Source organism: Diadema antillarum, unplaced genomic scaffold, assembly GCF_040938485.1.
Source record: "Diadema antillarum isolate AM-2024a unplaced genomic scaffold, OU_Dant_1.0 seq00001121_RagTag, whole genome shotgun sequence".
Lineage (NCBI taxonomy): Eukaryota > Metazoa > Echinodermata > Echinoidea > Diadematoida > Diadematidae > Diadema > Diadema antillarum.
Window position 1 is genome coordinate 338081 of NW_027271935.1, and position 72089 is coordinate 410169.

At 37.6% G+C, this 72089-nt stretch overlaps 3 protein-coding genes across 3 annotated transcripts in view; 2 read left to right on the top strand and 1 right to left on the bottom strand.

Moving 5' to 3' along the window:
* Positions 1–7044: 7044 nt before the first annotated feature.
* On the bottom strand, positions 7045–8421 carry LOC139743896 (galanin receptor 2b-like). The gene has a single exon (XM_071654362.1). It carries the CDS (start codon positions 8419–8421, stop codon positions 7045–7047), a length of 1377 nt encoding a protein of 458 aa, XP_071510463.1.
* A 24382-nt stretch (positions 8422–32803) lies between these two features.
* On the top strand, positions 32804–34189 carry LOC139743897 (UDP-glucuronosyltransferase 2B37-like). Its single transcript, XM_071654363.1, has one exon. The coding sequence runs from the start codon at positions 32804–32806 to the stop codon at positions 34187–34189; it is 1386 nt and encodes a 461-aa protein (XP_071510464.1).
* Positions 34190–50615: 16426 nt separating this feature from the next.
* Positions 50616–72089, top strand: part of LOC139743918 (uncharacterized) — a 32420-nt gene continuing 10946 nt past the window's right edge. The window contains exons 1-12 of the mRNA XM_071654384.1: positions 50616–50682; positions 55692–55804; positions 56659–56737; positions 57777–57831; positions 60759–60900; positions 61267–61367; positions 61808–61906; positions 64180–64247; positions 66623–66709; positions 67465–67576; positions 68021–68136; positions 71494–71633. Of these exons, the coding sequence (XP_071510485.1) occupies positions 50616–50682; positions 55692–55804; positions 56659–56737; positions 57777–57831; positions 60759–60900; positions 61267–61367; positions 61808–61906; positions 64180–64247; positions 66623–66709; positions 67465–67576; positions 68021–68136; positions 71494–71633 (1179 nt within the window). The remainder of the gene's footprint in view (positions 50683–55691; positions 55805–56658; positions 56738–57776; positions 57832–60758; positions 60901–61266; positions 61368–61807; positions 61907–64179; positions 64248–66622; positions 66710–67464; positions 67577–68020; positions 68137–71493; positions 71634–72089) is intronic.

Below are 72089 nucleotides of genomic sequence, written 5' to 3' on the forward strand. Positions count from 1 at the left end.
GGCTACAGACTTTTAGAATTCGATTGTTAAAATCAGCAATCTCTCTATCTAGGCTAATATTGCTAATATAAATAAGTGTAATCAGTCTGATAAATTAAGTAGGCGATTTTGTATCTAAAGCCAGCCCGTCGGCACAGGAGGGGGTAGGGAAACTATACTATACACTTGTAAATAATTCTTATATATACACACACGCACACACACACACACACACACACACACACACACGCACACTTAGGACCAGCAATCCTTAATTGTCCATTCCTCTAATGAAGGTCTACAATTTTTACGTCTTTTGAAAGACTTCGACCGAGAGGTTCAATTTTGAAAAGTATTATCATATTCCGCGAGGCCACCATTTAACTTTGTTCAACGTGTCACTACGAGTATGGTTTGTACCTGAAATAGTATGAGTGGTGACTAACTACTCATGAATACTCTGTATGCATGTATATATGAAGAGTTTGTTTGCAAAAATGGATGTCCATATTTGAAGATTTTGAAGTACGGTCTCTGTTATATTGAAAGTACAAAATAATATATACCTTTTAAATGATATATTGGTCACTACACAATATACATTTTTGAAGTTATGGTAAAAGAAGCAAAAATTTTCGTAATATTCTCTTTATTTTTCTTGACCTTAAATCGCAAATATCTCCAGTTGGCAAATATGGACTTATCGGTTTTTGCGAACAAACCCTTCATATGCAATAAAATATACGATAACAACAATAGAAATTGTAATGATGATAATGATAATAACATTATTATCATTATTATTATTATTATTATTATTATTATTATTATCATCATCATTAATATCATCATTGTTAACAATAACTTTATCATTATGATGATCGAAATCATTATTGTTATTATCGTTATCTAGTCGAGTTGCCTGACGGCAAGGAGAACTTACAATCTGAATAGCAGAACTTTTGTATGAGGCATTTTTGAAGGACATTTCGTGGTTTATGGCGAATCATGATAAATTGTACTTTGGAAGGTGAGGGTTTGGTCTCACGAGACTGTGATAGAATTAACCGTGGCACGTCACTTCAATCAAATACTTTTGATTGAAACAGCATCCGGATGTTTTTATCTGATTACTTTCAATCTTTCTCCACCTTGAACCCCCACGAGGTTCCTTCGTTAATATAATTGCACTGACTTCCGCGACTGCTGTTAATGCATCGAGACGTACAAGTGTATTCTAGAAAGTTGATATTGTTTGGCTCCAATCTGACATATTACTCAACCTGCTGATGAGGAAAATTACGACCTTCTAATTGTCCTTAGCCGCACTGGAGTGTAGTGATTATATACATTTTTCTTCTAGGTGTGCGTCTCCCGAGAAGAGTACTACCGCTGTACGCATGTTCTATAACAAAACGGATTAGATCTGACTATTTCATCATGGTTATGCGTTTGGCAGGATTTGTAAGGCGTTTCATTTGTAGACTTTATAGACGCACTCGCCCAGTCGCAAACACCTGATCTTTTTTTTTTTTTTTAAATCTGACACGCTATCATCTTATTTGCTAGAATAAATCGCATGGAATTACAATTTTGAAAACGCCGTTGGTATTGGCGTAATCTTTTCTTTGATTGCATGTTAACCGATAAGCAGGTTCTCCTCTCATCTCTCTTCTCTCTACTCTTCCTATTCGGGTCCCTTATTATCGGGTGTGTGTTTTTTTTTTTTCGTATTTATACATGCCACCTTGTGTTGTCGTATTTGGTCAAATGATATTTAAAATTCTTTAAAGATTTACGTTATTAGTTCTATGTGTGTGTGTTCCATTCCTTTAGTTAACTAAAATGTTACAAGGCATATATGTTCGGAGGCCGTTGTCAAAGTCAAGCGATTTGCTTATTGATAACGGTCTCCCCCACCTGTACACTCAAAGATCTGTAATGAAATTAATGTATCTATTTCACGTGCTTATATACTTGTAATGTGAAATCTTGTTTATATGTTGATGACTTGTGAATGATAGGTTTGATATTGATATACTTATTTTCTGTTATGCAGAGGTGGAGAAATAAAACTTACTGAAACTAAAACTGAAGTGTGGAAGATGTATTCATGAAAGCGAGGGAAGTAAAATAATGGAGAATGGGGGGGGGGGCACAAAGCCAGATGACCCTTTCTTTTTGGGAGAAGGTGCTAACATGAAATTGTTAAGGTTAATGTGTCCATATACTTCTTTTCCCTCCTCAACATTCAGTTGTTGTTGTTTTTTTTCAGGGATGTCCTCCAATGAGTACTGTTTACAGTATCATATTACGGTATGAGCTTATATTTCGTTGTTATGATGTGCACACAGTCATATCAGTGTGAGTGCGTGTGTGCGGGTTTTTTTTTCAGTTAGCTTGGTGTCTTGTCCTTCTCGGTGTCCCCACGCAGTAAAGATTAATTATTAATTTTGTTGTCACATAATGACGTAAACCAAATATAGTTAGCCTTTGGACTATTATTTGGTGCTTTTTTTTTAATAAACGCGAAACAGAATCAAATCGATTTGAATGAAACAATAGATTGTCTGTTTTATAAAAATAGCCATATGATTTCAAGCATGATATTGGTCAAAATGCGTCACGTGACATTCATTTTTTTTTAAGCGCGCTTTACGGGAGTGCAGACGTTACGCAATATAAGTGATATACCATTCTCGTGACATCGCGTTGAAGTTTGTCTATCATTTATCGTGTATTTGAGGTAAGGTTAGACTGTCTTTTCTTTTCATTTGTTATTCATCAAAACTCGCTATGATATAAAACAAATAGCGCACTTGTGCCGTTGTGCAACAATGTAAGTGTAAAGTAATTCCATCGGTCGGGGTATATCTTTAGATGGTGCGCACTGTGTACTCGCCTAGCGGCTCGTATACGCAGACATTTGAGGGCTCACACGGGTTAATAATTCCCCATAGAGACGTGTGTTAAAATTCACATTTCAAAAAATTCTGTAAAATAGCTGGGAGAAACGAGGTGTTTCATCGTCACTAACCTGATAAGTGAGATATACCCTTTCATCCATCAGATTTCCAGGGTGGGTTCTTCTGCTCTAATTCTGTCCAAGGGTTCGCAAAGCCAGACTACGAGTTCTTGTCACTCAAAAAATCACCTATTTTCCGTACACGTACCCAATGAAATATAGTCCCCTCAAATTCCATCAGAGAAGCTTTCATCTTCTAACCAAAATGCAGTTTGTAGAGGAATTCATACTCAATGTCTACAGCTATTCAGTTTTTTTTTTTTGCCAAACTACATCAGTGATTTTTAATTAATTTTCTTCTTAATTTATTTTGGTATCTTTGGTACGAATTTGTGAAGGGGTCTGGGAGAGCCCATTTTATTTGCAGGTGTGAGCCCTTGATGGCAGAGGTGGCACCAATCTAAGGTCACTGCATTTTACACTACCGCATGCCGCTATTCCTATGATATACTTTATATCAGATAGGAAGAAAACTAGACAGACACAGAGATGGAAATAAAGAGGGTGAGAGAGAGAGAGAGAGAGAGAGAGAGAGAGAGAGAGATGAGAGAAGAAAGAGAGAAAGGGAGCAATTTGGTAGAGTAATATATAAGGGTTCTTTTCAGAAGCATACTATATTCACACTATGCTATGCCGAGGGGATCACAAAGGAGATTATCCCGTTTTCGTAACGTATCCTTCTTTATTATACATAAGGAGCTGGAATTTGTCTCGGAATGTAAATACTTTGGCGCCATTCTCAATAGTCATTTGTCCTGGGCTCCACAAATAAGCAATGTACGGTCCAAAGCATTAAGTAGTTTACACGTGTTAAGACGCACGCGGCCATTCATTGAACAAGATACTGCGATTACATTGTACGAAAGCATGATACAACCTCAAACATTGATCATATCATTTTCTAAACTCCGTTTTAATCAGGTAATTTCAGATTTGTATAATCCATTTTTAAAAATCTTGTTTAGGTTACTTTTTTTCGGCTCTGCCGAGTCAAATGATGTAATATAACCTAACTGATGATATCGTATTTTTTTTGTATCTATATGATTTCTTTTACCTTAATCAGGCTTTGTTAATGTATTTTTGTTTTGTCATTATGTTCCTTGTCGTGTTGTGAATGCTATTTTTTGTTTTGTATCATATTTGGTTGGTTAATACCATGCAAATTGATATATATGGATTCACTGAAAACAGCCCTGAGGTTGATAGTGTTTTTTTAAACCGTATTGAAATCAATCAAACAAACAAACAAACAAACAAACAAACAAACAAACAAACAAACAAACACCATTTTCAATACACAGTGAGCACGCAACTTACAACTGACAATGGAACTTTATTGCAAGAACCTCTAATCACACAAAATCAAAACAGTAACAAACGAAAACAGTCTTAAACACAAGTAGATGGTGAAGTTGATCTCTGCCACAATTGCCATAGTCTTTTAGAAGATCGGTAGTTTACACATTACGGGGGAAATTATCAGATTATTGCGAGTAAACTCCGCTCCGCGTTCGACCATCGCTAGTAAATCACGCAATACATTCTGTGAGCACTTGGACGCAGTTGATAATGTCCTCGAATTTAAAACAGATATCAATGCTGGGCGTTTTTGACCATCAGTGGTAAAATTGCAAATGACTATCTGAATAAATAGGAACATATTGTAATTATTACCATTATTTTCATATGGTCGTTATCTTTTGTTTGTGCGTGTGTGTGTGTGTGTGTGTTTGCAATAGTTTCTATTTCATATCATCGTTGTAATGATTAGGCAAGTTTTCAACCAAATTTGGTGATTTTTCCTAAAATCTTATAGCAAACATTTTGATATGTAAATTATTTATATTTGACATTGCTCGTCCCCATGGCAACCATAAATTGACAACCATGTCAGTCAGATTTTGCATCTTTTTTCTGTTCCGATTTCAAGTAACAATATTACAGTGTATGAAATTGGTTTTTTGTGTCTGAAATTTGCCGAAGAAGCAAAATGTGAAGTAATTATGGTCCTGAAATGTTTTCTTATTATTTCCGTTGTTTATTTTTATGAGACAAAGGCATAAAACAATAGATAATAGAGATAATTGAAAACAACTGTATTTTCCAAAGATTACCCTTCTATTTTGTGTCATTTTGATTCCTTCACCAAATAATGCCTGTAATATAAGTTTATGATATTATCAATATGCAAATTCAATATTTCAATATTATGCAAATATGAAAATTTGATAACTATACATGTACCTTTCCCAAAAATGTCATCATAGGGCTCATGTCTTTCTTTATGTTGTTATGAATAGAGCCGCGTTGTGATGACCTTGAGAAATTTCAATCATAACAAATACTAGTAATAAGATTCTATACTTGCTTATCATTCATGGCAAATATGAAAATGATTGGTCCATAATAAAACGTATATACATGGGGATAAAGAAATTATACAGAAAAATCATGAGTTTAGCGTATTTCCTATGTATTTCTTTATATTTTGGTAAATAGACCCCTCCATGGGTGACCATGAGAAAATTCAAACGTTCGACTATGCGGAGTATGAGTTGTTCTACCCATGTGCCAAATATGACGATGATATATCAAATAATAAAAAAGTTACAGAGGGGGCAGCAACGTGCCCCCCCCCCCTTTTTTTTTGGAGGGGGGAAGGGTCACAATAGCTTGGGCTTAATAGGGTTAATAAGTCATTTGTTTCGTATTGCTATAATTTTATTGCGTTATTGATAGGCAGCATCCCACATCCTTTCCAAAGGCAGCCTCTTCAGTGTTTGATTTGATTTGATTTGATTTGATTTGATTTGAATTTATTTCCACTTTGTGTTCACAAACACAAAACAAAAACGTAGCCGAGTTATAATGGTTTTTGCTATACAATAAGATTTTGTTGGGGATTTTTTTTTTTTTTTTGACGTATACAAACACAATTGAAACGCATATTCTGATAACACCTACATTTGCAAGAAATGGTCTATAAGTAGTAGTTATAAGAACCAAAGTGGGGAGCCTATCAATCAAAAGCACAGCTTGTCTTATTTGATTTACAATACGGTGCGCGCAAAACTACGGAATTACACACCTTCTTTCGTTTTCGGATTACGAATCTTCGAAAAAAAAAACACACCACCGAACCTTATTTTGTTTTGGATGAACAAACCTTCGGAAGAACGAACATCACCCGGTCAGGCTGTAGGTCCCCTTGCGGTCACTGCACCTTTGAGAAAGAAGTGCTTAGGATAGGTCTACACAGTCTTTAATTATGTACCCAACTGTAACCGCCTGACCTGCCTTTTACCGAAAGTACGTTGAGTTTGTAATAACAAAATAATCCTGCGAGATGATCTGCTACCAAAAAAACCAACAAAACAAAACAATGATGATAATCTTTCCGTACTTTTCATGTAGGCCTATATCGTATAATTCGTCTGTTCAACATATCAAAGGGACAAATTATATTGCTTGTGATCGCACGACAATTAGAATTTGAGCTTAATATATATGAGATAATAACATGCAAGTGCAAGTTTAGAACAACCGTACAAATGGGCAAATACGCAAATGAAAAAGTATTATTCAATCTGTTTAAATAGATATGATAACAGCATTTTTATAACAAATATGTCAAAAGGTGATATTCTCATCAAAATATCAAGATTGAAAGAACATAAGTGCACACTTACAGCTTTCTATCTAACCCGCATCAGGAATTGAAGGCTGTGATTCTAATTATAAAAGAGTGACTTAGACTTAGCCAGTCCTAAAGGTCTGTAAGACGAATTACAAGTGTGGAAGGAAATATCCAAAATCACTGAGAGGATTTGGATAAAAATCTAAATAATCTCAACATTACTAATCAGATAACCAGTCAAGAACACTTGATGAAGATTTTTTCACTTGTACGTTATATTAATGAAAAAAAAAATCAACTCAGAGCTTTATTTCCTACAAGGCCCAAATTCAAAAAATATTGCTATATGCAAATGAGAGATAAGCTTGTCTGCCAAGAGAAGCTAATTCGAATATTAGCTCTAGGCTTTATTGATCATTGATTTATCAGTCCGATCGATCATGCTCTTGGAATTTCCACTCTGGCTATCCATTTTCTGCTCAAATAAGGGGGCGTTTCCATCCGTCTTTCCTGTGAAGATTCCCTTTAGGGCTTCTCTGAACTGAGGGTGGCGGGCTGTGTAGATGAACGGATTGGCGCAGGAGTTGTAGAACCCAAGGACGGTCAGAGAGTGGTGCAGAGCACTCCCTGAATAGGAGCGAGGAACAAAGCCGAAGACGTATCCCAGATAGGCGGTGAGGTTTGGCGCCCAGCAAACGATGAAGATGAGGATCACTTCGAACATCATCTTGAGCACTCGGTTCCTGGCGATCAGGTGTGGGGTCTTCGTAGTTCCGCTCTCCTTGTCGTTCTTGAAGCGGAGCGACTGGCGGTGGAGCTCGCGCGCTATCAGGGTTTGGGTGAGTACCATGACAAACATAGGGAGCACGAGGCGAATGATAAACCAGTATGAGCCCAGAATGTAGGAGCTGTACTCGGTAGCTAGGACAAACTTGCACTTTCTGGAGACAGGATCGACGATCTCGACGATGAACGACCAGCTCGTGGAAAGAAACGCCCAGGCCCAGATGATGGCGATGGCAATCGAGACCCGACGCTTGGTGAGGAGACGTGAAAAGTGGAGTGGATAAGCCACAGCGATGTAGCGTTCGACTGAGATCGCCATAAGGAGATAGGTGGACGCCATAACGCTGACCCACAAACAGAAGGAAGTGTTGATGACCTTGCAATAGATTTCGCTCAACCACGACATCGGTACTCTCGTCTCATGTGGTATGGGGATCACGAAGACAGACGTCAAGAAGTCAGCTATGGCGAGGCCGTTGACGAGGGTGTCGGTGGAACGGCAGGCCGCTCTTCGCTGGAAGAGCACGAGGATCACCAGGAGGTTCCCTATGATACCAATGATACCAGAGAGAAGTTGCAGAATGAGATACCAGTGCCATATCAACGGCCTCCAGGCCCATTCGGGTAAATTCAGACTGGATTCCTCGTCTACGCTGTACAGGTCTGAGTAATCTACGCTACCCGAAGTCTCCGGAGATGTCGGGAAGCCGTCGGGTTCGTCCGTTGCTTCAACTACTCCAAAGAACACAGTGGAATGATTTTCTGCACGGGTTGGCTGCTGCACGTGCATAATATCGGAAGTCTGCATTTCGGTGGCTGGCGGACGTTTTCCGGAATGTGTGCTTTCAAATAACCCGATCGTCGCCGTTATGTCTGATGCGACCGGTAGCTCAGTTGGAATTGTTGTCGAATTTCCAGAACCTTCGAGAGCATATGCCATCGATGATCCTAGTTGGATAAAGATGGCTCCGAGCAGAATCACAACCTTCATCTTTCCTGAGATCAATGGTGGACTCGAGCGAACCTTCCGTCAATCCCCGTTGCTGGGATACTGAAATTATCAAGAAACATAAAAGGCAGATAAGGTCATCAGTTCATTGAATACAGGAGTAGGGGTTTTATTGTTTGTTTTATAGTAAGTTATTCGGTTAGTTAGCTAGATATTTAATTTGGTTGTGTGTAATGTGTTAAAACAGTGAAAATTTGAATTTTATTTTGAAGATGATCTGGAAAATTTGAGGTCAAGATAAATTTGGTCGGAATAATATCCAGAGAATTTGTTTGCTTGCCTTATTTCTGCATGTTCAGATAGAAATAAAATCTAACATGACGTTTAAGTATCACATTGGGTACACAACCGAATACAAATATACGATATAATTTATGAATATGCCAATACAATTATGTGCTTTATACATGTTATGTCAATAACATTTCCGTGTAATTATGTGAATAATCTCTGGGAAATGATGGCTGAAATATATCTGCCACCGCAATTATAATCTTATTTAACACGCAACTCACTCTCTCTCTCTCTTTCTCTGTCACACACACACACACACACACACACACACACACACAAACACATACACATACCCGCACACCAAATAGACAGTGTTTGACGCCATAAAGCACACCTCCAGTTGTTAGACTTAATTCAAAGTCATGAAGATACTATACACAAGTAACACAATAACACAATCATCTCACATCTTCATCTAACATCTGACATTTTATGTATAACGTCAATGCTTCAAAATCCATCAACACCTACCGTTCTCCATTTTTTTTTACTCAAACTTGAACATAAAAGTGGTACGTTGCTACAAAAAATAATAAAATAATAATAATCAAAAGATCTCTGTAATTTGAGGATGCTGTGCCTTGTAGTGGAGATTGAGATATGCTGATAAAGAATTGAAAAATGATGTTCTTTCAATTTTCTATTTCACAAAAATTACACATGCTATAATGCGTTGGCGACAATGATAAAGGGGGCCCCCGCAAAGGCCTCAGGAACTAATATCTCCTGCCAAAAGAAATACAACGAAATAATCTCGATGCACATGCAGAAGTCACGACAGTGATTATGCATCCATGCAAAAATACAAACATTCAATCCATGCATACGTACATGTAATTTCATGATACACATACATCTCCCTTGGCACTATTGACTAGCGCATCCCTCATGTTCGCCAACCGCAGTACTATCAGCGTACTTTCATTTCTTTTTCAAGGTTTGCAAGGTCTCAGTTTTGAAAGGTTCGTTTAATAATGGATGATAGGAAATGGGACAACACTCGTCACAATCAGACGCCTGACGCCAGTCAATGAACTTTTGTTTTGACGCACGTACAGAACACAAGGTTACAAGAAAAAAAAAGATGAATTGTAGGGATAGCTGTGTAGTTCTGATACTTTACGAATAGATAAATGAAAAGAAGTGGAATATAAATATCCGTACATACGTATACTAATATATATATATATATATATATATATATATATATATATATACAATGTATATACATACATGGATATCTTATGCGCTTTCAACTAGACTATAAGTCATTGTTGATACAAAATAGCTACCACTGGCTACGTTAATGAGGAAGCAGTGGTTTCACAGAGGATCAAAAAGATTTGATATGCCAATGAAAATAAATCTCTCTCAAATCCACATGGCTTGCACTGGCGTTATTGCCGGATAGATTGCAATATGACTATGTATTGATGGCTTCTGCTTATACTATATATATATATATATATATATATATATATATATATATATATACAACTGTGTATATCATCTGCGTGCTTAACGGGTATGAAGGTAACCATGCGTGGATTGAATATAATTTTGTTCAATTCAATTCTACCCAATTCAGTTCAAGCAATCTAATCAATTTCATTTTCTTTCTTTTTTCTACAACAGAACATCTCATAACAAAGAAAATTACAAGTTATCTTGAGTACACAATATTTTTAGTGCAATGTATGATGAAAGTTAGAGGCAATCAAGCATGTATGAGAGCATGTATGCATAGATTCAAACCAAACATTTACAAGCTCTGGGGGGGGGGGGAGAAAAAATAAAGGGTCCACTTAACAGCAGTAAATATATACAGTAGGTAGCTCATGCGAATACTTACATTTTGTAAATTGCAAAAGGATAATTTCATTTCAATATAAATATCTGTATACATTGGGAGAGCAAGAAGTAACTAATCAAACCGGTTTAAGTGGTTGCTAGTAGAGTGACAAAGAAGTCATTCCTGAGCGAGCCACCAAAAAAAGTTAAGATATTTTTCTTGACTGAAGATGGAATACTTTTCATTCTTTCTTTTTGGTTTACTGTATTTTTTTCTTTTTCTCCTGTTTATTTCGGAGCCAAGTTTTCTGTCATTGAGGGTCAGGCATATACTCCCATAGGAATGGTGACACATTCAAAATTCGCAGCCTTTCATCTGTTTGTCAAATATTACGTGACTTACGACTTTTTATTTACAAGGGATAAGAAAATATAACTGTTTTTTTTTTTCATATACATCAAGAGTTCCTTCCAGTTGTGTAAATCATATTACCCGGTCGATGTATACGTCCCTGGAGATAAAAAAAAAAAACAATAAAAAGAATTGTAACGTTCAGTGTTCCCGACGTTGGACTTCGAATAAAGTTGATGACGCAACCCTTATATACGCTTTACAGATCTTACTCAGCTACGCACATATTACACGGGAGAAATCCCTAGATACGTAAATTATACGAGGTAACATATTCTAAAAAGAGTGTAGTACCGAAATAATTGAATTTTCACCTTTGACGTGAAAAGCATTGAAGTTGAAGTGTATAGACTTAAGGCTCCTTTTGATTTGTCATGTGTCAATTTCGTTCTATTCTTCAAGATATAAATTGAAACCATATCTGCTTCTTATTTTTTCCGAAAAAGAATGAAGTCCCCAGCAACTGGAAACTGCAGAACAGAAAAAAAAAAAACTACTCGTGGCAAAGCTCTGTTTGGAATTATCTTAGTAAAAAAATACGGATGGGATTCCACAGTTGATACATGGATATCGATAAAGCTGTCCTTTTGGTTGTATAATATTACGTCTTACACGGTTTGTTTACACAGTAGGACGAACGGTCTTCGGGCAATGGTTGCCAACACCCCTTTATATATCTAATTCTATCTGATACCCAGAGTACTATGAGCATTACGAATCGCGCGCCCTGTTTTGTGTTAGTGTTTGTGGTGAGTAAGATAACGAGAGCCGTCACCATAGCAACGCACAATTATATCGTCTTGACATGTCATATATCATAAGATACTGATTGATGATGGTGTCCAATGCTATAAGATGTTTCATGAAACCAATTGATCCCATGAAACAGTTTTGTATGTGTGTAACATTAGTCGATAATCGCGTTACCATGGTAACTGCCCCCCGTGCTTTTACCTCACCAGCAGTAAGGAAAAACAATAGGAGGATCACTTATCCTAACGGTACAACTTATTAGATAATTAGATTATTCTTGCTATAGCTTGATACACTATACTATACGCATATACACTACAATTTGTCCATGGTCGTTATCCACAAAGATCCATATTTTGGACCTTGATAAGGACGTATGACAATAACTCGGCGCGAAATCTGTGAATTAATTAATTTGCTCCCAAACAGTTTGATATATACCCATATAAGTAAATATCATTAGTCTCATTGTCTGTAAAGATTAGATACGAAATGTTTGCTTTGTCGGACAGACTCATTAGCGAAGAATGACGGAACGCTTCGCGACATCTGGCAAATATTTGGACAAAACCAGGTACGGACATATTGATGCTGACGTCATTTTGGAAAGATTCTTTGAGTTCGAGGAATTAAAGCGCCTATCTGTCCATGATTTAATTCATGTTTTATGGCGTCTTTGTAAAATCTTCATTGAAAGGTAGATAATTACACAACGATTTTCATTTACACTGAATGACATTAAAGGAGGAGTTCTTGAGCTGTAAATTGAGGATTGAAAAAGCTCCGTAAGAATCGGTATAGGCCCTATGTGATAACTATGAACCTATGCGACCCCCAGAAAAGCATATATATATATATAACCTGTCTATAGCGGCCACCCGAGGGATACGGAAAAAGTGGCCGTTATAGACAGGTGGCCGCTATAGACAGGTAATCCAACTTTGTGTGCATTGCCTACATGTACATGTATCATCGTTGTATATACATGTACATTTATGTGTGTACGTATGCACACGTGTGTATCATGCATATCTAGAACAATGCCGGTGTTTATGAAATTGTTGCACAGTACACTAGATGTAGCATGTGCACAGTCATGAATTAGTGCATTATTGTGACTGAATAAGTGATGAATGCAACGGTGGCGATCACTGAATGTTGCCCAGAAATGACTGGCACGGCTAAAAAGCAGAATTATCAGCTCGGCTACGGCTCCATCGGGTTTTTGGCCGCTATAGACAGGTTAAAATCTACCGCGGGAAACAAAATTTGTGGCCGCTGGCCGCGTTAGACAGGTGGCCGCTATACACAGGGTCTTTAACATGGCTTTTCTCTCGGGGGGATTTTTCAGTGGCCGCTTATATATATATATATATATATATATATATATATTCATTCATTCATTCATTCATTCATTCCATCATTTTATTTCAGTACGTCACAAGCATCTGCCATGGCTGTTCTTTAGCATGTCTGTGCACAGATAAAATAAAAAAAAACAAAAAAATACTATGATATAATTCTATGAAACAATTCATATGAATATACAAAATCACAGAAAAGAAAAAAGAAAAGGAAAAGGAAAAATAATCAACTAGAGGAAAATCACAAGATCATATCACATGAATATGAGTGAGGTAAAATAACTCTCAAATCATATCGCTATCATATTTTTTTCTGTTATCAAAGGAAGTGAAATGTATATGTTTTGGCGAAAAATGAAATTAACCTTGAAATTGAAATTGAATAATGTCCGATTAGCAATCAGAAAAAAACTTATTCTACAAGATTACTTGAAATGTTCTCTTTCAAAATATGTAATATATTCGGACAAGATTGTGGCACTATAACTACATATCATCGTAGATATATTCGTATTATGCTCTGCTTTACGTTGCTGCTATGGGGGAGCAATAAATGTTTATATAAAGCCAGCAATCACGTGAGCGACGGCTCACGCAGTCCCCACTGAAGGATTAATTAGTAATGGGGGTAAAGCGTCCTGCCTAAGGGAACTATATCCTCATTCGGGGTAATGGAACTGCGGACTTGGTGTGATGGTACGTTGTCTCATCCACCAAGCCCACAGCAGCTTCCCTTTTGATCTTTAGCATCGTCACTATAATGACGACTGTTACCTTTGCTTGGCAAGGAGATGCCCTTTTGCACTGAAGATTTGAACTGAAGACCCGAAGGTATACCCATATTTGTCCTGAGTCATTGTGAGTGGCTCAGGGTATCAAAGCCCTCATCGTCATCAGCACTTTCAGTCACGTGACAGTTATAGTTGTTTGTCAAGACAGATTAAAAGCCAACGTTTCCACTATCACGATCATCCTCAAAATATGACTATCTAAGCCTTAAAATAGGACTTTCCCCTTGTCAGCTTGAAACCTTTCGAGACGTTATTCAATTCATTTCAATTCTATGAAATATCACTGAACCGCTGGAAATACCTACCTGTTAACCAAATAACAGAAGTTTTATAGCTCGGTGTGTAAACACGAAATCATGGCATGGCGAAGACATGCATTTGCATTGTATATATGATACCGTATGTTTATTGTTGCATAATAACCATGCATGCTCCTCATTGTACTCGGTTAAATCCTTTCTCAACACTAGACCAGTTCACTGTCTCTCAGTCACGCAATTAATGAAAATGGGGGATTTTACAGATTTTCAAAGCATAGTTATACTCTCTAATTGACAGTTCTTCAGGATACATCAAATTAGACTAAATTTAGCTACGTATCATTGTATACCTGGGTTTTTATGGGCATTTCCCCCATTTAATAGGTCGGTCATGGTTGAGTTCTAACTGCGAAAATTGTTTTTATGGACTCGTAATTTTAGGGCTGCAATTATTAAATCTCCTCACGCCATCACAATTAACGTTTACACCTATATAATGCCAATATAGATTTCCACATTTGTTGGCAACCTGGCTATAGAACCACGCAGGTGAAAATCTACTTGTGGGTAGATTTAGACACTACAGTGGAAAATTTTCCGTTACACCTGAGTTTGAATCGTAATTGATCAACGTTATCTACATCATTCGAATGGCTTGCGCTGAGAGACAACACTTGTTTTCATGCGCTGAAAGACCCTTTCTGTCGGCTGTATTACTGCCTTGAATAAATCAGATTTCATTTATTATTACTTTTTTTTTACATTTCTCGTAATAAAGAGTTCATCACAAGCAACCATGAAAAGTTAACATTGCTAACCATCTGGCTTTATACGTTTTCCTTAATTCAACAATAATTTCATAAAAGTCGGTCCTAATCATTGAAGTCATTACTATCGGCAACATCGGATTTCTCCACTACGGCAAAGCTTACATGTATGTTAACATTGTGCTGAATGATAATCAAGGCTTGCATTCATTGCTTTGTGTATGATCGTATCATTAACGTCCATTGTCATATTACTTGTGTTACTTTGATCTCATGCCACTGGTATTTTCTAGTCACAATGATCGCTACTAGTTTCCTGTACTACTGTATTCGTCTATAGTCATCCCTGCTGTCAAAGATCTTTGAGAAGACATTTCATATTGGCTGGTAGAAGGCTTAACGGTGCATCACGTATTCTTTCTTTCATATATACCCAGGAAATAAACGTGGTGCACCGTTAAGTCTTCTACCACCAAATGCATTTCACTAACTCTGTCCCACCTAACCCAGGTGTGTGAATTGTCATGTACAGGCACCTGCATGACCTATATAAGTAATTATGAAAGTGGGGCTCTTTGAAGACATACATAATTCAATAACTGCTGCTTTGAAATGCAGCACAACTCTTTCTAGATTTAAGTGCTTACTGAAGCGCTCTTTTTTTTTAACAGTTAACCATGACTGAGTAGACAATGTTCTTTTAATCTATCCTGTCTTCTATCCTTATGTATACTGCATGTGTGTGTGTGTGTTGTGTGTTGCGTGTGTGTGTGTGTGTGTGTGTGTGTGTGAGTATATATGATGGTGTCTTGTTTATCTACTTGACTTCACACAGAATTATTTGTAATATTATGTTGCCATTGTAAAGTATATAGTATTTTCATGTGTATGCATCCTAATACAAGCACAAGATGCTTTCAAGGCTGTCTGGCTCTCATTGCAAACGCCACTATTGTATGTTCTTGTATTCTATTTTGCCGAATAATGGCCTCCTCTGGTCTCAATCAATCAATCAATACTACTTACACTGACTGTGGGGGTTATCTCAGGTTAACTCAATGCTGGGGGTATTCTTGCTATAAAATTCAATTTCAATTTCAATTTCACAATTTATTTTCATATTTCTAAGTGAAAAATACATCAAATATAACAAAAAGAAATGATTCATGATATCCAGCTAAGAAGCACATCGGAATATTATAAACATGATAGAGCATGGTGATCAACCTGTAAAAGTTTGAATTTGAGAATAAAGAAGTATGATTGAACCTACTTAAAAGCACTTACATATTCTTAATTGATCATCTTGTCCCCGTTAACTTGACATCTCTCTAAATTTTACCGCATACTAGTAACTAAGTGACGGATGAAGCGGAACAGATACAAGTTCAACTTCATTTTTATTTTTCTCCATCTCAACACAATCGATGGTAATATAAGCACCGTGAAGATGAAAATAAAGAATTTCAACATGAGTAATCAATAAAAGGGGGTACATCATACTTTAGAAGGGGATCATACAAATTAACATTATAGTGATAAATTGATAGGAGGATGGAGATGGGGGTCCACTTGTATAGATTCTACCCCCCTCCCAGTAAGGTTAAATTCACTATAAATGTACTCAAGATGAGAGAGAAAATCTAATAACAAAAATGTATATATAAGTTAATGTTACAGAGAAAAATTAACTTTTGTTTACTGAAACTTATATGGCCAAGATGAGAATTAGTCACAAATTTTTGCAATTAATAGACTTGAAAAATATTGCAACAGATTAAAAACAAAAACAAAACTACATCAAAGGCCCCAACTGAGAGACATTTTTTTTCGTTATAGCTCATGAAACACTAACAATGAACAGAGCACAAAAAAGGGGGAAGCGTGCTAAGTGCCTTTTCAAACTGGAAATGGCGCCTTCTCACCAGTACGTTTATTATTTCGTATTATTTGATAGTTGTGTTTGTTCTGTTCCCCCCCCCCCCCATGTATCCGTGAGTTCTGGGATTGTCAATATATGTCATCTGTTAGGGTTGTTGAAAAAATTGCGAGATCAATCATTTTGTCACCGCCGGTTCTTAAATTGAATCAATCTTCACAAAAGCAAACACATCCAAAGAGATGGTGGCGCATGGTATGTGAACATCACCCACACCAGTATCATCTTAGCGCGCGAAAGTACTTGACGGTCTCACCTCATCCATCAAGTCCAGGGGAGATTTTCCAGAAAAAAAAAAGTTTTTATCATCAAATTTTAAACCTCTGAATTCCGGTGCATGTATCGTTATTAGAGAAAGATAAAATGGAAACTGGTTGAAACCACTGTATCTTCTCAAAATCAAAAGAAACTTTAGAATAATTTAAAAGAAAAACAGCAACTTTTACAATGCAGTGCCAAGTCAAGATTCAATCAATGAAGTCAGCAATTGAAAGATTTTTGAAATTTATGCCACCAAAGCGACTAAACTATAGTTGAAAACAAAATATTTATCCTAGGAGAATTACAATCCTGCATTTAGGTAGATTCCTTCATATTTTCTTTACATTATTTTATCGTTTGCCGAAATGATCAATTTTGTCCTAACACCCTTTCTTCTGTGACGATAAATGCTTAAGATATTTGTATTCTTTCATGAATGATTGATACGCATTTTGTTATCATACCGTCATCCATTTCAAAATATGAAGATATACCCGGAAATTGAAATGAAAGAAAGTTTTTTTTCTCTCTCTCTATCCACCTTATGGAACACTTACAATGAATATCATAAGCCAAAAATTAACAGGTCCAGCACGAAAATCACGGAAATGTGGTGTCGGAAAATCGATGGGTTCATGTTTCATGCGTTAAATATTGAGAAACCATTGAAAATTGAACTCCGGAAGGGAGAGGGCTGGAAGAATGTGAAAGAATTGGATTTTTTTTTTTGATTGCTTGCTTTTTGTTTGTGTGTTTGTTTTTACAAATATAGGTTATGCTTCATTTGTTATTTCCGATTTTTACGAATAAGTAAGCAACGCTGTCGTTGTATTGACACTGTAACGTTGGATGGCATAAAAATTCGAATGATATATCAATTGCTGACTGACACATAAATTGCTGGAGCGAAACAAAGTATACAAATTGTAGGATGGAAATAAAGTATTATTGAATTGAATTAAAATGAATTGAATTAAATTGACTTGAAATGAATTGAACTTTAAGTTAAATTAGATTAAATTGAATTGAATTAAATTAAATTGAATTGAATTGAATTAAATTAAATTGAATTAGATTAAATTACATTTAATCAAAATGAATTGAATTGACTTGAATTGAATTGGAAAATGAGATATCAACATATTCAGGCAAGTATTCTCCGTTTTGGTTGCTGCACGTCCGAACCTTGACGAGAAGATACACATTTACTTTCAGTGTGTGTTTTTGGTGAGCAGATTAAACAAACACACACTGACAACTTTCTTTCTCACCATTTGTCGTTTGTGCAGTGCACGTGTGAAGAATTAATTACCCATTTAGCTTTATGTGTAATGTCCTGGCGACGTCTATAGCAGCGCGTGTATTAGGTTGATTGGTTTGACGCCAAACCATTGTATATGTCGGCATCCATCCACATTCGTGCCCACTCATTTTATTAGACATAACATTCTTTGCAAGCAAAATTTTTGGTAAATTCACTTTTATGTTTTCAGTGGATGTTCTATGAGAATGAATATCGATGTCATATTTCAGTATCCTTAAAAATTTGGTAACGTATTGAGGTTCAAGTATAGTTCTCACGCAACAAAAGAATCCCTGCTAATCATCAATATGTATTAACTAAGGAGCTATCATAACAAGAAAGAACCAATACCTTACTCTCAGCTATTCGAAGTATGGAGAAACATGAAGATGCGAATTGGAAAGAACGAAAGAAGCCCTCTGCTGCATTCATATCTACAACAGTATTCCTATATTTTGAGACTAAATTCTATTAATTTCAGGCGAAACTATGAGTCACGTGATGCCTTTACACGTGCCAATTGAAACACCAACCTCATTGCTGTGTAGGGAATAGGTCTGAAAAAATGCTTGTGAATTAATTCACGATCCATAGTTGATGAAACCCACCGTTGATGATTTATTAAATCCATTATTGGTAATACAAACGAGTAAGCTACATTGAAAGGGGTGCAGCTGCGGCTGGGGGGGGGGGGGGGCGGTGAATTGGTTTGGATCGGTTGGGAAGGATTTCCCGATTCGTTTCATTTTCCTCTCCCTCAATCTATAATATCTTTTATTTCATTTTCTATACCAAATACCCCTGCTTTCGTTTTTCGTTGCCTTTTTCTCTCTGTTTATTTTCATTAGTAGTACTGAAACATCATTATGATAGATAATACTATACCATAAACGTATACTTTTGTGTTTGATTTATATATATATATATATATATATATATACATATACATATACACATATATATATATATATATATATATACATATACATCTATATATATATATATATATATATATTACCCCCTGCTTTCGTTTTTCATTGCCTTTTTCTCTTTGTTTATTTCCATTAGTATAGTACTCAAACATCATTACGATAGATAATACTATACCATAAACGTACACTTTTATGTATGATTATATTATATATATATATATATATATATATGTGTGTGTGTGTGTGTGTGTGTTTGTGTGTGTGTGTTGCAAAGTAGTTTTAAATCCGAAATGCTTGAAATTACACTTCCGTGGTTTCATGTCGTACTTGTTATTGTATTTTGATAGTTAATTATCAATGTTTATAATACCGTAAAGTTAAAAAGAAAAGTCTTTCAGTTAACCGCATGGGCAAATTGTTACTGGGGCACGGAACGTTTAATGTTGGGGGGGGGGGGGGGCTGAGGACCGAAGGGGGATCAAAGGGCAATGCTACCCCCCCCCCCCCCCCCCCCCCCCATGGGAAGAATCTCTTGGCGAGACCCCAGGAGAGTTACGGGTTTTTGCTAAATTTTCATCATTTTCTATCACTTTTTAAAAGATAAAAGGATCCGACGTCCCTGTGTTGGTAATACTTCATAGTTAGATTTTTTTTCTGTTCAAGAAATTTTTGCTAGCTTCTTAATCGCTAAATTTGTAATTGTTTCTCAATTTGCCAACTCAGTTCAGAAGATTACAGTCCCACTGGCAAATGTACTGTGAATTTCGCTTCGATTTCACGAATCCAGTCACTTCTATCTTACTCTCTCCGGTATGAGATGTTAAATGAAAGTCAGAAGTGCCAAGATAACATTAAGAAGATGATAATTCAAAAAAACATCACCATGGACTTGATGTGTCAATTGCTATTGACCAGGAGAATGAGAGTATTTAGACAGCTGTATGTGGATTAATAAGGAATGACCATCGTCCGGTCGTCCCCAAGAAACGCGCATGCCCTTTCTCCATAACATACTGTTTTGCGAGAATGTTTGCCCGTATATTGTTTTATTCATGACCATGCGTCACTGTCATAGCTCAAAGCGATGACAGCACGCGCGTTGTCAACAAAAGAAGTGGACTATTTACTGTAGCTGCCGATATCTGTCAATTAACAGTCTAATGGTCATGCTGGCAATAAGGGGAAACAAAAATGAATTTACATAATCGAAGTTGCCTCGAGGTTGCAAGAAAGTGTTCGTCCCTTTTCTAAAAAAAAAAAAAAAAATTGAGACAGAATTTTTCATTTACTTGTTGTTGACCTTCCTAACAGTATCTTACCAAGGAACTTCGTTAACCATGCAACTAAACTCCTTACCTGCCACTTGCCACAGTCATGATTTGCAGTAGTTGTTTTCCCCCTAATAGTTTTTTTTTTTAAGTTGTCATTAATAAAATATATCAATAATGATACTAATGATAATTAAATTAACAATGATAATGATGATGACAAGCCATTAATTGAAATTGATACAAAAAGTTAACAGAAGACTGATAGTCAATTTTAGCGGTAATCAATAACTTACAGGCAATAACTTGATGATAAATCATATTAATGCGATACTGCACATGTTTTCTTTCCATCTACTTTCATCACCCGGTTTACACATATTGGTACATGATCGTATGAAACGTACTGTAATATAAACAAAAAGAGACGCAGGAAAGAGTATCAAAAAGCAATTGCAGCAGTACTTTATACTCAACCATCATACAAAATAACCCGGTAAGATTTTAATCACAACATTACCAAGTTGCCAATGATGTATGTACTGAGTTAGTAACGATCTAGCTATAAAAAAAGTTGACAATCTTCTAGATTGTTGATTTGGCCCAGTCTTTTGGTGTATTGATATAAAGGATAAAACAGGTAAAGTTCAACTCAAATGAACATTATTTCGGCATAACGAAGAAAGCCATTATATCTTGGTATCATCTCAGCGAAGGGCGTTGTGGAATGGACTATAAAGGCAAACTAGCATAGAAGAAGATGGTAGAAGATCACCATCACATCAAGCGTCAGCAGAAAAGCTGAGTGATTAAACCAGCATGGCCGGCGCAGCCGTGAGGGCCGTGGGGGCTCGGGCCCCCACACTTTTTGGGCACCATACAAAGGAATACATAAGGTGTCATCACTTTGGGCCCCACACTTTTTTTAACCCGGAAGTATGTAAGTGGCACTAAAATAGAAATAGAGAAATCTTGAAGTATGGCGGCGGAACGTTTTGCTTGTCAGCTGAAGAAACCCGGAAGTGGAAGGGGAGAGATGACCTTCTTTTTTTTTTTTTTTTTTTTTTTTTTTTTTTTTTTTGCTTTTCAGCTGAAGAGACCCGGAAGTGGACGGGGAGAAGAGATGAGCCGACGCGTTTTTTTTTTGTTTTGTTTTGTTTTTTGCTTGTCAGCTCATGAAAACACTGCGCCGGCCCTGACCAGTACCACTTTCCTTTTTCTTCGGTTTTCTCTTTCAGTATTCTGAAATGTACACCATCTCGATTTGCAAATAAAAAAGGAAAAAACTTTTGAATTTCTAAAAACAGTAATGAGTATTTCACATTTAACTTTGACCATGTAAAAGACATTTCAAACTATCTACTGTACAACTAACAGGAAGAACAGGTGTATTGTATATCTGAAGAATTATCTTCTCGCTGATAATGGACGTCTTTTTCTTATTAAGTGCAACTCTATATAGTCATTTTCTCTTTTTTTTTCTAGATTGTCACTCTTGTACACTTCTTGAGGTCATATCACCATTAACTCCTCATTGCACATAAATTGTCGAAAGCAAAATTATTTCTCGTTTGTGGCAGGTGTATGGGAGGTTCCTGACCAAATAAAGCCTGAAATCACATAGCGTTAAAAACATCGCACATGCACTCTGAAACAGGCGTAAGTGACGCCAAATACAGTTGGTTTATCTTCATAAATTTCCTTAATAAGATGTTTTTCATCACAAAGCAATCTTGTAACAGTAAGACAGTTATACGCTTATAATACTTTAATCACTTCCTTTCTACACATTCTTTTTATATGTAGAGCAATGTTAATCGTTGAGATTGATATGAAAACTTGAGAATCGGAATCATTTTCACTTCATTATGAAACCTTTCTTTGGTATCATCTGACCATCTGCCTCTAAGAAAAAGTTCACAAACGTGTAGGCATAGTTATTACATCGATTTCTCTTCTCACTGCCATGACTACTCATTGAAAAAGGCAAAAAGGCAGGGCAAAATTTCATTCAAACATTGACTTTTTTTCTCTCCACCCTGCGATCTGTAAAGAGCTACTCAGAAAATGTGTTGTGTAAATGTATGACGACTTCGAACATTACAAACGTTCTCATCACGTGTCCTTGGTAACATGATCGCAAACGTGCTGCAGAGGTCTTTCCAGCACTGGATATGATCTTGACTCGCGAATCTAATCCTTTCTAAACATAATCACTGTTTCAGCCATGCTCTATGAACACAGTGTTGGCATACCCGAATGGATTTCGTTACACTCTCGTCCTTTGTAAAAGTCTTTCTCGCAAGATACAGAAACATGACCGCCCCCGTTGTAAAGCACGGGTTGACACTTTCTAATAATCGTTTCGGTAAAATATCGGGTGTCCATTCACGGTATAAGACTGTTCGACTGTTCAAAGAACTTATACTTATACTTTCGGATTTCCCCTTTAAATAACCATTGAATCCACGAGTATTAGCCTACGAGATATCACGTGATATATACTGTCTTTACCACCTGTAAATTCTATATATTTACTTGCTTGCTTATGTGTGTGTGTGTGTGTGTGTGTACGCATGCAAAACGATTATGGGAATTTTTTATCTTTCTTGTCATTCTGTTAGTTTTGATAATGTTATTTCTGTTCAAGGCAGAAATATTTCTGCAACTGTTTCTTCACTATATCTTTTTACACTATACCAGAAGTTACATGCAGTGGAAATGCATTATACAAAACCATGATCCGCAAAGACATTATAATGATAAACGGTATACCAACATAATGATATGCATCCTAAAAAAAACATGTAATGGAATTTTTCCCCGTGAACTCACAAATTTGAATTTCTTCATAAAGAACGTGCCCCCCCCCCACCTCTTTTTCAGTTTGGGATCACGTAGGACAGTTATGGCAATCGATTTTCGAAATTTCCAAGCAAATAGCATCTTTAAGAGAACAGATATGATAATAATTATGAGATGTGCAATAAATCTTCCTAAAGCCCTAAAGAGGAGATGTAAGTCTGATCATTGGGACTGTCAACAACGCTGCAAAATATCACTGGTATTTCAAAGTATTGATCATCAGAGGGAGAAAAATCCACTAATTTCAGCTTCTTGTCATGATCAACGCCACCCTGACGCTTTCATGCACACGCACACACACACACACACACACACACACACACACACACACACACACTCACACACAAACACACATACACATACAGACACAAATATGTAATTACACCATCCTCTTCTTCATGGGAGAACAAATAGTGTCTACCTACAAGAATCCCTGCAATTATAGGGTTTTGGAGTTTGATATTTTCTTCTTCTTCTTCTTCTTCTTCTTCTTCTTCGTCTTCTTCTTCTTCTTGACATCAATACTGCTGACGTGCATCAAATCATAATAAACGAGAATGAATACATATTTATAGATAAGTAAGAACACATCACCAAAATGAATCATTGATATCTAAAACGATGCAATCAAGAGTTGAGAAGAACCATTATGGAACTGACCTTAGATTTGTTTCTCAACTTGAATGATGACAGGAGAGCCCGACATACAAACTAATTTTACTGGTGGACTGCAAGCGGTTTTCTGAGGAATCCACTTTCTCGATCAGTCGGTGTGCGGCCAAAAAGCAGTCGTCAATTTGGTCGTGGAAATGGCGTCACGAGCAGCGCGTGCGCACTCTAGGCCTTGAGTCGCCAATAATGAATCTGGAAAACCAGGTCCACACATACTGTTTCGACGCTTCGCAATACAGCGCAGAAATTACAGCACGTAAAAGTCGAACTGTTGATGTTTTAATTCCTCAGGAGTATAAGAGCTAATGGGCTCGACTGTAATGATTCGATTGAATCGGGTTCGAGTGTTACGTTGGCTTAGCTGGAAGTCAGTGTCAGAAATAGGAATGCTTGCTACCTTTGATTAAGATGAGAGTAGAAAGTGGTTTCCCTCCATGCATAGGACTTAAAAGCTGCATTTTTGTGGTGTAAATTTGAGATTTGTGGTCTGTGCAGCCATATGTTTCATAACAAAATTCAAAGACTCTCAATATGCAATGGCAACACCAATTATTTAATCTACGTCATGTTTGACACGACTATGACTTCGTGCGCAGAACGCGTGGCTCTTATTACATTGATAGAGCCTTCGTTTTTTCTCCCATGTCGCTGCATTTTAAAGGAAGTCCTTGACACCAGAATCCTTCACCAACGACAAAACATGTGACGACAAATGTAGGCTGATGGAGGCCCCTTCCACCTCCCTGGTCGAAAGAATCGCTTGAGTTGAAATGGCGGTGTCTTTCCATAACGGCGTATTATAATATCACACACAAACCTGCGCCACACCCTATACACCCTATATACGCTATCTACCGTTGATGGTTGAAAGCGCTCCCCCTGTCTTCTGCACGTTTACGTGTCTGGTTTGTCCCGATATGACCAGCCAATAACTAAACACATGAAGCCAAGCGAGTTCCAGGTGTGCGATTGCTTGTACCAAGATGTACATGATTCGTGATATTCATGGCTTGTACTGCAGCATAACAACTGGACCATACTCGATTGTTTTTCCTTTGTTCTCTGCATGTGTCATTCCCTAATTTTTATCACAAAAATATCGAAGTTTACATTGCTGTAATGAAAACTTAACATATTATTTTTTCATTTTATTATCATAATGAACGAGCATTTGACTTCAGGGTGGGATTTGAAGGCAGGGGTAATATAGTATTCCCCTTAACATACGGAAGTGACAAAGAAGTGTGTACCATCCACTATGCATAAAAACAAAATTTGTGGAATTTTCCTCTAATTTTCTTTACAAGGTTGCCCTTGTGCCATCACGAATTGCTGTAGTCCTATGCACACGGATTTAACCAAAATTTAAACAAGTAATGATTATATTGACCGATTTTCCTTAAAACTTTACTGATACGACTTATATATCTGCATTAATTGAATCCAAGTATACGTCTAAATTGAATTCCCTTTATCTTGAATTATAACGGATGTCTTAAAAAAAGAAGGCTTCGAGCTTAAATTACCAATACAGGCTGAAAACTGCAAAAAGAGAAACTCTTGTTTTCTTGAACACGTTTTAAAACAATATGAAACGTCTGATTTTGCGATAAATAATTATATTGATTACGTTTTGTCACACCTGAAGTAACCACAAGCAGTAATGACCTCTGTCTGTCAATTGTCAACATTTTAGGCTCTTGTTCAAGAGCTGGGACCAGAATATTATTCTGCATTTTTTCAGTGGCTTTAAACAGTGATTGATTTGTTAGGATGTTCAATCTCCATTAGTAGTATTATTTACATTAAAGCATTATATCTGGGCCACCTCCATCCTCCTTTCACAGATACCCAATGCTCATCTCTAATGAATTCTATTTGCCTTTAACTATAGAACTATTTTACTCAGTCTACGTTTACATTAGTTGGACTAAAATTTTGAAATAGGCTCTGTGATAGTATGTACAAAAGTGGCCCCAAGTTTAGATTCTTTCAAAATCAATCTAAAGATTTTTTTTTTTTTTTTGTGTAGATGTTTACAAAAATTCATCTGAGCTGTATTATAGGTTTTCCCGCCCAATTTCATCAGATTTGCATGCGAATTAATGACAAGGCGTTCAAATTCAAGGGATTTTTGTCAATGCTCTACTCTCACGGTTCATGTTAATTCTTTGAGTATTCAATTCCATTTCATGTCATTCCTTTTAGATTTTATTTCATTCAATTTAAAGAGAAATTCATTCAATTAAACGGCTCAAAGTTGGCATTCAATTTCGCGCCAGTTGGATAGACGTTCAAATTCGCACCAAATACCAGTTTCAATTTCATTTATGGGCACACAACTTTGACCTTTAAACGTTCAAATTCAATTAGCATAACCAAATTCTGTAATTCTATGCAATTCTTACGAATATTCTTACGTTGATGAATGTAAATTGATCAACGTTCAGTGTTATCATTTCAATTTCAACATCTCCTCTTCATTTTTTTTATTCGGCTAGTTTCACTTTATATCCCCATCAAAATGGATATCACATTATTTTACAGAATTGTTAAACTCCGACTTTGCTTACATAATGAGAGATCACATGAAAACATCGATATGTCAAGTGTGATTACAGTCATGGTCGACAGTCGTATTACAGATTTTGTTTTCAGTCACGTTTGAGGTTTGAAATGTGTATGAGATACACTGCATTGGGATATTCTTTCTTTCACATGATTATTCATAATTTCGATGTTCAGTCTCTTCAGCCGTCGAACTGTTAACGCGCCAGGCACCTTAGCATGTACGTCTGAGAGTGGTTGTATCTGTGTTATTCAAACAGATAGAGAATTTACAAAGAACATGAGCAGCAACGAAAAACACTGCCCAGATGCTGTAAATGTTTGCCTATTCGTTAATTTGAATTCCTTAATGTTCATCGCAGCTGTGCTGGTTCGAATTTGAGTGCGTTTCACGTGCATTTTTAATTTTAACGCGCTGTTTATATGTTTATGTGACAAAATCAGGAATTCGAATGCTGATGAAATTAAATTGAATAAAAGACTTAGCTTTTTGAATGTTGATCTCGATGATCATTCAAATTCGCTCGAAAATGAATGCTCGCATCTTTAAATCGAATGCAAATCTGAAGAAACTGGGCGGGAAAACCTATATTAAACAGGATGGTTTATATATTTGAATCATGAAAAAAACTCTGCTGATTTGTCAATAGTTGGAAAAGAACCAGATCATTTAACTTTATTTTCCCTCTATTAACAGCATGTAAATAGTTCAGCGGCTCCTGCTTGCTCTTGCTTCTCGGTATTCGCTTGCTTCTTCTATGTTGCCTGTATGCTGTCGTCAAATCACCAGTCAAATATCCAATCAAAGAAGGGTATATACTTGCTACTTTCCTTACCATAAATGTGCAAAATCCCCTCTCTTCGCTGGTATAACAAACAAAATCAGTAGTTTTCCATGATCTTCCGGTACGCGATCCAAACTATGCGTGCTGTTAACATTCTGGAGAAACCAATCAACTTTTAAAAAGTCGTATTTCATGCACGTGGTAACCAATGCCAAGTCTCCACCCTTGTTGCTCTTTGAAGCAAGCTACAAGATGGTACAGAAAAAGAGGGAAGCACTCAAAATGTAAATATAGCTCAACACATATATTCCCCGAGTATTTTCTCTTCTTTAATCTACATAGGAAAGGTCTACACAATATTCTTATTGACTTTAAAAAGAAGTTAAGTCAAAGACAGAAAGTTCTGAGAAATCACACTTAAAGCTAAATGTGTTTAGGGTATGGTAGTTTGAAAGTCTAACATCTCTTCGCTAAACAGCATATAGTATAGTAGTTGAGGTTTCATATGTAAATTAGACAACGACGTCATCACCAAACAAAGTGTCACATTATGACATCCTAATGATGCCAGCTTAAAGCTGAGTCCATTATCTGAAATGAAATATCGATTATATCGTCATAATCAGAACTTAGGGTTTTTTTTTCATAATGCAAATTTCCTTCTTTCTTTTTGCGCACAACAATTCTGTTCTGCGTTTTATATGATACTATATTTAACGTCATTTCCTTGTAAGCCTTTTCCATCTCTGAAAATAGAGGTTATTTATCATAGATTTCTGGATACTGTCGGCCACAGTAAGCATTCATTTTAGCTCTGCTCTTTATCAAGATATCAGATCGATGAAATATTAGATGATGATGTAAGCACAAGCACGTTTCATTGCCATGCAGATTGGCGCCGCCCTTAGACAAAGTTCTTCCTTTGGCTTTCTTGTCTCTCTCAGTTCCATTTTATCAATGTATAGCTTATCTGTCAATAGCATAGGCCTAATGGTTATCGTTAAACAATTTTTTCACGCGAGCGTTGCAAATCTCATTGATTCTAATTGCAAACTTTGACACTCATAGTGGCTAACTGACATGAGAGGCGTCAAGAAATTCAATCATTTGTACTGTCCATAAACATGCACACTGTCTTCTGACCACTCTCCATAAAGAACGTTGATATCTCTTTTCCTCCCGTTGTATCTTTTTTTTTTTTTTGTCCTTGCTCCTTTTAGGTTGTCGTTGATCTATACAGGGCTGGCGGAGCGTTTTCAAAAGTGTGTGTGTGTGTGGGGGGGGGGCACTTCTGGGTTTCATGAGCTGACATTTTTATTTCTACAGGTGAACAAATGAAATGAATAAAACGAACTGACATGAACTGAACTGAAAAGAAAAGTGATATTTTGAGTGCAGAATAGATGATGCCACGGCACCGTATTTTGGTATATCACGCTGTAGCATGCTCTCGACTGCGTCGAGATATACCTTATAATATTCGACCACCTGGCTCTGTTTGGTCAAGGGGGTACGAGGCAAGTTGGTAAGCTACAAGTTGAACTTCCGTCGAGAGCTGCAGTTCCAACCAGCTGTGATTATTCAAATGGCAATTGACAAAGGCAATATTGCAACTTTGGTAGATCACTCTCACAAGTTATCACCTTCTTTGTTATTTGTCCATTCGTGGTGGGTATATCTGCATAATTATATTCTTCTTTCGTCAATGGTCCACGCACGAGACACCTTTGGGCACTTGCGGACTTTGTGGATACGTTCCTGATTGTTCCTTGTCACATCTTCATTGATGAAGATGCCGGTGCCTTTTAGTTTTGACCGTTTTTCGATGAGTTTTGATCGAGTGCGATATGAACACAGATTGACGAGTATTGGGCGTGGCCCTGGGGTGAGATGTACTGTTGGATGAGGAGACTCTGTGAGAGCAGTGGCGTATCTTATTTTTGCAAAATCTCCCGGGGGGGGGGGGGGGGTCACGTTCCCCGGGCGCCACTCCTTGGAGGCGCCAAAAAACGAACAGACAAATTTTTCAATTTACTTCATTATACATATAATTCAGTTCATATAATTCAATATACTACCTCCAAATCATGTACAAGTCATCACAGACATTTCCTCATTAAAAGCAACAAGAACAACAACAAATCAGTATACACAATGTTTATCGATGAATTCCCATTTTTGGACACAAGGGGGCGACATATAGAATTATGAGAAATTTAAAGTACAAGTTTCATGTTTGACGACTTCGGATGATTAATTATTCCACTTGTTTCTGCAGTTCTGTCAAATCTAAGGTAAATATGAAGTTGCCTTGCGGTGATCACAAAAAAAGGTCTATAGAGCTCAGTTTTAGTAGCACTTTCTATATACAAACATGTTCAGAAAATGCTCACACTGATTTGTAAGTTTTAGCAAGCTTTTGGATTCAATTGTCGCATGACCTGTTATTTGATATACAGGGCAAATCATCATATAACAATGTGCCAGCATTGTATGATTTACAAGTACAACGAACCATGAGATCAGTGCAATGTTTTCTACACAGAAATATACAAATTTCTGCACACTCGCTCGTCCTAATTCAGAGTATTAAGTTTTTTAAGTCCTCGTTTTGTCGGTATAAATCGTTATCTATAAGGCCGTCAGTATATCTTGATTAGAATTGAATGATTTAATAACCAAAAAATGACAACATTTTCATGTTTTGTAAGCTAAAATACAATTTTTCGGCTCGCTCGCTACGTTCGCTCGTCAAAATTTATCAAAATTTATTACATTTAAATCACCCTAAAAAGACTGCTTTCAAGTGCTTGAAAAACAAATCATGTGGACATTTTTTTTAAAAAGTCCCTACCGGGATAGAGTTGGGTTTGAACACTTTTTTCAAAAATTAGGGGCGCAATTTTTGCGCTTGTCCCGGGCGCCGTTTTCCCTAGATACGCCACCGTGTGAGAGCGGTCTATACTATATATATCGTCTTTTGATAGAGACGGCAGATGATGTCATCAGTGCATTCCTTTGGGTTTTCCTTGATTCCATGAATCCGTAGGCCTACACTATTCTTTCGTGTTTATTTTTGCGGCATGTCTTGGTTTCGTTCAGCTTTGACTTGGAAATAAGTATATGGGACTGACGGTATGAAGCATGAGTTGAAGATGTATCTCAGAGGAGTTCTGCTTGACTTGAAGTTTGCAGAAAACCTGGCAGTAAAGTCACTCAAACATACCTTGATTACAAAGGGTGCTGTTCGTTATTCCGAAGGTTCGCTATTCCGAAGGTTCGTTATTCCGAAGGGTCGTTAATCCGAAACACACAAATTCCCTATACCTAGAGGTTAGTTAATCCGAAAATGAAAAAGGGTTCGTTAATCCGAACATTTGTGGCGTTATTCCGAAGGTTCGTTATTCCGAAGATTCATTAATCCGAAAATGAAAGTCGGAACAATGAACCTTCGGAATAACGAATCTTCGGACTTAGGAGCCTTCGGAATAACGAACCTTCGGAATAACGAGCTGTAACCGATTACAATAGCCATGTCACATAATCAGGGACATGTTGTGTGCGATAGAAGACTACTCAGGATACCCCACAAAAATAACAGAAAATAACAGAAAAACTTTGTGACGTGACGTGTTGTGACGTGACTCGGCTCAACTGTATTTGGGTAATTTCCAGAGTAAGCGACACTGAAATTTTCATATTTTGGACCTTTTCTTGTATCAAACTTGTTTTAATCACAGAAATAATCATCTGAATCGATTTCTCATGGCACATTTATTCTGAAAAAAAAAAAATGTTTTATTGTCCCTGTATGGTGTGTAGTTCAAAAGTAATATTAATGATTTTTGTTAAAAATCCAAGATGGCCTCAAATGACCCCCACGGGACATGATTTTTACTTGGGAAATGTAATGTCATGATGCAGATGGCAGAGGGTATATCTAATTGAGTCATTAAATACCATGAGTTCACCTATTGTTATTAGATGTCTATGAACTAAAGCAATCACAATTTAAATCACTTTCACACTTGACAATCAATTTTACCCTTAAATTTTAATTAAATGTATTGATATTTTGCCGTTAGGGAATGTCTGGATCTAGGCCCTATTACAGAAAAAAGAAGAAGATGAAAATACAAATTGATCAAACTTGAAGCTTTGCCTTGAAGCGTCATCCCATCATGATGCCAATAAGTAAGATTTTACCTATAATATATAAATGCAAATCTCTAAATGTACAGCCTTGGTTTGATCACATATTAATTTTTCTTATAGAAATATAAAACAAGACACTCCATAGCTTCTAAAAGCAAATAATGAAATTCGGAAGAAAGGTGGGGAGTTGGATTTTATACCTCACAGAATTTAGATTGCAACGCTGTGGAAGAATGCGAAGTGATATCAGACTCTTTTTGGAGTTTGTCCTTGAGATATTGTATTAATCAGAGACAAGAAAACATAGATAACATGACACTTATCCACAACAAGTATTCATTTGGTGACGTAAGTGATTATCAATTTGTCAATTCAACATACCAATGCATGCGTTCTGCATTTCTTTGAACGGGGGGGGGGGGGGGGATTTAAACCTAACTATATATCTTGAGTGTAGGCGAATAAATGCATCATTGTTATTTGAACATATCAGTGATATAAAGGAAAATTCCACAATCCGACAGTACAAGCAAGTGTGTTACTTTCGGCGTTATTTTTCACTGCTAGGGTATTTGCTTGGACCATGGAGCTACAAACGAAGGTAGCTCCATGCATGGACAGATCCGATCAAAACCTAAGACGTCGCGGAGACGTCTCCGTGATCACTCGCCAACATGTACGTCCCTGCTATCCAATCCAATAATAATAATCATAATAATAATAATCCAATGAGATACCCACTCTTATCAGCCCACTCTGATTAACAATCTGTCACAATTACACGGTTTGCGCATCCAGGCGGGGACGCATCGCCCCCTTTATTTTTTTTTTTTAACAAAAAGAAAATAGGGGGGAGTGCGCCCCCTCAAGCTCTGTACCATGTTTACTGAATTCTTGGATTTCTCGCCCACACGTAAGGGTATTGGGCTGTCTTGGAATTACTTTCTACTTATTCTCTATTTTCGCAGCATCTTTTCAGACCTCATAGCCATCAGCTATTGTCATTGCCGGTCACTGAAGCAGAAAGAATTCAACTGAGTTAATAGCCTCGCTGGAAATCTTCTTAGGTAGATTTCAAAAAGGAACACAACTTTCTCAGCCTGCCCAGTCACAGTAGGATCGTGAATACGGAATAATTTCCTGTGTTTCACGTCACTTGATTTGATTACGCGTCCAACGCCAACATGGCCACTCGAGTTTTCTCACGTCAAGCATGGGGCCTCTTTGCCTACGTACTGTCTCTAATGATCTCTCAGAGCTCAGGGCTTAACATCCTGGTAAACGCCATGATCGGAAAGGGAAGTCATTTCCATTTATCAGCTTCTATTAGCGAGCAACTCGTAAAAAGAGGATACAACGTCACCTATCTGGTGAGCAATGCTTTCGAAGATAGGATCAGAAATGGACAATACGGTCACATGTTTCACCTCGAAGTTTTTACACATCCTATTCCAGTAGTGGAGGTCCATGAGATGTTCGACAACTTGAGTCAACTGGCATTCTCTCCTCCCGATCAGAGGAAGGAGTTTAAACTCGTGGAGAAGCTCACAGAGGCACGGAAACAGGACTGTGACACACTGCTAAATGATGAGAAGCTGATGTCTCGACTGCGTTCGTCAAACTTTTCCGCCGTTCTGTATGACATGACATGGCTCTGTGGTGCCATTATAGCTGAAGAGCTTCGTATACCTCTTTTTACGGTGTGTCCATTCCCGAATCCATGCATGGCTACGAAAGCGGCAGGATCAGCGTTTAATCCATCATTCCTCCCTGCATATACAACACCGTTTTCAAACAGAATGACCTTTTATCAACGACTAATCAACAATATTAATTACATCGTGATATCCATAGTAGGTAAAAAAATCGCGTTCGACAGATACAGTAATATCACTGACAGATATGGAAAATCACCTGTTGAAATTTTTGCACTGCCTAAATTGTGGTTAGTGAACAGCGACTTTGTTGGGGAGTACCCGTGCGCCCTTCCTCCAAATGTCATATCTGTTGGAGGGCTCACTACCCGAGATCCTCGCCCACTCCCGCCAGATTTGGAAGATTTTGTTCAGGGATCTGGCCATCATGGCGTTATTGTTTGTTCGTTTGGAAGTTTTCTAAATATGACCAATGATCACATACGTGCCTTCCAGAGCTTCTCTAGAGTTTTTGGACGATTGCCTCAAAGGTTCGTCTGGCAGGTGACGGGCAAACTATCCTTTCCTATCCCACCGAATGTGAAAACCCTCCCTTGGCTGCCGATCAACGACTTACTGGGCCACCCCAAAACTAAAGCTCTCTTTTATCATGGTGGCCATAATACCTACTACGAGGCCATATATCACGGGGTCCCTACACTCGTTATGCCTGTGTACGGAGACCAGAAGGACAATGCCATGAGGAGTGTACATCTTGGATTCGGAATGACTATCAGCAAGGACTTTACTGAAGACGACTTGTACAACGCCTTACGCAAGATAATTAATAATGGAAGTTACTCGGAAAGAGCAAGCCATCTTTCGGATATCTTCCATGATCGCCCGATGAGGCCGGCCCAGCCGATCATCTGGTGATTCCTGTCGAAAACCTGAACTTCTTTCAATATCACTCACTTGATATAATTGCCCTTGTGATACTTATCTTAGGGACTGCCTTATACGGGGTAGTGAAGAGCGTTACCGTCGGTTGCCGTCTAATAAATTGCTTCAAATCTAAGAAGGTTAAGGCTGATTAAATCACTTTATTTTGGTTTTAGTAAAAGTATTTTGCCACACCATGGCATGATTAGTTTCAATGAATTGATTAAAATCGACCAAAGAGTAGTAGAATGGCCGAGTTTCTATTATTTTCAGGAGCTTACATACAGCTGTAGGAAGGTTTCCTGATTTTCGAGTTTCAAGTATTTTACATGTTAGTCGCGACCACACGCTTGAATTAGCAAAGATGATTATATTACGGAAGTGACTGATCATCTCGCTCGTATCCGATTTTTCTGTACACCACACTGTTCACGTGATATTGATGAGAATAAGATATACATGTATCATTGATATGTATCATTAACGTTCTAATCTAGTGTTAAATTTCGGATTTGGACTAATTTTCCCAAGTTCTGAAAAAGCCCTTTAATTTGCACTTCAGAACACCTAAATTACATATTTCTGAAGGTGGAGGGTACACTTGGCCTTTAAGAAAAACAGAAGTAACTGAAAATGGTTCAGGGATTGTTGCAAGGCATGTGGCGACAGCAAGTGGCGACAGCTTGGTGCATGGTTACCCTTAACGAATTGATCACACAGTGCGATTCAAGTCGGGATTATGCGCGTGGTTTTATAATTCTCTTCATGTTCTGTATATCATTGATATGCACATATAACATAAAATAAGATTTTACTGACCTTATTTTCGCTATTCTACACAAACATTGCTTTGCCATTTGATAAACTGAGCCATATTGGACATTAAGACTTCATTGCATATTTCGGGAATGACAAGAGATCAACAAGTATAAACCTATCCGTAATTTGCAAAGTCATGAACTCAATTGAGAATTTTGTGTATCCATTACCATATCTCGTGGGAATCTCATTATCATGCATCATGCATGAGAAATGTTTTCAGATGTATTCATAACCTATACCTAAGTGTTTCAATAATCAAGCGCAAGAGCTTAACGAGTCATTATGCTTGTGTGATCTTATGACGTGTCCTTTTCACAATTACAAAGATGGAGTCTGTACTGGTTTACATAATATCACTACATTAACACGCTAAATGAATTATTAATATTTGAACAATAAGCTTTACAACTGTACCTCTAAAGTTTGTTTTGAATCATTCAACTCGTTGTATAAAACCAAAGGATTCATAGCAGCGCATTAATAAATAGAATACGTTACCTTGTTACATTGTGTTCTCAGCCGTGCGGCGCCATCTTGTTTGGCTGAATAATAGCCTGAATCCACGTGTCATCGGCTTTTCACGTCCATTACCCCCCCCCCCCATCTTCACATGGGCTCCGTCGCTTTTGTATAATTTGTAACCCTTCTGTAATTATACATTCGTGTTTGTCACTCAATGGACCAGTTTCTCATGATGTATACAAAGAATTCACTATTTGCAAACATCAGTTGTTAATGCTGCGTTCCCACTATCCTTTTCAAACGCCCTGTTTGGCCATTCGTAACTGATCGTGAACGTTTTGTTCAACTCAACTGAAATTTCACGTTTGGATACGAGTTGATGCGAGTCGATACGAGTTGGTACGCTGGATGGGATATGATCACGATTGGTCTATTCCAAGTAATACGATCTGTCACGATCTGATCTCCTGTTCATGTACGATCCGATAGGATTGTCCCGATTGAGTGCACGATTAATACCGATCTAACACGATCATTTCGATCGGGATCCCCCATCTAGTACGTGCAGTTACGTTCTGATATGTTCAAATTATACATTGTACCACCGCCGCGAACCAATGCGCTCTATTGGAATCGGTATAATCGGGAGAGCGACCACCATTTGGAGATACGATCGGCCAACAATATGAATATTATAGCTCGGCTGACAACTGACTTAATTATTTCTTTGTTACCTTTGGAAGCAGTGATTTAAAAATGTTCGAGTTATCACATTAAATGATGCATAGGTCAGGTGAATTACAAAACATCCTATAATCTAAAAATATTGCAATAAAGCCTAAAATATAGAGGGATATCACTATTTCATGAGTTTACCATACCTGCAGACGGTTTAGTTTAGAAACAATTTTATTATAACTATTGTTCACATTCATTAAAATTTGATATACTAACTTTACAAATATACTAACAGCACCCAGACTTGCCACAACCCCAGATAGTCCCTCCTCTAAATTAACCTTAGGAAATTGACAGATTATTCAATATTTTTGTCATGTTAACCCCCCATCCCCCTCAAAAAAAAAGAAAGAAAACCCCAAAAGCATGAGATCAAATCATTTCCCCCTCTTCCCCTGCAAAAAAAAAAAATATCAAGACAAAATTTGTGTTTGTGCCTTACTCTGAAAGAAGCCCGATATTGGCCGAGAAAGGGAAGATGTTTCTAACTACAGCCCATAATATCCTTGTTAACTTCTGTTTCGAAATTATTAGAAAATGTTGTTTATACCATGCTTTTGAAGTTTTTAGATACCTGTACTCACGATTTTTAATTATCAATTTGGCTTTCGACAAAAAACAAACAAACAAACAAACAAACAAACAAACAAACAAACAAACATAGCACCTCTTATGCAATCCTTACTTTTCTCAATGTCGAGTGGAGATTTTCTAGTAGAGATGTATATGAATGTTTGAATATTGATAACCTTTCAGTAAGAAGAGATAAACATGTATTGTATATTATGTATAAGATTGTCCATGAAATGATGCCTGGTGAATTTCTGAAATATTTTACATTCAAGGAATATTATCATACATTGAGGAATATTATGTAAGAATTTAGAAATATCAAGACTGCGTACAAATTTTAAGAAACGGAGTTTATCAAACTAGAGGAAGTATAAGATGGAATCAACTCCCTGTATATATAAAGAATAAGACATTATTGGTTATTGTTTAGGTGTAAGGCTGAAAGGGAGATAATTATGAAACACATTTGAAGGATAAAGATGTATATTATGTGAATATTCAGTATTATGTTATGAATGGACCTGGGGGTGGGTGGGAGAGGGTAAACGTTTTGTGGTGTTTCTCTTCTTTTTTTCTTTTTTCTTTTTTTTTTGGGGGGGGGGTACTTTCTTGTATTAGTGTGTATTTTTGTTATTCTAATCAATGTAATGTATTTTTTTTTGTTTTGTTTGTTTGATATGCTTATTATTGTACAATGTATGGTGATGTATATGTGATTTTATCAGGCACGGACCAGCTGAAGAACAGCCATTGGCTGAAGCAGCTTCCATGCTGAAATAAACTGAACTGAACTGAACTGAACTTTTCTTGTTACAGTCTCAAAAGCTATTGATAAAGTTCTTTACTCTGCTGTAGTCTTCTTGGGCCTCTCCAAGGCCTTTGATACCATCGACCACAAAATTCTACTTCATAAACCATCACATTATAATGGTATCCAAGGAAAGGCCTTTGAGTGGTTTAGGAATTACCTTTCCTATCGAAAACATCTGTACTATCAAAGGTCACACATCCACTATGCAAAACGTTAACCGTGGTGTTCGTCAAGGAAGCTTAAAGGCCCTCTTTTGTTAGTTCTTTATGTCAATGATAATTAGGTTTGTAAAATTCATCAAGCATCCTTTTTTTTTCATTGTTTACGGATGACGCTAATGTGCTTTTATGTGATTTTGATCCTGATAGATTAATTGATACTTTGAATCAATGACATTACTTCAGTGGATAAGAGCGAACAAACTGTCTATCAACCTTCAAAAAAGACAATGTGTGTTTTTTTAGTAATTCTCTTGAAAAGTTACCGCGAAATATTTTCCTGGAAGACACGAATACAGAAGAAATCTCTTCTGTCAAATTTCTAGGTTTGATTCGTGATAAAAAACTCACACTGAATTCACACATTGGTCCGAATTCACGAAGGTGGTCTAAATTTAAACCATGGTTTATGTAAATTTTTACTGCGTAGACATGATTGATAGATTGCGTACGCTAACAGGCATCCAGTAAAAATGCGGGCATTGATGCGCGCATGTATAGGTACGCCTATTTAACGCTTATTTTAGACCATGGTCTAGATTTGTACCATGGTCTAGATTTGTACCACCTTCGTGAATTCGGGCCATTGAGTCTATATGTCGCGTTATTTCAAAGAATATACAGTAGGTGTCATAAACGAAGTTGAATTTTGCATTTCAAAAAAAAATGTTCTTTTCATGTTATACTCTACTTTGTTATTACTTTACTTAAACTATATGATACTCGCCTGGGGAAACATATTTTTACGCAATTATAGAGAGATCAGTATTACAGAAAAAAGGCTCTTTGTATCATTGGTAACAAATCGTGGGGAAGTCATACTGATGATTAATTTTATTTCATGAGAATAAAATTTCGAAAATCTTGCAATTATAGGATAATTCATATGCAAACTCCCCAACCATTCTCCCCCTTTTTATTGCATGTTTATCAAAAACGAAACTGTTCATGTATACGACCCGTCAATCCCATGAATATCATTTGCCTTTGACTGGGACAGTTTTTGCAAAATCTCTTTCTCTTTCTGTTGACCAAAATTCTTAAATTCTCTTGATAATACTATTGTATAAAAGAAGTCCTAAGTTCTAATACTTTTTCTTTAAAGTTAAAGACATTTTTCTTGGAGAAATTCTTACATAATACAATCTATTTTCTTCAGGGGTAAGTTTCTGCAATTTGTCTCCCTCTACAAACTCACACCTGAACCTTCACCCCTCTGAATAATATCTTGCTTTCAGGATATTTTCTTGTCAATGTCGGTTTTGGCTTTCAAAGTTGTTGTTGTTGCTGTCTAATCTTACATCCCACTGTACCTTAGCGAGACCAAGCCTCCGTGCCTCACGTTCCCTGGTTGTGACCTGTCATCTCCTTTCCCTTCTCCCTTTTCCTGTCCACTTCAGTCTCTTCAAGCCATACCTTCCTCACTAATCTTTCTATCTATTCATTTTTTCTTCCTTTACAAGAGAGCTGCCTCGTGATTGTTAATGTGCGTCTGTGTAGGATAGTGTGTAATGCATGTGTGTGTGTGTGTGTGTGTGTGTGTACAACTCTTTCGTACAACTTTTTATTCATCTCTCAAGCAAATCTCTTATGCAATTTTCTATCTCTTAGGCAAATTGCCCAGTCTCTTATTAGTTATGCAATTTGATTTTGTTTTCTTTTTTTATGGAGGACTGCATACTGCAAGCTCTGCTTTTTAGCGTTCCCCTCCATTTCCAACAACTTTGTTTAGGAGTTTACCATAAAGATATAGCATGTGTTTGTATATCTGTTACTGTGTCCTATATTGCATGTTATTATGTTCATGACATTGTACTGATTTCGTGATATTATTTGTATACCCAAGCATTTCATTGTATCTTCAATTTGTTGGAGATGAAATAAAACGACTTGAACGAGTTCAATCGTGGCGCCAATCGAGACAGTGGGAACGTCGTATTAGGTAGAACCAACCTCGATAAAGCTTCATGTTTGTTTTGACCAACCAACACGGTAACAAGCTTGTATACATGGGGTTTGCATTTATTGTGAAACTCACCAATTTAAGTTCTTGCATTTCTGGTTCCTCCTGTTATAGGCTTCACTGCATTAATATATGTCATACGTATCACTTCATTAATAGGCTAAAATCATTTACTATAATACTATCTGAATGATAAAATTTAACGGATATTTGTGTGGAACCACTCATCGTGTCGAGTTTATTTATATAATATTGACTGGCCTTGAGGGAGATACCAGAAAATATTGCCCAAACTGAAAGAATATTGCTCGAGTCGAAGACGAGGGCAATATTTTTCCAGTGCGGGCAATATTTTTTTTCTGGTATCTTCCTCAGGGCCAGTCAATATCATAATTATTACCTATCCCCTAGGTAAATTAGGAAAATATGTGAATACGGCTATACACTATGATATAGATCAGGCTCCCTGTATAGATCAAGCCACATTTGACTTACCTGTAGATTATCACCAACATATCGAATAAGTGCAAAATTGTTCATCAATGTTCATCATTCAACTTCAACTTCCAAGATACATATGTCAAGTTGTAACAGGCGAACTTCAAACATCTGAACGTATAACACTTTGTTTTTGTTTTTGTTTCAATTTGGAGAGTTGTAATAACTGCAGATGGTCACTGTGCAGTTAGTGAGCACAAATGGACTCGTCATTGTTTGACGCGTAGTGCTGCTGAAAGTGGTTGACCTTGTATGAGTTGATTTATTGGCGTTCTTCTGCTGTGCGTGTGTCCTGGATTTGTGAATGTCTCCTCTTTGTGATTGACCGGAATGTTTACATGTAAAGTGAATGGCGAGACCCGGATGGAGGGTGATACGCACTAATATCGCCCGCTGACCTCGACGACCGATCAAAATACAAACTGCAATTGCCCCGCAGAACTACCCCATATAGGTAATAATATGTATCATTGTTTGTGCATTGGAAACCTACGCGTTAGTGAAAAAAAACCCCGAGGACAACCTCGATCCTTGTGCCTCCCCATCCCAGTTTTGTCGTGCCGTTTGGCAATGCCCTGCCCTAAACCAGGGAGGTGAGAGAAGTTCCCTCCCTTAACTAGGCTCGTGCACGGATGTTGACACGCACGCGTGCGCATCATTTGACCAGTGATGGATATGTACTGCAGACCTATAAGTGGTGTCCTTGCGTGGGTTGTCAGGGTTGGGTTTGTGTTGGGTGGTGTGGTGGGGTTGGCGAAGACTCGGGGCCTTTCGCAAAAAGCTCCGTAGTAAAGCCCCTTTTACACTTTCACGGATCACATCACGGATGACCACGGATCGACGGTCCGGGATCATCCGTACTGTTTCCGGCATGACCGTGTTGACTCCGTGAAGTCATCCGGCATTATCCTTGATCATTCGGCATGTCCGCGGCAAAAATTAAGCTTGCTTAATTTTTCATCCCGGACATCACGGATGAAAATCAATACGAGCTCTTCCTTGTTGGAACCGTGTACTCCGTGTTGCATCCGTATTCCTTCCTTGAAGGCACCGGCTACTCCATGTTGCCTCCGTGAAGACATCGGGATGTGAATATTGGAATAGGCTCCAGTCGGGATGAGAAATTCGTGTTTGCTCACATCTTCCCCCATCAGTACAGCCACCAACTCCTCTTACTGTTAGTAGGCCTATACATTGTAGTGGTCGCATGAGAAGATTCAGTGACCCACACACATGTTCCTGCTTTTTTTTTTGTCTTTTGATTTGTTTTATTTCGTGTTGCTTTGTTTATGTTATGTATTATACTATATTATATTTAAAAGAGATTTTGCAACAAAAAAGATATGCCTTTATGTTGTTGACAAGCAGAGGCGTATGTAGGCTGCTGTAGATTTTCTGGTGTGCTTGTTACATGTAGGCCTACACTGTACTTAGCTCTGGAAGCATATCGCCCTAAAATGATAAAGTATCAAAAGCAAAAGCAAACCATGTCATGTGTCAACTTTTTTGGGATATCCGTGTGAAGACCGCGAAGGGACCCAGTTACATCCGTGCTCTTCCTTGATATCAGTGTTAGCTCCGTATCGTTTCTGCTGTGGTCCGAGTTCATTCCTTGAATGTCCGTATAGGCATCGTACTTGTCCTTATAGCTTCCGTACTTGTCCGTGTAGACACCCAGTTGAGATCGTATTCACACCGGCATTGAGAGGCAAATCGATATTTTGCATGCCGGAACACCACGGATGACGATCCATGGTCATCCGTGAAGCAATCCGTGAAAGTGTAAAAGGGGCTTAAGAATGAATAGACCTATCCCTGGCATTGAGGCTGTAACTACGTTGACCCGTTCCACATAATTTGAGTCCTATTGTGAAGTCAGGGTGTGCCACTATATGTTGTTGGTTTTGTGAGGCACAGTCACACATAATTATATTCAAGGATTCCACTCTATTGACATGTGTCGCGCTTTGTATCATTGTATAAGACCATGGGTGCGTTTATCAACTCTTTTTCTCGGCAGAAACAGGTTTTCCAAACGGCTTTCAGGGAATTTTTACGAGATGATAAACGCAAAGCTGTTTTGATTATGGGGTTCGGAAAGCCTTTTTGAAACCGCAAATTTGTGCCTTCCGAAACAGGTTTCCAGAAACCTGTTTCTAGAAACCCTTTGAAGCGAGATAAACGCAAAGCTGTTTTGTAACGGCTTTGTACTGGCATTGTACTGCGGTTGCGGGTCAAAATGCGCAATGCAGCTGCGCAGCGACAAGGCCAGTTTTCGTGTTCACGATGAGTTGATAAACGCAATTATTTTGGAAGCCGTTTCTAAAGGGCTTTGGAAACGACTTTCGAGAGGACTTTGGAAATGGCTTTTGAAAGCCGTTTCAAACAGGGGAAAGATGATAAACGCAGCCTTCGATGGACCTACACGCACGATGGTCTAATAACAAAGGCTTTTCTCTGATCTGTCATCACCGCTGCCATCTGGTTGTGTGCATCCCTGATCAGTCAGATGTCTGGACAATGACGACTGCGTAATCGTGCGTCGTCACTGACAAAAGAATCGTTTCCCTTCTGTCGGTCTTTAAAGGGGCATTCCAGACGATTTTCATAATTTCACATCATGTAGTACATGTATAAATCGACATCTCCATGTATAGATTTCTAGAATTTATCGTGGTCCTTGACCAAAGGAATAATACTTTGATTTTAAAAAAAAAAACCTTTAACAAATTAAACTGAACAATGATGATGACATATAGGAATCACATATTTCAGAAATGTAGCAGTGTAATTCCATTACAATAACGCTTGCTTACAAATTTCCCTGTGTATACTCTATGCATGCCTTTTGTTGTTGTTCGACTTCCTTGAGCCCCAACTTATGTATTCTTATGGTCAGGCTGCCATGTCATCATCCTTGTTCATTGCAATTTGTTCTAAATTTTGAAAACATTCTTATTCTTCATCCCAATCATTATTAGTTCTGAAACTCTGTACTCAGTATAACTAATTCATAGTTGTTTGAATGTAAAAATCTGAAAATCATCAGGAGGTCTCCTTTAATTTGGCTGAGGTGCCTTTTCAGACTCTGGTAAGTGCCTGTGAATAAACAACAATGAATAGTCCATGGGCCAAGCCAGATATTGCTACCACCCGAGATGGCAAAACCTTTCAGGCGGTGTCATTTTGCTTGTTGGGCATAGATATGCTTATTAAGCTATAACAGCATTTCCACATGAGTAGCTTATTCATGATGTAATTATTTTTAACCAACTTGTTTGTTTTTTTAATATCCCTCTACCTCTGAAACGAGACTAATCGCGTTTCATGAAAATGATGGAAACTCTGGTGGAACATAGATTACAATATTTTATACTAAAAACATGACTTGCTTGCAAATTTTCAGCATGGTTTTAGAAAAGGCCGTTGCACACTTGATGATATTGTACATTTGGCAGTGTTCATTGACATGGAGAAGGCGTATGATACACTCTGGACAAAAGGACTGATAGTAAAACTCAGCCGTTTGGGTTAAAGAGGAAATATTCTACAGTTCATAAAGAACTTTTTATCACATCGCACTTGCCAGGTCAAAATAGGACATGGAAAATAGAACATCTGATATTTTTCATATCGAAAATGGTCTTCCGAAGGGCAGTAGTTTGAGTCCAATATTGTTCAATTTGATGACTTGTGATGTACCTGTAAACAGGGCGAACAATGTTCATAATCTGTTATATGCGGATGATTGCGTTATCTGGACATTAGGGAATGACATTAGAGAAATGAGTCTCCAAATTCATACATTAATATTTCTTGAATAAATGGTTCACTTCATGGAGACTAAAAATATCTCCGTTGAAGACAAATCCAGATTTTTTTTTTTTGCTCGTGGAAAACGAGATGAACTTGTTGGCCTACATTTATTTAAAAATTTTATTTAAAAATTTTATTTAAAAATGAGTAAACTTGATCCTCATGGCAGGTATAGATATTTAGGAGTGATATTTGATAGAAGGATGACTTGGAAACCACTCTTGCAAGATGTATAGTTCTGCGATGTAAAAAAAAGGTTAAATATATTGTAAGCCCTAGCTCATACAATTTTTTGTCGAAACAAATACAAGAATTGTTGGGCGTATACAGATCGTTAATACGCTCAATAATAGATCATGCTTATGAGGCTTATGATTCTGCTCCTACGAGTGCTACACTGTATGAATGTTTTAAACTCTAGAATATCAGGCTTTAACTATTTGTGCAAACGCAAAGAAAGGGACATCTCTGAAGACCCCCCCCCCCCCCAAGTGGAATCCGGAGAAATGCCCCTAGAGTTACGTCGAGAGATGCTCTCGGTTAGACTGAAAGCACGTGTTGAGAATACCTCAAATCATCCTATGAACAATTTGAATTATGTAAAAACACAGCCTCAAAAGAACCATTCGGACAAAGGACTCGAAACTCGAAAGAAGATATTATTCCGAGGGGTGAAGGTTCAGGTGCGAGTTTCTTCACTTTGTCTCCCTCTACAAATTAAATTTGTTAAGATCGCAACTGCTGATCTGTAAATTAACAAATATGTCAGAAAAAAGAAACCAGTGGGACTCGAACCTGTCATCTACTGCTTTCCGGGCAGTGACACTACCACCAGGCTGTCCCTGGTTGCCGGCAGTGACACGTTGAACATGGAACAAATACCCAAGGTCCAAAATTCCGACTATGGGTGCGTTTATCAACTCCTTTTCTCGGAAGAAACAGGTTTTCCAAACAGCTTTCAAGGAATTTTTTTTCGAGTGGATAAACGCAAAGCTGTATGAAAGCCCTTTCGGAAAGCCTTTTCGAAAGGGTGCGTTTATCAACTCTACTTTTCTCGGCAGAAACAGGTTTTCCAAACAGCTTTCAAGGAATTTTTACGAGTTGATAAACGCAAAGCTGTTTTGAAAACCCTTTCGGAAAGCCTGTTCGAAAGCCGCAAATTTGTGGCTTTCCAAACAGGTTTCCTAAACAGGTTTTCAGAAACCTGTTTGTAAAAGCCTTTTGAAGTTGATAAACGCAAAGCTGTTTTGAAACGGCTTTGTAGTATTGTACTGCAGTTACGAACAATGCACGCCTTATTATGACCTCTTCTCCTCGGGTCGAATTGCGCAATGTAGCTGTGCAGTGACAGGCCAGTTATCGTGTTCGCGAAGAGTTGATAAACGCAACTATTTGGAAGCCGTTTCTAAAGGGCTTTGGAAAGGAATTTGGAAAGGGCTTTGGAAACGGCTTTTGAAAGCCGTTTAAACAGGGGAAAGTTGATAAACGCAGCTAAAGTCTCATGCCGCCACTCAGAAATACTTGAAGTATATGTGCTAAACTGGAGTTGCCTCACAGATAGGAAGACAATTGATTCATGTGGCATTGCATCATGACTCGTCACTCTCAAGGAAGATATGTCTTTATGATGGTAATTACTTTTCGCCGTCCCTTCTTAGAAAACAAGCGGCACATTAATACAGTATAGTACAGGGCTTTGGAAAGGGCTTTGGAAAGGGCTTTGGAAAGGGCTTTGGAAAGCCGTTTAAACAGGGGAAAGTTGATAAACGCAGCCATAGTTATGTTAAGTAGTCCAAGGCGGACAAGGCATATTAATGAAAGAAGATGTTATTCCGAGGGGTAAAGGTTCAGGTGCGAGTTTCTTCACTTTGTCTCCCTCTACAAAATATTTTTTTTTAAGATCACAACTGCTGATCTGTAAATTAACAAATATGTCGGGGGAAAAAAAATCTTAACAAATTTTATTTGTAGAGGAAGACAGAGTGAAGAAACTCGCACCTGACTCAAAACTCTTTCGACCTTCTAGATTCACAATTGGAACTGTGTGTAAAACCTCCTGACATGCCATTCTGGATATGGAAGCCTATGTGTGTATCGACACAATTAAAAGAATGTATATCAAAGACCGACAACACAGCCTTTCAAAAACAGGCCACTTTAAAAGTGTTGTATATCAAATGGCAAAACTATTTACATGTATATACAGATGGCTCTAAATCACTCGATGACAAGGTAGCCTCTTCATTTTATGTCCCAGCGTATGAGTATGTTCAGAGTAAAAGAATGCAGAACCAAACATCTCTTTATAGAGCTGAATTGGCGGCTATCATATTAGCTCTGTATTGGATTGATCAATTACCAGCACTTCAAACAGGAGTAGTTATTTTCAGTGACTCACTCTATGCCCTTCAAGCCATATACAATCTCAAAGAGAAGAAAGTTTTGTGACAGAAATATCAAGTTTGGTAGTTTGGAATGGATTCCTGGACACTGTGGAATAACAGGGAATGAAGTGGCAGATAAAGTAGCAAAAAAGGATTCACAAAATGTTTCTATACAAGTGAATAACAAATTGAATAAATTTGAATTCAATAAACAACGTAAAATGCATTGCATTACAAGATGGCAAATCTGATGGGAGGAGACAAACTTCCCCCTTATTATATTCAACGAAAGGTTTCTAAGACCTATTCATGCACTTTGAATGACAGAAGGTCTGACATGGCTGAGACAATTATTGTACATTGTCTCAGGATGGGAAACTTAGGTTTGAATGACAATTTGTTCAAAATAAACCAACAAGTGTTGGGTATATGTGAATATTGTAAAGTCTCAGAAACGGTTGAACATTTTCTTATCATAGGTTCTGCCCCAGATATATAATACAAAGATTTATGATGCTAGCTGAAACAAAAACCTCATAAGAACAGAATTCAAAGGTTATTAACTTCATCCAACTCAGTATACCAAAGAGCTCTAGTGTTATATGTTAAAAGATCGCAGAGATTTTAGATAAGCCTTTATTTCATGTATTCTGTACTAACTCTGCCCTGCCTTGAGGTATTCTGAAGAGGCAATGCTTGCGCACCACAGTCCAGAGATTGCTTACTTTACTCAAGAATCTAATTTTGATTATTATATATATTTGTATCCTATTAACATTGTTTGTTTGTTTTGTTTAGTTTTGAATTGGACCAATTGAGGTTCCTGTGTTGGTAAGCATCAGACTCTACTCTGCCTGCATATCGGAGGGGCCTATAGGCGTAAGAAATCTCTCGAGGCCATGAGCCGGTCGATTGGCCAGAAGATAAATACATTTTAAGCAGGCAAATAAATACGTACCGACAGCTGACCAAGGACTCTCATTACAATATTTTACCTTTTTGTGTGGAAACACAAAAGGAAATAACAAATAAGAAAAGGAAAGGAAATTTATAGAATAGTGTTTGGCGTAAATATTCTAAAGAGAATTGAAAACGTCACTAAACACAAAACAACAACACCCACAAGAGCCTATATAGTCCACAGGTGTTCTGCAGTAAACGCCGTGCACTTAGTCTTTATTCAAGACAGCAAAGGAAATATCCAAAGGTTAGGATATAATGTATATCCCTTCCTTAAAAAAAAACAAAAAAGAAGAAAATAACAAATTCATTCTGATATAAAAAAACGGAAGATAATGCAAATACAATGTACACTACAATACATTATGATAATTAATATTGTAGATAAATATAGTGACGTAAATGAGTGATCTACTGAAAAACAAGGCTTGTGAAGGGTGGATCCCTCAAAAAACATTGCACCAATGTCGAACCCATATTTATCTATTTAGAATTAGAGATTTTTTTATATAGCTGATGTAGATGTTGAGGGTAACACAAAAACGGCATAGACTGTTATTTTCGACTGTTTATTCCGAGGACATCCGAACTTTGATAAATGTAACTGCTCTTTATTCTTTTGAGCAGTGTTCACCAGAAAATCGTTGTTGATCAGGTAAAAAGAAAAAAAAAAACCTGAAACGGAACGAATTGACAAATAATCAAAATACGCAGTACTGTAGTAGAAATTAGGAACACCAGGACAGTACAATAATATGAAGGTCAAAGGGAAAAAAAGAAGGACCAGAAAAGCAAGAAAGAGAGATCTGACGACACTCAACTCCATCGCCAGCTGGGACAAGTGGAGTACAAATAGAAGTCGTCTCCGAGATCAAGACGAGGTTCTTACATTTCACTGTGTGCATGGTTCATATCATATACCAAATATTACAATTCAATGATGTTTTCAGAAAATAGTTTTATTGTTTTACAGCTAATTCGAGGACCACATTTGCTGTAAATTAATATCGAAGTTTCTGTTAACCTAGAGTTAATACTTCTTCAAGATTGGATAAGTGAAGTGATAGCAAATATCCTTTACGATATAGGTTTTTCGGTTAATTTCATTGTTTTGTCATTTCATTAGGCTGAGCATTCAATTTTTTTCTCACATTTTAGTGCTCAGGCATCAAAATATCGACATGCAAAATCATCGTTCAAATTAACTAATTTATCAACCAATTTGCTCACTCTAATTGATGGCAGAATACGCATACATTTTCGGCAAAGGTTAGTCAACCTCTTCTGCACCTGTCCCCAGTTCTTTCCGAGTATTCAATTTTGCTTATGGGTAAAAAGTTCATCAAAAGAGTATCAAAATTAAACCTGTCCATAAAAAAAGGACATAACTTGAACTTTGTGTAAACCTTTAGTGAAAGCAGACAAACCTCTTTATATACTATCCTATCTCTGCGCAAGTCATCCCTCCCTACTATTTTCTTTCCGATGGGTATTACGTACGGGGGCTGCACGCAAATCAAGCCACGCTTATAGCCTCAAGTATTATTCATTGTTGTAATGCTGATATGTTTTGCTGTACATTGTGTAAAGGCAAAGAAGAAAGATATATTTTGTTAACAACATGTTTGTGTATATGTATGGCACCAACAATACTCATGTGCATGTATGTGCATGTACGATGATAATACAGGAACCAATAAATCAAATCAAATCAAATCAAATAGGGGATTTGATGATCCGGATCAAACTTAATTAAGATGTCATTTCAGATTATAAACACAGTATGAAGTTCAAAATGAAATTACAGATGAATGTTAGAGATAAAGAAATCTATGAGTAACATGAATGGGGATTATTTTCTGTAGTCGACGTGACGTGTTTGGCAGAAGAAAAAAATGGATATTCAAAACAACTACTAGTCTTGCTGATCGTGATGATGATATCTAAGCTGAAAAGTCAACGTCAAAGTCAATGAATACCTGGAAATAATCACTCTTGCTTTTTAATAGATATACTTGTATTACGACATTCACTAGAAGCGAAATTAAAAGAACTTTTAAATGCTTATCGAGCCAATGACACTGCAGTGAGGGGCTCCCTTTCTACCATACATCCGTTGCTAAGGTTCTTGTCTAATGACTTCCAAATGTCGTGAGTTTCCTTAGAAAATTATTTCAAACAAAATGTGTTTTATTTGTGTAAACCCATTCTGGTTATCACTGCAACAAGCATACAAAAGCAAGCTGTGAATATAACTTTAAAGTGCTTTTCCTCTGATGTACGGTGAGACATGAAACATTATTTGAAAAGTTTTATGCATTTTGTGTTACATTTTTTGAAGTGAATGTTTTGCCTAAATAATACTATCTTATAGCAACCTACCTTTCCATAAAAATTACAATAATACTTGCTAATCTGCTTCGGAACAATACATATGTACAGTCATAACAAAGGTTAATTGTTTTAAGGAAATATTCAGTGATTGTTTTAATGGTTGTATAGCGCCCTCTTGATTTTTGGTCTTTATATCTAATGTGGTAAACGCCACTTTCTTGTAGATTTGGACCTTTAAATGTACTGAATTTGTCAAAACAAGGCTAAAAATATGTTCCTCTGTCTTTGTAGATTAGAAACAACAGCACAGTTTGATTCTTTTTTTACTCGACATGCCCAATTCATAATTTAGAACAAATCAATTGAATATCATTTTGTATTTTTTTCTTTGTTTTCAGCGTGTTTTGACTGAGTGCACCCCCATCCAGTCAGGTTCTGCATGTGTACCGTTACTGTTCACACGCTGTATGAGCAAGGAGGGTACAAACCACTCTTTGGATATGAGCAAGTCTAAAATATTCTCGAATAGGGACTTCCCAACGATTTCGCGAGTAGTTAAATTTGTGATACTGTACTGATCGGAGACATGGGGATCAGTCATTATTTTCGCATTTCTTTAATTTCGTAAATAGCACCTGACTCGCGAAATTCGCGAGAATAAAATCCTCCCGAAATAATTCTGCATAACCTATTAGTACTTGACCTCAATGTACACACCAAAGAACTCAAGTTCTGTGGTACATACACACACCACAGAAAACACACCAGTGGTACGTGTACACTCGATACTAGCAATATGCGCTACGCCACCATCGTCGAAACATGATCAGTCACCGTCAAGATGGCGACGCTAACTTTGTCGTCCGTCTTGGCTCCCGAATTGAACGGGGCTCAAAAACACGCAAACGGTGAGTGAAATTGCTCGAAAATGTTCCAGAATTATCTAGCTCTATTAGAATATTACATGATCAATGATTTTGCCTATTGTGAGAAGTACTTGCGTGGAAATTGGTGTTATTTTTGTACTGCTATTTTACCAGTCTGAGTCAGTCTCTCCCACACCCGTGCAGTGCCAGTGGCAGTGCAGGTAGTGCAGTTCCGTGCTCATTCATGTAAAAACGCAGTAACAAGTTAGACAGCTCAGTATGATCACGCCAAAAAATAAATAAATAAAAAAAAAAAAAATGTTTGTTTGCCCTTAATTGTCAAAACCTAAGAGGGTCGGTAGCTCGTTGTTTTTTTAAATAGACTGTCTACCCTTTTCCCCATGTAATTTTGTAACTTTGGCCAGGGCATCTCGTAAATATGTCGTAGAGTCGTACACTGTTGCACTCATCCTCTGCTGTTCTGGCAATAGGTCCTAACACCGTTAGACATCATAGGCCTAAAATTTACTTCGAGTTCTAGTTCGACGTTCAACTTTGGGTTACAGCTCATTATTCCAAAAGTTCGTTATTCCGAAGGCTCTTCAGTCCGAAGATTTGTTATTCCGAAGGTTCGTTTTTCCGAATTTCATTTTCGGATTAACAAATCTTCGGGATAACGAACCTTCGGAATAATGCCACTGCCCACAAATCAAATGTTCGGATTAACGAACCCTTCGTCATTTTCAGATTAGTGAATCTCTAGGTAGGTCCTATAGGGAATTTGTGTGTGTCGGATTAACGAACCTTCAGAATAACGAACAAGACCCTCAACTTTGTACAGAATGTGGCGCAAGTTTAATGCACTCAAAACTCCAAGGGATTCATTCAAATTTACGTCTTGCCAGGGCCCGGTAGGCGAGGCAGAAACACTCACTGACAAACACTAATAACGTTCATCTTTGGTTGCATTTATCAACTCTTTTTCTTGGCAGAAACAGGTTTTCCAAACGGCTGTCAAGGACTTTTTACGAGTTGATAAACGCAAAGCTGTTTTGACTATGGGGTTCGGAAAGCCATTCGAAAGCCGCAAATTTGTGCTTTCAGAAACAGTTTTCCTAAACAGGTTTCCAGAAACCTGTTTCTAGAAGCCCTTTGAAGCAAGATAAACTCAAAGCTCTTTTGAAACGACTGTACTGCGGTTACAGTATGGACCCCTTAAGTCAAATTGCGCAATGCAGCTGCGAAGTGACAAGGCCAGTTTTCGTGTTCACGATGAGTTGCTAAACTACTATTTTGGAAGCTGTTTCTTAGGGCTTTGGAAACGGCTTTTGAAAGCCATTTCAAACAGGGGAAAGATGATAAATGCAGCCTTTGTTTAATTTTGCAAACAGCTCCAAAAAAGTACCTTGCAGTGAGATGCTGGCAACTGAACTCCAAACAGTTTTGGTGCCATGACAGCTGGTAACGGATGCTGCAAAAATAGCCATCTTGGCAGTCGCGCTGCGCTGCGCCGCACCGCGGCCGGTACGGAAGCTAGCTAGCCAGCGCACTACCTATGCACGTGAGCCAAAAAGGTAGATACACGTAGCATGCAATGTATGCTATATGATTACGATGGGTCGATGAGATGATAAAAATTTTTTGATCATTTTTTTCATTCTTTCTTTAGCTTAAAATGGATAATTTTGGGTTTAAAACCATTCACAAATTCGCAGAAGATGAAATTTTTGGAAAAAAATAAACTTGAAAGAGCAAAAACAAAAACAAAAAAACCAAAAAACCCAACCCAATATTTCCGTGATTTTCGGTCGGTCGCAAAGGGCAAACAAACCAATTTTTTTTTGTTTTTTTTTTTGGGGGGGGGGGAGGGGGGGGCCTCATGATTGAGCAGTGTTGAGGGTACCACCTACCGACACCCTTAGATCTGCAGCTGGTTTATTCCAAAAATATAAAACGAATTCGCCTGAGTTTAACCTCATATATTATGTATGCCGTAAATAAATTTACTGCAGTTTCTAATGACATGTCGTAACCGTCCTGTTGATTCTGAATCTCTAACATGTTAGTGAAATAAACTTTTAATGCCATTTCATTTAAAATTTAGTTCAGTGGCCAGCTGTGCATGCTATGCATTTTCTTTGCGCGGAAAAAGGTTTTATCATAACAAATGCATTATTGATTTAGGTTCTATATTGATTCATGATACCCTCAACATCACTTTTGTGGTGAAATGAATATTGAGAAGCAATTCATAATATATTTGTAAATAATTGTTCTTTTATTTTTCTTCAGATTTTAGATATGGATTATCAAAAGACATTGGAATGCACTCTCCCCAACAAGACTGAGCATAATTCCATAACTTGCATGTTCCTTCGGCTTTCACATTTAATGTCACAGAAACATGCAAGTTTATGCTGAGTCGAGGGAAAGGTGCATTCTTTTGTTAAACATAATATTAATAATAATATTAGGTCCTAGTAAATTTACTTTAGCAATGATTGAGAGATGAGTTCACAACCAGGAGAATCTTGGTTTGGAATAACTATTAGTATTATACACAGCCCAGTCGCTGTTTGTGTAAATAGCGACACAGGGCTGTGCCGTAGTCAGGGCCTACATCACAACGAGAGCTCAGCGATCACTTTGCGATCGCTTTTGAGTTTTGATACTTAACACCATTTGTTGTCACCTCAAACTCATTAAATGGAATCTTCATTAATGACACTACATGTACATGGCTATGTTATCGATATTGACATACACATTTCACGACTTACCGAAAATGAAGATTTATGCAGCACGTGCGAATGGTACATCTGATAATCGGCAGTTCATGCGATCGGGAATGCACTTTTAAAGGTCACGCTGTCGACCGTGCTGCTACCGAAGAGCGCACGCACGCGCTGCTACCGAAGAGCGCACGCACGCAATATAGATCGCTGCACTTCCAGCCACGCACGCGCGCGCATAATTTGCTGAGTGGTCAACGCAGCATTTTGAATTCTGCAATGATGAACCCCGACGGTCGGGGATTGCGCTAGAAAGTGCCATTTTTTTGTTCATTGGACTTATCATGAGGGCTCTCTATGGACTTATGTACCTTCTGTAATATAAGCATGCTCTTTACGTGAGTAACATATAAATTGTTCTAAGTTTTGTAGTTTTGTTGTGGTTCCCCGATTTGATGGCGAGGCCAGGTCTGTCTGACACTGTGCTGGTCGGGCTACGATATCATGAACCAACACAAATCAACATGCATTTGTCTTGTCATGACGCTCGCACAGCGTCTGGTCGGGCTACGATATCATGAACCAACACAAATCAACATGCATTTGTCCTTCATAAAACATTTAAAGTGTCCTACTAGTAGACTAGAGAACCTCTAAATTTTACCTCAAGATTGGCACCCCTTCCCTCAATAGGTAATACACTTGAATTTCACAGTCATGCGTCTTGTTTCTAATTTACTAAGCGGATGTGTAACTGAACAGTGTATAGTTTACTGATTAGTATGTTTATGAGTTTGTTTTTCATGTCTTCGTTTTTATCATTTTCACAGCTTATGGTGCCTTATCCCATGTGTACCTTTTAGTTTTAAATGCCAACAGCTATGATACTCAGGGTGCTGATGTCAAGGTACCCTGCCATTACATGGTACCCTTAGGCCTTACTATACAGCCATGCAGCAGCGCTTTTGTGCACAAAATCTCTGAACCTCCACGGGCGCTGCGGGTATGGTTGTAACGTACATTTAGTATGGTCTACACTACAGAAGAAACCTAAATTACAATTTAGGATTAAGAGCCATAAGCTCTGAAAATGATAAAAACAACGACACGAAAAACAAACTCATAAACATACTAAACAGTAAATTAAATGTAACTATAGTAAGCCATGGGTGTTATTGATATCACCATTTATTTTCCTTGTCATGCATGGCCTTTTTGCATGAAAAAGCTTTCATCATCATGTCAATAGCATTTTCATGATGTAATTCACGTGCCTACGTACATGTAGAAACTAATGTTAGAAAGTATTCCACTGAAGTGAAAAGAGCGCTAGGAGTAACTGCTAAATATAGATCTCCCAAAGATTAATAGTCGCAGCTCATCGTGAGCAGAAAACTGTGGAGCAGAGTTCTTCAGCTTCTGCCACTTTTTGGCAATCCATTTGCCAATCTAGTATTCTGACCTGACTTTGACACTGATGTTTTAGTTACAGAAATGTATTCTGACATCCATGTTTCAGTGTTTCAATGATCGATGCCCTTGCATTGCGAACCAAATTTGAGGATCAATGATGAAAAATGATTGCCATAAGTTAACATAAATATTTTCGGATGCCTACATAAATTGAATAGGTCTACATAGTTACTGATTTGCTACTCGCTACCCTGATACACCTATCTTACAATGTACACGCATCATCTGCTGAAGGTAGCCAGTCACTATGATGGAAAGTTGGCATCTGCAATGTATTGAATCTAGACAAGGTCTAGACTACTTAAAGGGTGTGTACAGTTCTGGTCGAGGTGAGGATTCAACTTTTATCTTTTTGCGAGATATTCAGAAACCACTCTATGAGATGTCAAAGAGCATGCAATTCTAAGGGGTATCAAAAGTTTATTTGATGAAAATCGGTTTTGAAGTGGCCGAGATATATCTAAAAATAAGGTGAAACAAAGAGATCCTAATAAAGTTGTGGCATGTAGTCTTTTATTATTATCACTTTTTTGGATATTTCAGCCATCTGAAAACCAATTTTCATCAAATAAACGTTGAATCCTTCTGAAAATTACATGCTCTTTCATATCTCATAAGAGATTTCTCATTATCTCACTTAGGAATGTAAAAAACATGAATCCCCACCTCAACCAGTACTGTACAGTCCCTTTAAAACAAAAGCATCAAGAATCAAAAGTAAGAATTGAGTCTATATAACTATTAAAGACACCTTACCAGTTCATACTTCATGCTTTTAATCTTCCTGTTCTTGTATTGAGTTCTAATCCTGTATGTATTCATTTTCATTTTATTTTACACAAACAGAAAATGGCAGTGACCATGACACTGTGCTGTCCAACCTTATGGAGAAGCTGAAGATGACCAGCAAGCAGATCAAAGCATGGTCACACAAAAGCCACAAATTGAGGCTGGCTATGGTAAGTTCATGCTCGCACACATATATCATGTACAACAGTGTGTATGTCTTCTTCCATAGAATTGCTTTTATGAGTAACCATTGTTAAAGGGATGGTACAGTATTGATGGAGGTGAGAATTGGGCTTTTAAGTTTTTGCGAGATACCAAGAAAGCACTTATGATATAGTACTAAGCATACCATTTTTAAAGAGGAATTCAAAGTTTATCTGATGAAAATCGGGTTTGGAATGACTGAAACATCCAAAAACAAAGTAAAACAAAGCGATCATAATAAAGTGTGGGTCCCACACTTTATTAGAATCGCTCTTTTTTGGGATATCTCAGCCATTTCAAAACCAATTTTCATCAAATAAACATTGAATTCCTCAAAGAATTACATGCTCTTTCATATTTCATTAGAGGTTTCTCATTATCTCACCAAAAAATGTTAGAAACCTGAAATTAGGTCTCAACCAAAACTATACGATCCCTTTAAAGTTTGGATCAACCATTTCAACTGGGAGGATTGGCATTTGAATTGTTATCTTGAAAGTACTGGAACACTCTGCTTTACTGATAAAAGCTCATAAAGTACAAATTGTTTTTTTCTTTTCTTTTCATGACTGAGATTCTGTTATCGTACTTGTTTTGTATCTTTCAATGGCTCAGTGTGAGAGGCAGGCAGACACATGTAGGATGTATAGCTCCAAAGGATAAAAGGTATCCATACAATTGAAGATATTTTCACCTCATCCAGATTGTGAAGTGCTGCATGAGTTTTTGTCTGTCTGTTGACTGTAGACCAAATAAACATTGTGGTGTTGCTCAAAGTAAGCTCCCTTCATGAAGAAAATATGTCCATGATGTCTTTCAGTCCAAGTACACAGAGCCAGATCCTGTTGATCCCTCAAGACTACAGAAATGTCTGGACAAGCTGAAAATGGCTATCAAAGGTTAGTCTTGATTAAAGTTGTACATTTATATTAACTATGAGCACAATATACAAAGAGTGAGTGGTCACAGGTGCAATGGTACAAGATTTCGCACGAGGTGAAAGATCAAGGTGCTCTATATTGCGCTTCATCTTTCACCGTGTGTGAAATCTTGTTCCACTGCATGAGGAAAGACCAGGCACTATTTGTTTTATACAACACCTTGGACGTCAACAGAGGTAGTCCACACAGATTCTAGAATTTAGCACAGAAGTGGCAACCATTTTTGTGATGATAGCAAATGAGTAGCCGCACAGTCACAGTGTATGTACATACGTACGTGATGTATGTGAAACTGATCTGTTGAAGTTGTTTACAAAAAGGAATGACAAATGTAGTGTTTGCAAGTGCACATGTAATTGTGGAATGGGTGTGGCAAATGTTTGTTTATTGTGACATCAGAGCCATGCGATGGTACTTTTAACTGGATGTCACATGATGAGCAATTGACCAATTGACCGGATAGCAGCATTCCTTTTCTATAGGTGTTGTATGATACAGCGTAATACCTTCCTTTTCAGGTATGTTCAAACTTGTCTACAAAAAACAACAATCAAACCTGCAAGCATAAAAAGCACAAGTAAAATACAACTAGATGTGCTTGATTAGTTGGTTCTCAGCTGTATTACTTATTCTGCAATATTGAAAATGCAGCATTGAAACCTTGCATGATTCATGATACATCAATGTTTTGATATTCATTTCATGTTGCTTCCACTCAAAACTACATGTAATCCAATCAAAGGACTGTTTTCAGGGAGTTTCTTTAACCCCCCCCCCCCCCCCAAAAAAAAAAAGAAGATCAGTCAGCTGAATGGGATCATTGGAATGTCCTATAAATTTATGTATTGACTACCACCCTTTAAGCAGCCTTTCATCCCCCGTGCACCACACAGTGTAAACATGTATGAAAGAGCAAGTTGCAAGTGTGGCAAATCTCCCCAAACATGTTTTTGTTCAGCCTCCCTCTCATGCCATTTTTGTGATGTGTTTTTTGCAGTCTCCTCGCTTCCAGCCATGAATGAGAGGCTTGATTCCATAGCGAGACAAGTTGGGTAAGTCGGCTTAGTGGTATTGGAATCAATCATCGAAGAGCATTTGTGACCGTGCATCACAAAACAAATAAAAAGTCGCACCCCTTGATCTCACGTGAGGACTCAAAAAAGGTGAAATGGGTCAACCAAGTTAATCTTGAGTTTTTCATATTTTCTGAAAGAGCTATCCTTCTACATTATTCTTTAGTTTAGGATCATAACATGAATGGGAAAGTGTGTTTTCATCAGTTTTTCTACATCCCATTTTTTAGGGAGAATAGAATGATCAGGTATGTCTTAGCCTCCCCTTTTCATTTCTTGAAATCCTTTACCCACTCTTCACTTTCAAGTATAATAACTTTTGAAAGGATCACTCTTACTGCTCTGAAAGTTGGCATTAATCATGGGTAGAATGTGTTAATAGAACATGCCTAATTTCAGCTTAATCTTATAATCTCTTTATTGTTGTTGGTCCAGTGGATTACACCCTTTTTTTTTTCCATTCATGGCCTAGCTAGCACCATTGATGAAGATTAAGCCCTTGAATAGACCCTGTACTCTAGAGCCTCTTTTCTCAGTTTGCACTTTCCCAAAGTATGTGGTTTCTTTCCTATATTTAGATAGAAAATTTAGATAGAAGAGTCCATTCCTAATGAGCTATACATCATTATAAAGCTTAGGGTCTGCTCTTTCAGAATCTGTCCTCAACTAAAAATCTGTCTGGCGACTTTTTGTTTGTTTTGTGATGCAGAGTCACATTAATTTTGTTCTTCCTTTGTGTTTTGTAAAAAATCATTCATCCATCCATCCATTCATTCAGAGTCCCAGCAAATCCCATTCATTGTGATCGTCAATAGATACGTTTTCAACCTAGTTGGCTTGCAGTCAGCAGAAATGTACATTGAATGGGGCAGATGGCCTTTGTTTTGGTTGCTTTGCTACCTGAATCGATGTTGTGAAGTGCTGTGTAAATTCACAGAACACTATGCTCTGAGCTGCAAACTGCAGTGCGGTATGAGTGTACTGAGCATGTTCGATTTACTCTTTTTTACCCCCATGCATTCACAGTGCAATATAAAACTGGTTTTGAACAAGAAAATATTTTTGAGTCTTCTCTTATTTTTAGTTTGATTATACATGTATGAATGTTTTCCTTTTTTTTTTCCTAGCCAAGCATGTCTTTAATATACTGACATGAATATGACTTTATTAGTTGTGTGTGTGTGTGTGTGTGTATTTCATTTTTTTATGCCTCCGCCACGAAGTGGTGCCGGAGGCATTATGTTTTCGGGTTGTCCGTCCGTCCGTCCGTACGTCCGTACGTCCGTCCGCTTTCGTTTACGCGATAACTTGAGTAATATTGACTTCAGTTCTACCAAACTTGGTCCAAGTATAAAGTATGATGGGGCAATTAGTTGATGAGATTTTGGGTGAAATCTGCCAAAGGTCAAAGGTCAAGGTCAAATCATGAAATTGTATCCGTTTACGCGATAACTCAAGACTGGATAGAGCAAATTTCACCAAACTTTGTCGAAGGATGATGTATGATGGGACAATTACTTGATTAGTTTTTTAGTGAAATCGGACTTAGGTCAAAGGTCAAAGATCAAGGTCAAATCCTGAAATTTATCTGTTTACGTGATAACTCAAAACTGGATGAAGCAGCTATCACCAAACTTGGTCCAAGGATGATGTATGATAGGACAATTAGTTGAGTTGATTTTAGTGACATTTGCAAGAGGTCAAAGATCAAAAGGTCAAGGTCAAATGCTAAAAATGTTGCTATTTCCCCAATATCAATGCAATGCCCATAAAGTATTTTCTTGAAACATGGTGTAGACATGTACTACTGCATAAAGATTCTCCAGAGAGAGTTTCATGTCATAAGGTCAAAGGTCTAAAGGTCAAAGGTTAGGTGAAAATGTTGTAATATCACTTTTCTCACAAATGGTTCAATGTATCTTCATGGAACTTGGTACATACGCATGTACTGACTGGCAGAGATTATAAATCTAGGGAATTAAGGGGTCATAGGTCAATAGTCATGGGGTCAAAGGTCAAGGTCAACTCCTCAATATTTTACTATTTCCCTCATTCACTAGTATCTGAAATGCTTGCATTATTAGTTTTCAAACGTAATATATACATGCATTACCTAATGGAGATTCTCCAGGAAATTTCCAGCCAGAATGTCAAAGGTTAAAGGTCAAAGGTTAAGGGTCAAAGGCCAGGTTTCAATGCCCCCCCCCCCCAAAAAAAAAAAAAAAAAAAAATCTATTTTGTACTGTAATTACACTCTTTCTTCATACCTTGGAAATTACTCAATGCATAAACTTATAAAAGGGTCCGTCAGAATTCAAGTAAAAATTCTCAATTCCCCAAATATGTGTACCTGCACTCTTCGACAATTATAGCAAACCCAGTTCAAGGAAAGTGAACATTCAAGTCATTTCTGACAAACCTGTCATATCAATATTTTGCCAGTTATGTGAAACTGTCATGGATCACACATTGTGAAGACATTGTACTATACGCCTATTGGGAGAATCATGCATTATGGCGGAGGCATCAGTCGCCATAGCGACATTTCTAGTTTTTTTTTTTGTCTCTCTTCTTTGCCTGCTGAGTTTCAATGCATTGCATACTTTGCATCGTAGGAGATAATGGGTTTGGCTTCGTTGTACATTTAAAAGAGCTCAGATGAAGCATCGTTACCAGCCTGAACACTGTAATATTATGGTTTGCATAGTGCATTCACACTTCCAGGAAATGTTAGTTATAGATGTTGAACCCTATTTTACTCTCTTCTTATCCATGTTAAGGCATCCAGCTACCAAAGACAGTGATTCTTGAGAAAAGGGGCCAGAATTAATATAAGTACAGATGGCGAAAAAAGATGACATATAGACAGAGACGATGAATGCTGTTTCTCTTTGTAAACCCCCAAGGTTGAAGTCGACGTGGAGTGTTGAGAAGACCGACGTGTACCTGAGCTCGGACTGCTTCTACGTGGAGGTCATTCTGCAGCCCAATGGCAGCGTCAGGGATGTCATGCTGGCTCTCGGTCATGGTATGACCGGCAACAACCAGGTCAGTGGTCATCTCCACATTTTTTACCAGATGGTGTATGAAGAAATGCAGTGTAATTGCGTAATCAAAGTTTACATTGTTTGTTTGGTTTTGTTCTTGTTTTTATTTTGTTTGTACATGTGACAGCTCCATCAGAGCTGATAATAGAAGCTGATGTTACTTGAATTAGTCTTTGATTTTGCATTCAGCATTTTTTTTTTAGGTCAAGCCATTTTAGCTGTGCATGCAAAGACATATGACAAATTATGCCTTCATGTCTTCATGACCTAGAGGTATAGGAAGCATTACAATTCCAGATTTTTCAGTGATGCTATAATTGTAATTTTACCATTATTTTCTTTCTCCCCCTCTTATTTTTGGTTACAGAGCTGCCCGGAGATGTGTGAGGTTCTGAAGAAGAATGACTTCAAGGAATTCACTGAACATCTCATTGGACTGTGTCAGATGCATCAACTTGGCGGAGATACGTAAGAACGATGACATGAATCCATAACAAATATTATATGAAAGCACTTGTTGTACACCAATTTGCAGACTTGCAATACAAGTTTGTAGCAGCTATGTGTTTACATTCACAGTCCTTTTGCATCAATTCCGTAGAAGTATTCATCATCACGACTTATTTGTCATTGACTGATATAATACCTCAAATTTTCCAATTGAGGCCAGGACATCACCAACTGGATCAAATACAAGTATTTTATTTATTTCTCTATTTATTTAAAAATTGGGGTTTACAAAATATGAGCAAACTAAAAATGGAAGAAAAAAACCCCAAAGAAATCACATGGATGAAATCTGCCTATTTGCAGTTCAATCAGCTTTGCATGAGGATCATCCAGGAGTATTAGGGGGGAGTGTAGAGGATATTGTGATTTCACATAAACCTATTTTATTCTTCATGTAGGAAGATGAAGTGCACAGCATTCAACTGTCTGGTGGCCCTGGAGACTGACCTGAAGACAGTGTTTCAGGCCAGAGGAAACAAGAAGATGCCACCGCCAGGGTACGTAGAATACAGGAGGTCAATTCCACCAAAAGGTTGCATTTTCTGAAAATCAAACTATTGAGTATAGATGATTAATGAAGCTTAATTAGATGATCTGGTATTGTTTACTCAAAGCAGCCTTTCACAACGGATATTTTGATACCTCATTTGTGAACATCGGTGAACGTGGAGAGGAGTTATGTCCGAAAAGCCTTCATTTTTCATGAAAATTGCCAATTTTTGCAGAATTTATGTATCATTTCTGATACACTATTATGACCATAATACAGCTTGTGTAATTCTCAGATGGCTTATTTTCTGAATGTTCTTTGGTCATAGATTGGTTTTATGATGTTCTAGAACTTGTTCCGGCATCAGTAAATATTATTCTCTCAATCTCAAAATGTGGTAGTTGATAGCGTCCCATAAGTCACGTTTTTGTGTCCCATCAGTCACACTGGTTTTCCCTATCCTACTACTGTACCAATGAGTAGATATTCATACCACTTGGCTCAGGGTAAGCACCAACCCTTTGCTACATTCAGGAAAGAAAATATCTTTCCAGAGTCTCTGTGTTTAAGAATATTTCAGAACTTACTTTCCCATGTGAAAAATTTTCACATTTTCACATTTGTGAAAAATTTTCAAAATTTTTCATTGCTGTATGTCATGCAATGATACTTTTCAAACTAAGTATGGTGTTTTCATAAACTGTGATATGATAGATCTAACCATGAACTGAGAAAAATGCATTTGATGCAACTATTTTCTCAAAATACTGGTTCGAAATTGCCGAAAATTGTCACTTTGTCCCATAAGTCACAATGGAATTGACCAGGAGTATGTTTTCTTTAAAGGGAACCCAAGCCCAAAGAGCAATGTGGATTGAGTGAAAGCAGCAACATTAGTAGAACACATCAGTGAAAGTTTGAGGAAAATCAGACAATTGATACAAAAGTTATGGATTTTTAAAGTGTTGGTGTTGGAACCGCTGGATGAGGAGACTACTATAGGTTATGACGTATGAGTGGACAACAATATAAAGAAAATATAAAGGAAATTCCACAAAAATTCACTTTTGTAGCATTATAAAAGAGCACTTGACTAGGTTCTTTCAGAAAGCAGAGGGAATACAGTTGCTATGCTACCCAGAACATATGTCATTATCAAGTCAATGGAATTTGTCATTTTCATGAAAAATGATTTTTCCTAATAATTTTTTTTTCTTCTAAATTCATAACTTTTGCATCGATTGTCTGATTTTCTTCAGACTTTCACTGATGTGTAGTATTAATGTTGCTGCTTTCACTCAATCCATATTGCTCTTTGAGTTAGGGTTCCCTTTAACCCTCTGCCCATGGGAGCCGAGTTTTCCATGTACCAACTCCATGGAAAAGTATGGCATCTTTCAGTCAGAGTGCTCATAAACTGTCCATGTATCTGTGGTAGAAAATTGTGAAACGAGAAAAAAGGGATGCTGTACAGAATACTGTATAAGCTACTGTAAAAGTGGTTTCTTTCGCGGTGGTTTTATTTTCGCGCTTTGAGGTTGAACCGGGAATTTAACATCACGCGAAAATGTTTTGAACTTGTCACTTGTTACAACGCTATCATTACCGACTGCGAATTTAAACACACGTGAAAAAGTCGGCACCGATGGAAACCGCGAAAGTTTCTGTACGCGAAAGAAACCACTTTTACAGCATTATATGCAACTGATTGACAAATTGCCCTACACCGACATAAATAATGTTAAGCTATTATTTTCGCAAATTTTGTGAATCACAGTCGTATCGCGAAATTAACAATGAGAAAGTGTTGCCATGCGCTAGAGTGATAGTGCATTTACGATAGTGTCAATTTGCGAAAACAACATCTCACAAAATGACTGTTACCTCCGCATTCGCAAAAATATCTGTATGTGAAAATAACAGCTTTTACAGTAATGACTTAAAAAGTATGCAGAGCTCGACATTAGTGGTTACTAGAAATTGATGTCTGGCCACCAAATAAAAAAAAAATTATATCTTCTGGTCACCAAATGGGGCAACTAAGATTTATAGTGGCTTGTTGAGCTCGCTTTTATTTTGTTCTACCAGAGAAAAAAAGTATGCATTGAGCCCTGATGTATGTGACTGTGTATTTTGAGAAAGATAAGTTCTGTTTTTGATCAAAATCAAACAAGTCTGCCAGGAAACACTGCAAACCTTTGATGTGGGAAGTTTATGGTGCTGCATTCTTCATAATACTTTGTTGCATTTTGTCTTGTTTGATGTCATACCATCCATTAGAACGGAGATCAGCCCTCTGATGCACATTTCAAAGGGACCGGTAGGCTACCTAACCCCAAGGGTCGGAGGTAAGTCCATGTTCAATTTTTATACCCCCGCCAAACGAAGTTTGAAGGGGGTATATAGGAATCAGCAGACGGTCGGGCGGTCGGGCAGTCGGTCCGTTGCAAATCTTGCGTCGCGAACTACTTCCTCAGTTTTCAACCGATTCCCATAAAACTTGGCACAGATGTGTGCCTTGGGTTGTAGATGTGCAAGACGTATTTTTTGACAGTACCCAAAAGTACGTTGCCATGGTGACGGCATATTATGGGCAAAAATGGGTACAAATCTTGCGTCGCGAACTCCTCCCACAGTTTTTGATCAATTTTTATGAAATTAGGTACAGATGTTCATCTGAATATGTTAATGTGCAAGACACATATTTCCGCAGTGGCAAAAAGTGCGTTGCCATGGTAACGGCATGTTCTTGGTAAAATATAGGGCAAAATGCTTCATGGCAAAACTGCTTCATCAGTGTTCTTCCAATTCTCATGGAATTCATATTGAATGTTTGTCTTAGGATATAGGTCAGCATGACACATTTCTTGACAGTGACAAAAAGTATGTTGCCATGGGAACAGCTCACATATTATGAGCCAAAATGATGGAAAATTTTGTGTTGCAAACTTCTTCCTCAGTTTTTGCCCAATTTCCATGAAACTTGGTACAGGTGTGTGCCTTTGGTTGTAGATGTGCAAGACGCATTTTTCGACAGTACCCGAAAGTACGTTGCCATGGTAACGGCATATTAATGGCAGAAGATCAAGGAAAGATCTTGCGGATTTAACTACTTCCTCAGTTTTTTGACCAAAGCTTATGAAATGTGGCACACACCTTGATCTTGGTGGGAAGATGTGGAAGACATATTTTTCGGACGTGTCGGAAGCTGCGTTGCCATGGTAACGGCATATAAATGGCAGAAGATCAAGGAAAGATCTTGCGGATTGAACTACTTCCTCTGTATTCGACTGAAGCTCATGAAATGTGGCACACACATTGGTCTTGGTGGGAAGATGTGCAAGACATATTTTTTGGATGTGTCGGAAGCTGCGTTGCCATGGTAACGGCATATTAATGGCGGAAAATCAAGGAAAGATCTTGTGGATTGAACTACTTCCTCAGTTTTTGACAAAAGCTTATGAAATGTGGCACACACAATAGTCTTGGTGGGAAGATGTGCAAGACATAGGCCCTATTTTTCGGACGTGTCGGAAGCTTGCGTTGCCATGGTAACGGCATTTAAATGGCAGAAGATCAAGGAAAGATCATTCCTTGGGTAAGACTGTCGTCACGGGGCGGGGGTATTAATCACCTTAAGTGATATTTCTAGTTTTTATTACCCCCCCCCCCCCCCTTCACATGCATTGTGTAAGTGAGCAGATTTACTTATAAAGACAGGGTTTTCAAATTTGTGGATACATGTTGTATACTAGCATTCTCAGAGGATATGGCAGCAAGCTGTTTCGTTCATCGACCTGCAAAAACTGAATGCATTTCAGTACTTGCTGTCCAGTTTGCAAGCTTTGTGGTTGTCCAAATAAACTTCCCTATTAGAGTACAATACACATATGTTAAAGATTGAATGGTAAGTTTGTAAACTAAACTGTAAAGTATGTGTAGACTCTAGTATGCCTCGAGTGCCAGCACCTGTTACAAACTTTACATGCATTTCAACACAAAGTGAAGTCCAGTAGGATTACTTATCTCTGCTTCTGTCAATAATTGATTTGAGAGCAAGGGAATGTTTAATTTGTTTTTAGCTTTGGAATTACATTGATTTGATATTAATGAATTTTCATGCTTTATATGGAAAAGAGAGTTGTTACATCTTCAGGCATAGCTTATTGTGAGTCCCTGCAATCTTTGTATGCTGTTAGTTCGTAATTCAGTTAATCCATGTACAGTTTTACTGCATACAATACACTTTGAATAGTTATCTTTGTGTCTGATTCAGTATAACCTTGGCCGTATTATTTTAGGGAGTTATTATGCTTTTATGTTGCATATGGCCAAGGAAGATGTTTTATTACAGAGGAAGTGAAATGGAATAAAACGTTTCGTCGAATGTGACCTGAAAATAATGCAGCTCACAACTTAAGTCATTTAAACAAGTCTCGCTTGGAAGAATGCTACTTTTTTCCATTTTTCCTGCCCAGATGATGAGTCTTTTTCATGTTGATGCGTTGACTACACAATTGAATATTGTGTGGAATCTAAGAGGTACACCGCACGACTACAGTTTTTGAAGGATGTGCGTTGCGAGTCTTATCCTCTCTCTCGTTGAATTTATGGAAATAATCATGCATCTGCTATATAGCTACTTCTACTCTTTCTTGAAGCAATTTTGAAAATACATTACTCGTTTGTGTTCATCATCTCTCATCATTTTTTGTTTCATCAGGCCATCCTATGCGTCTAACGTACTTTGTCTCACCCTATGATCTCTTGGATGTGGAAAAAAAGCAGACCACAGAACTATCAAACAAAGGTGACGTGACCTACAGATCTTTGTACTCTTTCTCTTTCTTGTAAAGCAGAAGATCAGTAGTGGGAAAGATGCCACTTTGCTTATTTAACTACTTTGGCAGGAGGAGTTTAAGTTACTACATCTGCTGATGTAGAATAATTACTTTTGAACACAGATGACATTTTTATTTTGCTGCTGCTACTACTGATCATTACCTTTAAAGTGCACATTTCATCATCTAGTGACTGAGGTATGTCAGGGCAAATTTAATTCTCCAAGTATTCATGAGGAGTAATTGGTCATGTGCTCATTCAAGGAAAATTGATTGTGTGATATTCTTTTTGTACCTTTTGATTGTTGTACTCCTCTGATGTCACAAATCATTGTACAGTTTCCACAAGAGAGGGCAGCACATTCTATTAACCCTTGTCAGAACTGTCTGGATGTATGAATTCAAATTGATTGCCTTCATGCTTTCTCTGAATGTTTCACCTATCTTTCTTGCATGTCCTGAAACCATGTTATTTATTTATTTATTTATTTTTTTTGTTTATCTATTTATTTATTTATTTATTTATTTATTTATTTGTTTTTGTTTGTGGGGGGGGGGGACTTCCTATGCAAAGCCCCCTACAGAACCACTTCAGGTGTTGCTCACAATATTTTGGGCTGTTGCTGATCAATGCTTACTCATGGAGTAAATGCTTTTGTTCAGAGAATGTATTTGCATCCATTGGATGGACTTCATTGTGACTGATGTGGACTATGTCTTTCAGAGCCTCTTCCAAAAGACCTAGGCCTCTCTGTGACGGTTGGGATAGAGAGCGGCACTCAGCGGAAAATCCAGACAGCCCCAACGGTAATGACCATGGATAACAAGATAACAAGGTAAGCATGTGAAATTCAACCACTCATTGGGCCAAATAACAAGGATAAGCAAATTATCTTCTTGTAGAGCATTGTTGGTTTGTGATTTGATCCAAAATTGTTGGTTTGTGATTTGATCCAAATTTAAGCCTTTATTATATGAGCTAGCTTTTGATAAAACCTGTTTGTGTTTGCATGTGTTTGTTTGTCTTTTACTATGATTACTCTAAAAGTTATGAAGAGAATTCAATGAAATTTTCAGGGTACTTGTGTGTTTGTTGTGATAAAAGAAAAAGATGATTAGTATTTGGTGGTGTTCTAAAAAAAGATCCAGATCCAGGACTTTTTGAAGGGTGCATGCAAGTTTCAGTGTCATCCCTGAGTCACTGCTCCCATGGCATGGATGGAGGGTTCTGCTCATTGAATACTTCTGGTTATGTTTTGTCTTTTTTGTCTTTTGTTCAGCATACTTCCCCTCACCAATCAGAACAGCATCATGATCCCGGCAACATTTGTCCTGAAGCTGAGTCAGCCCATGCCAATGTCTGTGGTTCTCATTAGGCAGCTTCAGAACATCCAGGGTGGGTATTTCAAGGGGAATTCAATTCAATCAATTCAGTTCAAATATTAAATTCATTTCCATATAAAGGAAAACAAGGTAATAAACATAATGCTTTACATGAGTAAAAAAAAAATTTCAAATTACACAAAGTTTTAGTGATACATAATAGAGTTGTTATGGTATTTTTCATTGCAGCTGATTGACAAATTGCCCTACATGGACGTAAATAAGCACTGAATTGATCAATGGTTTAGTAGTAGCCATGATAAAAACACTGATCAATTCAGTGCTCATATACGTCGATGTAGGGCAATTTGTCAATCAGTTGCAATGAAAAAACACCTCGACGGAAGAATTTCATGAATTTGAATATGGTATTTTTATCCTTGTATTTCGATAAATTAACAAGTAAACAACTAAAATTATATTTGCAAGAGAATATCAAGTAGAGGGGTGAAGGTTGAGGTTTTAATTTTCTTCAGTTTGTCTCCCTCTGTAATTTAACAAACATGTCGGAAAAGGGAACCAAGGGACTCAAACCTGTCTGGTGGCAGTGTCACTGCCCGGAAAGCAGTAGATGACAGGTTTGAGTTCCATAGTTCCCTTTTTCCGACATGTTTGTTAAATTACAGATCAGCAGTTGAGATCTTACAAATTTCATTTTTTAGAGGGAGACAAACTAAAGAAAATTCAAACCTGAAAATTATATTTTTAATTGTATATAGATGGAAAGGAGAAATCCACAAGAAAAGCATAGCTTGGAAATTTTATGAATTACTCTAGAAGATTCACCCCAAGGAGACGCTCCATTGCTTTTCTTCATGTAAACAATGGAAAAGAAAGATATTCAAACATGTCTACAGGCAGCCTTGCTGCTTTTATTCATGTAAACAGGGTAAAAGAAAGACATTCAGACATGTCTACAGGCTGCCTTGCTGCTTTTATTCATGTAAACAGGGTAAAAGAAAGATATTCAAACATGTCTACAGGCAGCCTTGCTGCTTTTATTCATGTAAACAGGGTAAAAGAAAGACATTCAGACATGTCTACAGGCTGCCTTGCTGCTTTTCTTCATGTAAACAGTGGAAAAGAAAGACATTCAGACATGTCTACAGGCAGCCTTGCTGCTTTTATTCATGTAAACAGGAGAAAAGAAAGACATTCAGACATGTCTACAGGCAGCCTTGCTGCTTTTATTCATGTAAACAGGGTAAAAGAAAGACATTCAGACATGTCTACAGACTGCCTTTGCTGCTTTTCTTCATGTAAACAGTGGAAAAGAAAGACATTCAGACATGTCTACAGGCAGCCTTGCTGCTTTTATTCATGTAAACAGGGTAAAAGAAAGACATTCAGACATGTCTACAGACTGCCTTTGCTGCTTTTCTTCATGTAAACAGTGGAAAAGAAAGACATTCAGACATGTCTACAGGCAGCCTTGCTGCTTTTATTCATGTAAACAGGGTAAAAGAAAGACATTCAGACATGTCTACAGACTGCCTTTGCTGCTTTTCTTCATGTAAACAGTGGAAAAGAAAGATATTCAAACATGTCTACAGGCAGCCTTGCTGCTTTTATTCATGTAAACAGGGTAAAAGAAAGACATTCAGACATGTCTACAGACTGCCTTTGCTGCTTTTCTTCATGTAAACAGTGGAAAAGAAAGATATTCAAACATGTCTACAGGCAGCCTTGCTGCTTTTATTCATGTAAACAGTGGAAAAGAAAGACATTCAGACATGTCTACAGGCTGCCTTGCTGCTTTTCTTCATGTAAACAGTGGAAAAGAAAGACATTCAGACATGTCTACAGGCAGCCTTGCTGCTTTTATTCATGTAAACAGGAGAAAAGAAAGACATTCAGACATGTCTACAGGCAGCCTTGCTGCTTTTATTCATGTAAACAGGGTAAAAGAAAGACATTCAGACATGTCTACAGACTGCCTTTGCTGCTTTTCTTCATGTAAACAGTGGAAAAGAAAGATATTCAAACATGTCTACAGGCAGCCTTGCTGCTTTTATTCATGTAAACAGGGTAAAAGAAAGACATTCAGACATGTCTACAGGCAGCCTTGCTGCTTTTATTCATGTAAACAGGGTAAAAGAAAGACATTCAGACATGTCTACAGACTGCCTTTGCTGCTTTTCTTCATGTAAACAGTGGAAAAGAAAGATATTCAAACATGTCTACAGGCAGCCTTGCTGCTTTTATTCATGTAAACAGGGTAAAAGAAAGACATTCAGACATGTCTACAGACTGCCTTTGCTGCTTTTCTTCATGTAAACAGTGGAAAAGAAAGATATTCAAACATGTCTACAGGCAGCCTTGCTGCTTTTATTCATGTAAACAGTGGAAAAGAAAGACATTCAGACATGTCTACAGGCTGCCTTGCTGCTTTTCTTCATGTAAACAGTGGAAAAGAAAGACATTCAGACATGTCTACAGGCAGCCTTGCTGCTTTTATTCATGTAAACAGGAGAAAAGAAAGACATTCAGACATGTCTACAGGCAGCCTTGCTGCTTTTATTCATGTAAACAGGGTAAAAGAAAGACATTCAGACATGTCTACAGACTGCCTTTGCTGCTTTTCTTCATGTAAACAGTGGAAAAGAAAGATATTCAAACATGTCTACAGGCAGCCTTGCTGCTTTTCTTCATGTAAACAGGGTAAAAGAAAGATATTCAGACATGTCTACAGGCAGCCTTGCTGCTTTTCTTCATGTAAACAGTGGAAAAGAAAGACATTCAGACATGTCTACAGACTGCCTTGCTGCTTTTATTCATGTAAACAGTGGAAAAGAAAGACATTCAGACATGTCTACAGGCAGCCTTGCTGCTTTTATTCATGTAAACAGGGTAAAAGAAAGACATTCAGACATGTCTACAGACTGCCTTTGCTGCTTTTCTTCATGTAAACAGTGGAAAAGAAAGATATTCAAACATGTCTACAGGCAGCCTTGCTGCTTTTCTTCATGTAAACAGGGTAAAAGAAAGATATTCAGACATGTCTACAGGCAGCCTTGCTGCTTTTCTTCATGTAAACAGTGGAAAAGAAAGACATTCAGACATGTCTACAGACTGCCTTGCTGCTTTTATTCATGTAAACAGTGGAAAAGAAAGACATTCAGACATGTCTACAGGCAGCCTTGCTGCTTTTATTCATGTAAACAGGGTAAAAGAAAGACATTCAGACATGTCTACAGGCAGCCTTGCTGCAGTACTCCATAGGAAGTGAAGAAAATAAACTGTAATTGTTCATGACATGTTGATATTTAAGATGATAATGCAATTTAAGACGTTTTTAACCTGATGACAAAATATGATATGAAAGAGCTGTTTAAAAATACACAACTGTTTTGACAACTTACTCAATTAGGCGTGTCCACGCAGTATGCCGACCTCTCGGCAGCCACAGCCCTCAACACCCTCATCTGCCGCTTCACCCTTGATCCCGTGACCCTACTTCAGAACCAGGCCAAGGACGGGAGACACAGCAGGATGAATATGTTCCATGTGGTGAGCCAGATTGTCTTTTAATACCAAGATTGTCATTTTTTTTATACCCGGAGCAGAGAAGTCTCCACGATTGTCCGGGACATTCCTGAAAATGTGGGGCATCTCATCATAGCATTGCAGGACAATATTAAAATGTCACCGATTTGGGGATTTTGTTTTTCTTTTTTGCTCATCAAAAGACTTGTGCTATGCAAATGTACGTTGACCTGTGTTGATTTACAGTACCGTGATCATCAATTACAGCATGTGGCTTACAGAATATCTAAAGATGTGCCATATATTTTATAATAATTCTTTACTATTTTTTATTCAACTTACTTAATAGATACAGGCACAACAACAACAACAACAACAACAACTACTACTTCCACACCCAGATTCTGTCGATGACACCTGTGGTCGATTATGATGTACTACTATGATTAAAAGGTGCATTGGAATGCACCTTTCCTTAAG

Excerpts from the sequence above, each read along its gene's own strand:
- LOC139743897 (XM_071654363.1), top strand. The coding sequence starts at position 32,804 with ATGGCCACTCGAGTTTTCTCACGTCAAGCATGGGGCCTCTTTGCCTAC.
- LOC139743896 (XM_071654362.1), bottom strand. The coding sequence starts at position 8,421 with ATGAAGGTTGTGATTCTGCTCGGAGCCATCTTTATCCAACTAGGATCA.